This window comes from Apus apus, chromosome 4, assembly GCF_020740795.1.
Source record: "Apus apus isolate bApuApu2 chromosome 4, bApuApu2.pri.cur, whole genome shotgun sequence".
NCBI lineage: Eukaryota > Metazoa > Chordata > Aves > Apodiformes > Apodidae > Apus > Apus apus.
Window position 1 is genome coordinate 6,593,558 of NC_067285.1, and position 72,089 is coordinate 6,665,646.

A 72,089-nucleotide genomic window follows, 5' to 3' on the forward strand; every position below is an offset into this window, starting at 1 on the left:
TTTAAGCTGCACGTGCAAAATACAATCTGTTTTTTCCTGAGGCCAGCATTTTTTCTGGGTTCTGAAAGCATAGCTCTGATACAAATCTACATCTATGTGTGCCTGCTGCATTAGTGATCATAGGCAATGGCCTGTCTGCTGTGCAAGATTATGGGGATACTGCAGGCAGGGGGCAAGGGATCAGCCAGGATGTGTACAAACTTCAAATTGCTGGCTACACCCCTGACTGAAGTCTACATAAATTATGTCCACCACATTCCCATCATTTATTTCTTTTGTCATTCCTTCAAAGAACTCAGTCGTATTCTGTCTGACAGGATTTATTCTTGGTAAAACCATTGCTGATCTTCTTTTAATAACTTTCTTTCTCCTATAAATACCCACCGCTTTCATCCCTAATGATTGATTCTCATATCTTAACTTTCAGCAATATATCTGAAGATAGCTATTGAAAAGCAAGTTTCATCTGCCAAGGCAAGTATAAAGATGAACTCAGGTGGCTCTGTGCTTAAATGTCTATGTATCTATTTATCATCTGTTAAGGTACAAACAGCTCATCATTACAACAACAACCACTGAAGATGAAAATGATATCCTTCACTCAGCCAATTCTAAAGGAGGAACCCAGTGTCTTGAAATACCAGTTTAACTTCTTTCAACATGAAAAGGAAAAAAGACCACTTTATCAGAGACTTTTTTTCTGTCAGAAAACCATTTCTCACCCTCTCCATCAATACTTGTCTACTACAGCTAACAAAAAATATGACTAGTTGGTTCTAATACAGACTCCCAACTTTTATAGTTTCAAGCTGCAAAATATACTGGTTTACAATATTTGATTGGTGAGATGCTATTATAAAATTGCAGGTATTAATTGAGGCTGTCATATATTCTAGTATTCACATTTGGTTAGACACAAGTGATTTATTTCCTCCTGTTTTAAAACACAGAGAAAAAGAACGTGGCATCTGCTCTTGCTAACACAAGTTTGCATGCCTGTGTCCACTCTAGAATTAGCTAATGCAATTCCATGTCAGCATTTTGTAGGTCTTACTGGTGGTGCACTGATGAAGAAACTTCAGTTAGTCTGGAACTCAGCTGCTGAAATTTTGACTGACACCATGCATGAAAATCACATTACCCTGGTTGTAAAAAACCTTCTCTGGCTACCTGTAAAGTACAGGATTATGTGTAAAGTCCTAGTTATTAACTTACAAGTCCTTAAATTGACTTGGGTTTGAATACCTCAGAGACATTCTGGAACCATACATCCCCAGTCGTTTCCTTTGGTCTCAGTCAATTGGATTAGTTCTTTTTGGCTGAAGACATTGAGCTACAGGGCATTTTTAGTGTTTGCTCGCTCCTCATGGAATTCATTAACCATGGAGGTCAGACTAGCTGACTCTCTAACATGCTCTCAATCTGAACTTTAGGTATACATTTTCAGATTGCTTATTAGGATGTATAAAAATTTATGTTTCTCTCTATTAGGTTTTGATAGTCTTTTCACATATGTACATATCCATGAGCATCAGTATTTCAGAGCTAGAGTTAGTCTTGTCTTGGGGTTATTTCCCCCTATGCACTGCAAGAAAAAAACCTCACTTTGTATTATCACAGCTTTTCCCAATAACTTTGCAAGGATCCACAGAGAAGAGACTTGGCAGATGGAAATCTAATGCTCAGACAAGACATTCCTATTTTTAAAGCACATTTGACAACATGATCTAGATTGTTATTTCCAGTAAGTACAGCAGGCAAAATGGAGAGTAACTCTCTTTTTTAAGTTTTCTGAAGTCTTTTATTTAAATATTATGAGTATTTGCTCTTAAGGTATTTATAACTGTCTTCTTTTTTCTCACTAGTACACACCTGAAGAAGCTCCCTTGGTTTTAGCTGGTCTGCACCACAGTAAACGAGCACTTAATTCAGATATTAGATCAAACTAAGTTCTGATCATAACTTCACCTTATAAACAGCTGTTCTTATGAACTCCTGTGTGGTGTGATGATACTCACATTTCACAGTTGTACTGCAGGTGGACATACCCTAATATATAAAAGCATAACAAACTTAAAAGGTTGGCTAATGAGATGCACAGTCTGATGGTATTTGACTTGACCCTCCCTCTGTGTCCTAGGAAAAGCCTTAACTAGCTATAGAAAGGACAATGCAATCAAAAGAGGGGGCATGGATGCATCTAACCCATGAATGTGCTCCTATTATTGGTATAACAGAGACAGAACAATTCTCTATCAGCAGTGTATGAATAACTGTCTTGAGCATGCATGCCAACAGTTATGGGTAGATGTCATCACTTTAAAAAATAAAAGCTGTTTCTATAGACATGCAAGACAGAGTGGTGAATTTGCCTGGTTTAAATTAGGCTGAGTGGTTCATGATGGTGTAAGGAGGGGAAAGATATTTTAATAAAACCAGCCAAATCAAACCTTCTCTGCCCAATCGACTTTTCACAGAACAGGTTGACAGGGTATTAAAAGCTGTTCCATTGCATTCTGCATGTGAAAAGGGTGCCTAGCATCTAGATTTAATAGAGCCCTAAATAGCTACAGATAATTTATTCTAGTTATAGCTTTAAGTTCTGTTTTTCAGAGAATATGAGTCTTACAAAAATGGTTTCCATGCAAATCAAAACCAGCTGAAAGCTTGCCAAGGCCAAGATGTAATTTAAGATGGCATTTAAACTGCTCTGTCTTTTCTGTCTCTAGAGATATCATCATAAAATAAAAGAATTCATCAGGTAATGTTTTCTTCATTATTCAACTGCACAATTCTGAAGTGAAAAAGATAATTAGACACACAGTGCTGTCGACACATAGTTTATGAGGAGATTCTGATTAATCAGCTATGGTAAAAGGTTTTTATATAGTCATAATTAATTTATATTTCAAGAAAAAAGGCAAACAGACAGTACACAGATTTTAATATTTCTTTCCTCTGACAGATTTATCAAAGTAATTCTGAAGTTCTGTTGAACCTACTGCACCTCATCGTTACTTTACAAAGCAGGAAACAGACATCTAACAGCACAACTAATATTGACTTTCCTGGGAGTCAGACAGCTTAACACTCTCACACCACTTTCAAAAATGCATTTTTCCTCTGCTGAACAAGCAAGTGAAACCACTGTCAACTGCTCACCAAGACGCACCTTGGTCTGGAATACATTGACTCAGCAGTGCAAAATTTGGATGTAATACACAGGTTGCCTCCTAAGTTCTGCCATACTTCTATTGAATGGACCTGATTTATAGTAGGACTAAAGTAAAAAATGTGATTATTCCAGATTGCCTTTACTTTTGCATATTGAGTGTTAGCTAAAAGAGTTAGACGTATTGTATTCATACATTGTCATGTTAGTTTTAGAGTTGTGCTCAGTCAAATCTAAAGCCCCCTAACTGACCTCACAGGCTACACATTGATTTACATTTTGCTTAACACTGGAGTGAACCAACCAGTGCAGCAGGCAAGGAGAAGCGTGATGCAAACTCAAGTAAATTCCAGTGCACAGAAGAAACAGAAGCAAGCCTCTGAGCAACCTGATCTAGTGGGAGATGTCTGTGCCCATGCAGGGAGGTTGGAACTAGATGATCTTTAAGGTCCCTTCCAACCCTAGCCATTCTAGGATTCTAAATACAACTCCAAACCATATGGTAAAGAAAAAGTGAGCCTATACTCAGGTACAGATTACAAAGACAAAACCACAGAGATTAATTTGTGTATCTTCAGTAAATTATTGTCAGGGATTAATTTAATACAAATAAGAGAGGTGACAACCTCACTGATCTTTGAAACAATCTTTAAGCTGCACCACTGAGTTTTCAGGTATATTAGCCATAGCATCTATGTACTATGATACAAAGCTTCATATTTTTCTGAAAGCAACAGGTTTTGAATTCATGTTTGGCTGTGAGGCTAAAGGTACAAGCAACACATGCAATCACCAGATACTGATCAGGGGTTGCTCCTCATTTCTTTTAGTCACTTGTTCTGAGAGAGACTCTGAGGTAAAGTCTCCTAGGACCTTCATCAACAGCCACTGGAGACAGTAGGAGTCTTTCCAACATAATTTGGCTCAGTCTTTTGAAAATACTCCGTGGCACTTCAGCTGCCAAAAAAACCTGTTTCTTCTCTTGTTTCAGCAAGAGCCTTATGAAAAAAAGTAGCTTAAAAATCCTAAACTGCAAGATCCCAAGTAATGTCCATTCAATTTTTGGTTAAGCTTATTTGATGCAGTATATTACTCAGAATGATTTGGAGCTATAAAAAAATGTTACAATAGTGAAGATTCCTGAATAAATAATTCTCAATTAAGTATTAGCACCTAATTATATTAACTTATAGTAATTACTGATTCAATTATGAAATTGAAGATTAACCTGAAAATGCAGACTGGCTAATTTATTTTTATGATAGTTATACACTAATAGAACATGTAGTTGGGCTTTTCTAGGCACAAGCAAGGTAAGAGTTATTTTAACTCCTATTTAGGAAGATAGATTATCTTGTAACACTTGAAAAATTTATCCAACTAATAACTAAGTTACTGCTGACTTTCCATTCTTTATGTGACTAAGCAGATAGTTTTGCCACAGATTTCTACTTTAAAATCTCATGACTAGAAAAAAAAAAAAAGAGCATGCCTTGAAATCTGAAACAGGTAATTTTTCCCAAGTCAATTTTTTATTGATGCTTTACTTATTGTGTTACTTACAATAAATATTATGATCCCTAACTACAAAGATAACAAGCTGTATTTGTGAGTGGTGCATGTCACATATCTCAGAAGTAACAAAGCAGTAAAGATTATTTCACATGTCCAGATTATGTATTATTTGTTAATGTGTCACTTCCAGTACTCTTTCTTTTCCAAGCCAAAGTATATAAAAAAATATGATTAGCTATGACACTTTATGTGTTAGCTTTTACCCAGATAAACGTCAGATTTAGATAATCCTATGGGATCTATGCTTCAAATGCTTAGAAACATGACTCTGGAAGTTTAAGAGAATATATACATGCATATTATTGAGATTAGTATAGCAGATAGTACAGTCCTGCAATAATAAAGTTTGGGCAGGATTGAGTTTAGAAACCACCTCCAAATATTCCCTATGTGAATTAGTGGAAAGCAAGTGTATGGTAAAGGGAAGTGGATTATTCAGTGAAGATGACTGTTAAATAGATCATTTCTCCCTAATCCATCTTGGTCCTAGCATGTTTTTTAAAATTTCAATCTCAAGTATATTTGTAACTTTCAGGAAGAGAAAATATAGTCTGCCTGGCTTCTAAAAGTGACTGCTGTGGATAATTCTTTTTATCCCACAGTATGAGCTTTTGCACAGGTTTTTTTTTTTTTTTCCTCTACCATTCATTTTTATTTTTCCCATTTTAAAGACCAAATATATAGAGAGTGCTCAAATAGGCATCATTATGAATACCACTGTTGTGAAAGCAAAACATTTTTCTGTAGCAAGAGGAGTTCCTACAACTGATCTAATTTTTGGCCCATCATGGACCTGTCAAGATTCTGAAAGCTTTATGAAGTATCACATTAATTACACAGGCCATTCCTGGAGACCGAACCTTGCAGGAAAATGTTGCCATGAATCCGCAGGCACCCAAATCCTTTTCCAAAATTAATGTTGCTTTTAAAATTTGTCTTTTAAGACATAGCCAAAGTCAAGTGCACTATGACACTCCCTTAAAGGGAGAATTCATGTATTGAAGAGCACTTCAGAGATACTAATAGTCTTAAGGACATACTTACTGAGGGGGCTGCTATATACCTAGATCTTACTGTTTTGTCACATACCATGTTGCTATACAAGAAAGCAAAAAATTCCAGACCATGGCATTTTATTCTTTTAACTTGTCTTCCTCATCTGAATCTCAAAACTGAAAAAAAACAGAAAAAAAAAAAAAGAAAGATAACGAAAGCAAGAGAAGTAATATTCTTTGTACAACCTCACTTGATTTTGAAGTAAGTTGATTGCTTGACATTTAAACAGAAACCTGTCACTACTCAACATAATGTAAACAACTTATACAGAAGCTCACTGTCTCAGCACCACTTTCATCCCACTCTCTCTACTTCATTACTCATTTATCTGTGTTTCAAGGAATTCCAAGACACACTGTATTACTCTCCATTCTCATAAACACTAAATATTTTCAAGAATCCTTTACTATTAACAAGCTGGCAATCTGAGTGAGTGAAAAGACTGCAGGAGAGGCAATCAAACTTTCCAAGACAAAACAGAATTTGACACTGGATGTGTAGAAAAAGAAGCACGAGCAGCAAGGTTAACCTCGTGCTCAAGTCCTCCCTTTCCCATTGCTGTTAAAATCTATTTCTTGCTGGTGGTTAACTCAGAAATGCAAAAATTATACATCGGTCTGCCAACTACACACAGCTGCATAGATCTTGCTGCTGATCCAACCATCTGCAAAATGCAGCAGCCAGTTAATGAAGAAATCCATTACACTTATGGAAATGCTACTTAATTTGCCAAGTGCTGCCTGCACTGAAAAGAGACATCCATTCTTTAGGATTCTTGATTAACAGCACTGGATTCCATTTGGGACCCTAAATGGACAAGCCAGACAGTATTTCTGAGTTTCATCAAAGGCCTGATACAAACCAGAGTGTTTTTTATTCACACACCAAAACAGGGTGAAAGCATCAATCTCAGTGATACTTATCCATAAAAATGTGGGCAGCAAGGAAGGTGCAAACCTGAAAAAAACAACCCACCCAGAAATCCACATCACATAGACTTTTGCTGTGCACACATAGTTCAATATATAGAAAATATGTGATTGGGGTTTTCTGACACTTTGAAATATATGTAACTAGATATGCTAAGAATTTAGAATGGGAACACTAAATTTAGATTTTAGAGTACTCAGCACTGATTTAACTGGATCCTTCTCAAAACATTCATTTCCTCAGGAAAAAAAAAAAAAGAAACAAAAAGAGAAACAGACCTGCATTGTGCAGGTTTGAGGAAAAAAGGGATGAAAAAAATATTAAGTAGTTACAGTACAAAATACTAGCTATTAAGATATAAGGGATTATATAGATTGTCTCCAACTCTTAAACTATATCCTTCTCTTGGAAACCAGCTCTGTGTAAAGTGAAAACAGGCAGGACAACTTTTAATGAGAAAAGAACAGGATTCTTCTTGCGTATTGGAAGTATCACACCTAATTTTTTTAACAACATTCCAAACCCAAAGCTTTTGGAAAATTATTGTTGAAAAATAAATAGATATTATAAAACTATTGTTAAAATGTGCTAAATCATTATGATCTGCCTGACATTCTCTATGTAGAATTAAGAAGAAACATGTTCTAAAATTCTTGTTGAATTACAAGCATTAATTAGAATCAAAGAATCATAGAATCCTCAAGGCTGGAAAAGACTTCAAGATGATCAAGTTCAACCATCTGCCCTACAACCCCTAACCACTAAACCATCTCCTGAAACACCATGTCCACCTGTTTTTTTAACACCTCCAGGGACAATGCCTCCACCACCTCCCTGGGCAGCCCGTTCCAGTTCATCTTTTATTTAAACAAATCATTTATCTTGAAGTGTTTATTTCTAATCAAAGGCCACTTAAGATACTTTAAAAAAATCAAATAGCACTCACTTAACAATGTGTGCTCAGCAGACTCTCTCACCCCCCAAAATATACACACCAATTACCTTACCTTTTGCACAGGCTATGCTATCCCAAAGAATCCCACTGTGCTTTGCAAATATAATTAACAACATGGCTTGTCAACTTCCACTGCTGATACGCAACCATCACTTCTGAAACCATCAGCACTTGGCAATACTGAGTAAATGTTTAACACAGAAGTGAACAATTGGTTCTCTGTCTAGTGGGCAAATATAATCACTTAACTTGGAATTTGATTGGGATTAAGCACTGGGGTACACAACCCAGCTCTTACTGTTGCATCCACATGGTATCTTGATGGTTAGCACCCTTTAGCTGAATAAGGGATAATAATGCTTGATTGGGTGGCTGCATCAGAATGAAGGGTGCTATGCCACGCATAAGCTTGGGGTTTGTTTTATTTTGGGTTTTTTTATAAGACAGTTCAAGCTTTCTTCTCCAAAATACACATTTGGTATAGTTAAAAGCAAAGGAAAACTACTTTGGGGTAGTGGTCGGTAGGCTGGTTGCAGCAACTACAGCATCCAGAAGCTGCTCACACTGTGTCCTTTCTGATCTTAGCTTTCAAGGGATGATCAGGCAGCAAGCTACAGGCAGTCCTGTGGGTGTCACCAGGTACATTGCTGACATACTGCCTACACTAACATGAGTTGACTGTTGTAGCCTTGGACCTTGGAAGAATCTCAAGCTGGTCACTTTTTAGGCTATCCATACACTCTGCTCCGATGGTAGCACAATGACAACTGTCACAGGAGATCCTAATGCTCTCACACACAGCACAAAGCATTACAGCTAGAATACATAATGATTTTACAGCTCACATATTTCCTTTTATGAAACAATAAATTGTGTTTACTTTCCCTAGCTATAAATGAGGATGTGAGAATTCCTGGGTTGTTCCAAAAATGTAAAGCAGGATCAGCAGTGAGAGATGTTGAAGCAGCAGCATTCCCTGAGAAGCAGCCAACTTAGAAGTGGAATATGGATTAGTGTCATCAGGAGCAGAGCAAGAGCTGCACAGACAGTCTGATGGGGCACTTCCCTCACACATCATTCTGTGGCTGTACAGCTGAGCCACTCAGAAAATTACAGCTGAAAAATTTTGTCCAGAACTATGAAGCAGATTTGCACCCTCTCCACACTCTGAATTTTACAGGTTACTGAATAAAAAATGAATGAACATCTTATGTAGCAGGTGTAATTTTCATCTCTGGAGGAGAAGAAAAAAAGTAGCTCCACTCCTGTGCACAGCAATGGCATGAACTAGAATTGGATGCACCATACAGTATCTTTGCAGAAGTCTGTAATCTCTTGTTGGATGAGGAAAATAAATGCTCTTTTTAAACAATTAAGTCAATCTCCTCTTCAAATACTGTTTTATCTGTGACAACTGTAGCTGGGAAGTCTGTAAACATGTTCTGAGGTAACAAGGAAACACTCAATGAATTTTCTTCTTTTATGTATCATTGTGAGATTACCTAAATACTCTTACCAATTGCAAACTAACACAAAATATGCTAGAAATCAGTCTTCCACATTACTTCAGTGGCAGCATTAATTTCAGTCTCTGTCTCTAATTGGCTGTTGTCAACAAACCTGAAGGGAGCTGGTGAATCTACCTCTCTTAGTTGAAACTGGCTGGTAAGTTAAAAATTATGAAGGCATTGAGTACCAAATGAGTGAAAGTCTGAGAGCAAACACCATTTTTCTTTGAAAATACAAAAGACCAACCAATATTTATACTGTAAAGCTTCTTCTAGTGGCAAAAGATATTTAAGCTGCAAAAGTTCAATAATGTATTTTGTCAATTTTAAAACATTCTGAGTTACCACAGGGCAAATTTACATCACTGCACTAGGCTTAGATAAAAAAAATAACATTCTGGAAGTCTGGGTTCACCTTCTAAGATGTCTCAAGCCAAGCATCTGAAATTGCATGTACCAAAAGTGACAGCAAACTTTTGAAAACATAAGCTTCTATTTCCAAAGCATATAGTGTTATTATTCTTACTGATTTTCAGACATGAAAAAGCCTTATTTATTCACTACACATACTCAGAACCACATGCCTCATTTCTTTGCTCATCTGGATTGAGTTGGTTTCTCACAGTGTCTTTATTTCTGCCACTTGACTTTGCTCCTATATATCTTGTTGTGCTCTTATAAACATTCAAAAAATGTTGAAGAATTCAAATTAACGAGTTTTCCAATATGACTATCGAGAGCATTTACCATTATAACATTAGCTTCAAAAGACCTTCATGCTACTTAAGGAGTTGGTAATTCATTGTTTTGCAGACTTATAAACATTGAAGATTTTCTTGTGTTCTCCTTCTGCTTAAGGTGAAATAGCTTTGACCATAAAGAACCTAACTGCAAGATTTTAAGGCAAATATACAGAATGCAATACCTTCTTATTCACAGACTACTCATTCCATGGTATAACAAAATCCCATGGCTTTTACTACCTAGCACATCCAGGGCGTATCTGAAAAACAAGACAATTCCTAATTTTAAAGAACAGCTCTTGACCAGAAAGTTCCTTTGCACCATTGGGTTATTCCTGTGTGTCACCAGGAGAGACAAGTCAAACTTTTTATCCTCATCCTATAGATGGGAACACCCATCAAATCTGTGGGTGGTATCAATATCACAAGCAGGAGCTCATAACTTCCAAATCAGTTCTTAGGCTACTGGCCAGTAGCCTCAAATTGTGATCATGGACCCTTGCAAATAGTCAAATTGACCGTACAGTCATAATAACTATGCATTTAAATTAGCCAATTTGTTATTATAATTACAAGTTTAATCTGAATTCGGTGCGTGTAATAAAATTTAGAACTACGCCAAATATGTTTCTCATATTAGATTGCAATTTTTAATTTCCTGACACTCTGCAGATGTCAGAGGATGGTTACTGTGATCCCTATGTCTTTTAATATGCCCTAAAGATAAGTGAATCAAGATGAAAAAATCCATGAACCATAGGCAACCTCATTATCCATACTCTCCGTGCTGTTAATTTCCTAAGGACTGTTCTGTATGAGGGAAATGATCTATATTCTATATATACTATACCAGGATAGACATACTTTCATCAGCTGCATTTTCTCCCCTCTAAACTGTACTCCCCCTGTTGGTATAATCAAAAGATGACCACTTGTCCTCAAAGAGAAGAGTATAATAAACATCAAAACCTATAAATTTCACCCTGCATTTGTAGAAAATAAACAAAAATCAACATAATTTTTATATAGTCTTAGAAATGAATTAACTACCTCATTTTGTCCTAAAACTCAAGAAACTCTGAGAAAATCTCTTTTTATACAATTTTTGGGATGTGTCATTTGCCATTTATATTTGATGGCCTTAAGGAAAAAAAAAGTTACAAAAAGGTATTAATGCAAGTAGATAATAAAGCTGCATTCTATAAATCTATAGCAGCTTACAGTAATCATTAAAGCATGCAAAACTCTTTCATCTATTCAAAAATATGCAGTGCACAGAATGCCTGCTAAGGTGCATGACAAGTCAGAGTTAAATATATATTAATAAATGAATTAGCTTCATAAATAATAGCCATAATGACATTTTAGGAGACAATAAGTCTGAGGATTGTCAGAAAATGGTTGATGTATGAGCTTCACGTCTCAGTGATTCTTCAAAATGAATAGGCTTTGCGAGATAGTTCAGACCCACGACCAGCCTATTTCCTTGAATAATTTACTTGTTGTCAATTTGTACAGCCACATTACACATGCAAATTGTGCTGCCTGTGCAAACACCACTTGGAGATGATAAAAACAAATTTACGAAGGCTATAGAGGAAGGATTTATTTCACTTTCTCGCCCAGGTCAAGCAATACATGTATCTGACGATTGTGTGTACCCAATTTTGTTGTAATTATATCAGCAAATTATTCTTTATAATCTTATTATTTTTAGCAGTCTCCTTGTGCTTGGGATAATTAGCTTTCTTCACTCAGTGTAAAAACAATTCAACTTGCCAGCTAGGCAGGGCACAGCTCCATTATCTGTTTTGGGTTTAAATTTATTCCCTATATTCTTGGACACTTTGTGTAAATTAAAAATTTCATAGTCCCTAATACTGTACACGCTGTTCATTCAGTGATGAATTAAGGTCCCTAAACCTCTACGTTTGCTATTAGATATCTCACCCACTTTATATGTTAATCTGTGCTAATGAATTCCACAACCCCTAGCCACAGCGAGATGACTAAAATTATTACCACTTACAGAGATATGCCTTTTTCATTTAAAGTTCAATTCAAATTGCTCCCATAAACAGTCTGCCACACAAAGATACCTCCTTTAAAGAAGAGTTACTTACCTGTAAGTAGAGTTCTCTGAAGGTAGCATTATCTTTGGATACACATTCCTCAGCCACGTGACCTCTGGTTTGTGGCAGGGGGGAGCGGATCCATCCCTTGATAGTTAAGACTTTTTCCTCAAGGCACTTCATTACTTCTGTGGCTCCTGAGCCTCAAGGCTTATTTATACCACAGCCTGTCAACACAACTGCCCCTCGCCTTCTAAGGAAGGCCCTGGACCAGGCTGAAGAGCAGAGAGGCTCCTTAGAGAGGAGGCCGTTGTGTTGACAGAACATCTACACAGCAGCTTTGTACTGAACAAGTCCCAGGTAAGTGTCTTCTTCCCTCTCGAGATGGCTACCTAGGGGCCCGTCATTCACAGCGAGAACAGCAAATCCAGGGAAACAAAAACACGCAGAAGGCAACAAAAAAAGCTGGCACACTCTTACGTGTGCAGCAGAAGACCCCCAGATGTCAGCTTGGCCATGGTGCAGCTACTTGCACTTCACAAAGGGCCTGGATACGCAACCAAAATTCTACCACTCTCAAAAGAAAATATTTTAAATATTGCAGTTTTCTCGATAAAGAACAGCAATACCCTCTGCTGAACAATTGCATTTCAAACCAGCAGAGGGCATTGCTATACATAGAGACTAAACAGGTTCATTACAGTAGCTTGAAAAATCTACTATTAATTAAATAAATGAAACAATAGCACATCTCAAATGTGGTATAAACACTAGCCCTTCAGAGCTAAAGCAACACAAAATTAAACTAAAAAGAAAGAGATTCTTATGTGACTTCCAATTACACAGACCTTTATTGCACTACAAATACTGAGTCAATTAATTTTATCGTATATCCTTTAAAAGTACTTAAAACAGTGTTGTTTGTTGCACAAACTAAACCAAGGAGAGGCTAAGTGCCATGGCCTGGCTCCATATCTGGGTGCCACATTAAGGAACTCCTAGCTGTAAAGCTTACTGTTGTGCCTCGAAATAACACCAATGACAGCAACTCTCTCAGAGGTTAAGAAAATTGCTTTCTGACTCTTCCTGTGTGAAAACAGCCAGATGATATTTCATTTAGCAATATGGTAGAGGGTGTTTCTCTTCTATTGCCAGAGGACAGATCCCAATCTGGGATACAGATTTTGTGATTGTTACTGCGAAGTTGGAATTGATGTATTTGGATCCCTGAAATATGCCCTACACAGGTGAAGACCCTCAGATAGGGGTCATGTCTATACTGCAGTGAATTTTATGGCTACAGGTCCCATAAAACATATCCTATCCTCAACACAACAAATGTAGTTGTAGCAACACAGGGGTTGGGTCAGCAAGTGTAACAGTTACCAGGTCCCCAGTAGCTGAATAAATGCAAACCTCAGAGGAACAAGGAGACAGTAAAATGACAGTATGACAGTCTTCTCAGTAAAAGCTCTGGGCTTGATCCTGCTTTGCTCAGTTATGTTGTGCTGTCAAACAAGCACATTTAGAAGCATCTGAGCAGACCTGCTCTGATGCAGCAGAACAAAGTGCCCTGCAGGCTGACCATGGAGCTTTTCTCAGCTAGCAGCAGTAGGATGAAGGGAGCAGATCTGTACAATGGAGATTATACTCCAGCCCATTTTTCTTCCGAACAGTGTTCTTCGTTACATCCTCTTCCTTTTTTTTTTTTTTTTTTTTTTTTTTTTTTTGCTTAGTGTCCTTGAGAACACGGGAATGAGATCATAAGGGGACTTGAGTCTTAGATCAAGTGACAGAAGACAATCTCTGGTACATACACCAGCTGTATGCACAGGTGGGCAGCTTGTGTGGCAGTGTAAGAGCTCCCTGCTCCTTGCTGTACACCCTTAGCCTAATCCAAACTTAAATGAAGCCAAGGGAAATCTTTCCACTCACTTTTAACAGGCTTCCATCAGGGCTCAGGCAAGGGCCTGCCTGGACTGAAGACTTACTTTGAATGAGGAAAAGTGAGCTCAAATTACAAAACGTCACTACTACTTACAATATATGCTGTAGAATATTTACTAATATACCTTAATGGACAGTCTTAGATAATGTTATTTGGAGATTTCCATTAATTGTCTCTAAGATGGTTCTTGTAATGTTTGTTTAGCAAGAATTAATTTGGTTCTTATATGGCACAGTACATGGAAAAAAACCCTCTCTGTAATCCTTTTAACTGACTTTAAATGCTCATTTGAATATAATTATTCTAAAGGATTAATAAAAAGTACTTTTTAAGTTAGCAACAAATTAAAAGTTTAGGGAAAACAGAGGTTATTTTATTGTCTTTACATCACTCTTTAAAATCATATTAATTTTCCTTCCCAACATTATTTTATTGTATTAAAATATAATCATGCTAGAAAAAATTCTCATTATGTTAGCATAAATGAATACAAGGTAGATAGTATATTAACACAATGGCTGTAATCTGCTAATACAATAAGGACTTCCTATTATGTTTAAACAAGAATTCAGTTTTTGATTGTTTTGACATATTTGTGTTGAAAACTGCCTCAAATGGATAACATGTAGCATATTGCCATGCTTAAGGAAAAGTAGCTGATGTCTTCATTTACTGCTAAAAACAAAAAAACCCCAGCTAATAATGCATCATTTATGTTGCAGCAGATTCCATTTCTGTACTAGGGAACTGTGTACATTTTGTGGAAATAAGCATGTACACGATTATTTATGACTAGTTAAACCTGGCTTCACGAGTATGACTGAGGAAGTAGTTCAGGCTTCCATTGTGTCCTGAAGCCCAAGAGTCTAACTTCCAGCTGGTCTGAAGAAGAGAACTCCACCGTGAGAGCCTGCCATGGGGACACAGCCCTTAGCTTTTCTTGTATCGAATCACAGAATCGTAGAATTATAGAATAGTTAAGGTTGGAAGGGACCTTAAAGATCACCAGGTTCCAACCTCCCTGCTACAAGCAGGGACACCTCACACAACACCAGGTTGCTCAGAGCCCCATCCAACCTGGCCTTGAGCACTTCCAGGAGGAGGCTTCCACAAGCTCCCTGGGCAAGCTGTTCCAGTGTCCCACCACCCTCACACTGAAGAATTTCCTCCTAATGTCTAACTTAAATCTCTCCTCTTCCAGTTTGAAACTGTTACGCCTTGTCCTATCACTACCCTCTGTGGTGAAAAGCCCCTTCCCAACTTTCCTGTAGCCCCTTCAGGCACTGGAAGGTGTTCTAAGGTCTCCCTGGAGTCTTCTCTTCTCCAGGCTGAACAGCCCCAACTCTCTCAGCCTATCTTCACCACAGAGCTGCTCCAGCCTTTTGATCTTCTTTGTGTCCCTTCTCTGGATGCTCTTCAACAGCTCCATGTCTTTCCTGTGCTGAGGGCTCCAGAGCTGTGCACAGTACTCCAGGTGGGGTCTCACCAGAGAAGAGGAGCATATTTGTATCTGACAAATTTGACCACTTCTGATACAGCTACTCATCAAGAGTGTTTCAAAAAGAACCCAAGCAGTACTGAGTTCTGTAGATCATAATCAATACTTTTTACCTTGAAAGTCTCAGCACACTCAGTGCCACTACATGAAAACAAGCAAAGGTGTGGAAAAATGTTCTGTACAGGCTGGATAGCATGCACACTGCCAAATGTGATGGTGGTGATATGAAGCGTCAATCCTAAACAGTACCAGGAGTAAAAACAGTACCAGAAGCACAGACTAAAGTTACCCAAAGGAATACAGAATATCCTCTTCTCAAGACTACCACCTCAGGACAGCATGAACTACAAGTACCATAGCGCTGCACATTAACATTCGGTTACTCTGCAGTTAAAATAGAAAGACCAAGCCCCAGAGGTGCTGTTTTCAATTCCTGACCAGACGGTGTGCTTTGCTCTACAGAGATTCCCCATAGCAGGAACCTCATATTCCTGTTCCCACAAGAAAATGCATCTGACAAAATAAACTGTAACAACTGGGACTCAAAGTAGTATCTGTAAATATACAATGGCAGAAAAGGAAAGATACAGAGAAAACTGCCTAGAACCTGAAAATTCATGGAGATCCTGAAAGATTAAAACTAAACTTGATGTTACATCTAATTGCAGCAGACCTTCCTTCTAAAGTTCAAGTAGCTTTTAATAATAGCATCAAAAATATTAACCTATAATTACTGCGTCGTACTAGTTTGATGTCCCATGGGAATCTCAGAGGCATGACTCGTTTCATTAGTAAGAGTCATCATTTGGCAGGTCTCCAAGACAGGAATTGAAGTAAGAAAGGAAGTTAGAACAGTTGACCAGGAGGAAATAAATCAAATTATTTGAATATTTGCTCGATGGGGAACAGAAAATTGGCATGAGAAGCATTTGACACCAAAGCAAGTTCTGTACACAATAGCAGCCCTGACAAATCTGGTGTAGGGACAACAGTGCTGGTGACAAGGATGTACTGCCTTCTCCTTTCTTCCCCATGTAAAAACACTCTACATATTGTTTCAACAAAAAACAGTAAGCTGAAAATTGTTGTAGCCAACAATCTCTTTTGTAGCTACATCAGTCACTGACCTTTTGAATGTAAATGCTTCTGGATGACTGAAAGCCAGGAAGGAACTCTTTCCACCGTTTTTTTCTCATGGAAGAACCTGTAAGAAGTCAGTTTATTGTGGGAGAACTGGATATTATCCTGAAATTTGGCTTTTAAAAATGACAAATACAATATATTTGTAATTATTATATTAAATGCAGGTGAACATTTGAGCACTTCATTTGCGTGCACTAGCAGTGCCAATTTGTGCCACAAACTGCCTTGTGGATACCAAATAAGGACCACAACGTTGGGATACAAATTGTGTCATGAAATTAAACTTGCCAGCTGAAAATGTATCCCTACCAAACATAACACATTTACAGGTAATAAAGATGTCACACAACTTTCAATTTTTGGAGTGTTCTCAAATTAGCTCACGTTAAGAAAATATCGTGCAGCCTACTGGTCTAACATCTGGCTAGAACAAATGGCAATGACTATCCAATTCCAATACACTTATCAATTGCCACTTATCTGTATACCAAATACAATCAATTATTAAATGTAAGTAAAATAGATCTCTTAAAAATTGATTTCTCAGATGAGAGGAAAATCTAGTTAGCAAGCCGAGTGTGAAATTTACATGTAGTTCATGAAAAAGTGATTACTTACGGAATTAATTGATTTTAGAAATGAATCTGAGGATGTAAAATGATGGCATAAAAAGGAAATGAACTTCTGGTTTGTGTCCATGAGAAAGGTGTTTGTTTTCTCCTTCCATGCACAGCTGATCCTAGAACCTGTGATCCACTAAGAAGTCCTTATTCAAAGCCATATTCCCTATTATGTGCCTTCTTACTAGTTAAACTCTTGCCCACTTCTCATTCCCCTTGTAGGTGAACTCTTTGTCCACAACTGTGTTGTGTCAGAAATTCCCTTCTCAGAAGTATTGATACTTAGTTTTCAAAGTGTCAAATAGTCAGTAAAAAATGCAACTTCTTACAGAGTATTTCACTCACAAAACCTCTGATCTTTCAGGTACATTTCAATGCTAGTGACTTCAGCCTTATCTTTTACTCTTTTTCTTGCAGTTTCTCTGTGCCTCCCTTCCTGCTGCTCCTTATGGTCAAGATGTTCTTGCTGAATCATGTTCAGACTGCTTCTAAATCCTTGTTTATTTTGTCTTGAGCGCTCTGCATAGACTCCCTGTTCCCCTTTGAAGCACCCAGCACAGTGCTACTAGGCTCAGAATGCCTGTCCAGTTCCTAGCAGATTTTCTACATTCTTTGAGCCGTTTAAAGGAAAAAGCGACCTCTGATGCCGGAGAACGATCCACAGTGAACAACCTTGCAAGATCTAGTGTTTTGGAGGTTTTTCTCTTTACCACCACACAAATCCAAGATGCTAGTGGGAACTTACAAAGGATTTTTCCATCGTTGAAGAGTAAGGTTGCTGACCCTAGTCACCCTGTCCTAGTGGAAGTATTTAGGCACTGCACAAGTCGCAAGGTTTCCTTTTGAAACTGACGCCATACTGCCTTATTACAGTGAGGCTTGCTGAGAAACTTGTCACTTCGTCTTTCTTCCAGCGCGCTGCTGTGAATTCTGACAAAACCACCTGGCGCGTGTTGGGCTGCCAGACCCTCCCGGGTGCGAGGAAGCTGCCGGGCGGCCCCAGCAGGAGGAGGCACCTACACCTACACCTACAGCCCGGGGCAGCACCGCCTGGGCCGGGGCCGGGGCCGGGGCCGGGGCCGGGGCCGGGGCCGGGGCCGGGGCCGGGGCCGGGGCCGGCTCCTCACCCGGGCTGGGCACAGGCCGCCCCGCCTGGTTGCCATGGAGACCAGAGAGGCCGGGCCCCAGGCAGCAAGGCGCCCGCTGATTGGCTGCGAGGCAGAGGCCAATCGGCGGGCGAGGTGTTGCGGGGTGGCGGCGCCAAGATGGCGGGCAGGTAAACAGGGCCGGCCGGGGATCCCGGCGCCGGGAGGTGCGTGGCTGGGAGCGGTGATCCGCCTCCTCCGGGGCCGCCCGGCCTCGTCCCAGCTCCCCGTGCCCGGCCGAGCTCCCCGTGCCCGGCCTGCGCTGCCCCGGGAGGCCGCGGCGTCACCGGAGCGCTGCGGCAGCGCCTGCAGCTGAGCGGCGAGACGCTGTTGGAAATCTGGCAAAAAAAACCACAACAACACCCCAAACTTCGAAGAATAAGGAAGGAAAAAAAAAAAAAGGAGCGAATAGCTTCAACCTGGGTGTTTTAAATCCTCCGCCTGTCTCTGAAATAGTAAGTATTAGAAGCTTTATAACGTCCTTGTCCAAAGCATCTAATGGTGGCTGCTTTTCTCAGGGTAAATGAGGATATTACCGACAGTTTTCTCTCCTGAAAGGGCTGCCAGGCCCTGCCGCGGGCTCCCGGCGCGGCGGCGGAGTCACCGCCCCTGCAGGGATTTAAAAGCCGCGTAGATGCGGTGATGGGGGACGTGTTTCGTGGGGGCCTCGGCAGTGCTGGCTTAATGATCTTAAAGCTCTTTTCCAACCCAAGCGACTCCGTTAATCTGAGTTAAAATACTTCTGATTCTGTGTGCTAGTATTTCTGCTTCTCCTTCCTGCTAGTGACGTTTTTATCTGGGAATGGGCAAGCTGACATACCTCTGGTGTCCTTGCAGTGGCTTGAAGTGTCGTGGGCTCGTTTAAACGGGAGGATGTGGAGTGGACTGTTACCTCCAGGGCTGAATGAAAGTGATGTGGACTTGAGTTCTGATGAGGGAGACGAATCGCATGGTTCCCTTTCCAAGGAAGGTGCAAAAGAAGATGCTGAAGGAGTTCAGCTGTCTGAATTCCAGGAGGACAGACCTGAAAGTGATGCCATCAGTGAACCCGTGGTGGTATCGGTGACAGATGGAGAAAATGAGCCTCCAACGTGCCCTCCTGGAATTTCTTTAAATACGTGGAATGTGGGTATTGTTACAGGTCTTGAAATGTTCAGGGCAGAAATACAACATATTCAAAAGTCAAATGGCTAATTTTAAAATTAACTCAATGTTGAACATGCAATATCCAAATCTGAAATGAAATAAAATATAATGAAAGTGCAGTTATTGTAATACACCTTAGATTGTTTCAAGGAGGTTCAACAGGAATTTCCATAGGAAATGAGTTTCACTCATATTTTTACCTTCTAGTTGCAGTGGTGATGGGAAGCATGGTAGGGAAATGTTTGGGTAAAGACCTGTGTTCTTGGTAGTGTGTGGGCTCTGGGCTTCTCCATCACTGCTTTCTGCAGGTTTTCTTGTAATGATTTGCAGCCGAGTGCATCAGCCCCTGGTCTGGTGAGGCACAGCTGCAAAGGAGAGGTGCACCTTCTGCTTTCTGAGGGGGTTAGTTGCAGGCATTCAGGCTCAGAGTTGCTTATAACCTCTTCATTTTCCTGTTGCATATAAAGATTGGGAAAAAAAAATAATACCAGAATACCAATCTGTGGTTTAGGCTCTTGAGTCTAAATAAGAGCTGCCAAAAACTAGCAGCTCTCCTCCATCCACCCTGCTGTGTGAGGGCTGTGCTGGCAGTCATACTTGGATCACAGACTACCAGGGAGGCAATAACAATATGTGGAATAGCTCAGGATATTCTACAAGTGTATTCAATGTCATGTCCCAGGAGAAAACTGTTGGGTTTGAATGGTTCTGGTATTTAGGGAGGGCAGAGAGAGGTGATGGAAGATAAAAGCCAATTCTGGTTTAGCCATCAGAGTTGGAAGGTCTCGGTGCATAAATTTTAATGTGATAGATAGGAAAAAAAAGTACTGTGGATAAATAAGAAACTGGGACTCTCAGCACATGATGTAATTATTATTTTTTTTTTTAAATGGGGGAAAAAATTAAAAATACTGATGTGCCTTTTCTTCATCTTGTAGAAATTTGTGGAGCTTCAGAAGAAAAACCGTGAAATGAAAACCCAAGTGAATCAGGAAAACAAAAGCAGAAAAAGGAAGCGCCGCAGAAAAGGTGTTTTATATAATCACAGAATTTATTTTCTCAACGTGGAATTAGTATCAAATACATGGGAAGTGGGATTTGCTGGGTTTTGGTGGGGTTTTTTGTTTGATTTTGGGTTTGTTGTTTTTTTTTTTAGCAAGACTTGAATGCCTGAGTAGATGTATTCTAGCTATTAGCTAAGATTGTTGTTTTTTTTTCCAGCTGTGTCCATCACTTGCAGGACTAGGTTGTGAATTGGTACTTAAAGGTCAAGTCATATATTTGTCCCCTTTTTAAAAAGGAGGTACAACTAACTTGATTAATACTGATTTGTAATGGCTAAGTGTATGTCAGTAATTCCTGAACCATCTTTTTGTGTGTGCTGGTTAAAACTTCTTGACAGATGTTGTAAAAGTTTCTTTGTATGAAAAGTCTTACAGCTGAGTGGTTTAAATTCACATTATCATGTGGTAAAACCCCAGAGTGTCAATCATTCAAAAGAAAAGTGACCAATTATAGTTCTGTTAACTTCATTGGATGCTGTAGGGTATGACTGTTTAATGTTGGATTTTTCTTTCTTTCCCCCCCTCCCAGGAAAACAGAAAAAGAACGATGAAGTGACTAAGAGGTATAACTGGGTCCATGTGATTATCTGAGGTCTGTTTTTAATATTAGGCACACCCTGTGAAAAGCTTGACCACATGCATGGCCAAAGCCTAGCTTTGAACAACATGTAAAATACCTGCTGAAGTTGTTCAGTGTCTCTGTTGGGCAGGCTGAATTTGATACCAGTGATTGATTGATGGAGTTCCTTGCGTGGTTTTAAGAATTGACACAAATGCATTATTTAATATGAATTTAATTGGATTGGTGTTATTCCTAGTGATGTTTTTCATGTGTCTGCATACAAGGTCCTGTTCAGCCTGCTTCTCCTTCTCTTTTTCCTCCTTTTCACCAGAGTAAGGTTTACAGTTGGCTTTGATAAACTTAAAGGTCTTTTCCAACCTAAATGGTTATATTAATGACTTCTGTTTGTTTGTTTCTAGTAGTCAACAGTTGGCAAATGAAGAGAAATGGAAAGAACTTACGCAGTACTTTGGGATCAATGACAGATTTGAATCACCTGTGGATAGCAGAGCTCCACAAAAGGTGACTGTTGATCCAAAAGCAATGTCAGCTTGTGCTTGTCAGTAAAAGAACTCAGCCTTAACTGAGATAGGAATAAAACTGAGACTTTACAAGTGAAGTAAATTAACAAGTTACTGAAGAAGGATAATTTTGTGCACATTTTCAATGAATTTCCTCTAGGTAACACATGAATAGTGTTTGGAGGGAAAGGTTGCTTGTGCTTTCTTTTGAGCTGTGACCATGCCTCTTTCTGCTCTGGTTTTCTTTTCTGTTGCCCTGAGAGACAGAACACTTCATATGCATTGTCTCTTTCTTTTGCCTTTTTTTTTTTTTTAAGTTGTGTTTTAACTTTAAAATGTGTCATGTAAATCCTTTAGTTGACTCCAGTGGCTATGGGAATCAGAGGGCCAAACCTACCATACAATTTTTCTGGATTTATAACACATTCACAGAATCAAAGTGTGTTTGGGTTTGGAAGGGACCTCTGGAGATTGAGTCCAACCCCCGTGCTGCAGGAGGAACACCCAGGGCAGATCACACAGAAACACATCCAGATGGGTCTTGAAAGTCTCCAGAGGAGACTCCACAACCTCTCTGGGCAGCCTGTTCCAGTGGTCCGTAACCCTCACAGCAAAAAGTTCTTCCTCATGTTGAGGTGAAACTTCCTGTGCTCGAGTTTGTATCCATTGCGTCTTGTTCTGTCACAGGCCATGACTGAGAAGAGATTGGCCCCTCCTTGACACACACCCTTCAGATTTTTGTGAACATTAATAAGATCCCCTTTCAGTCTTCTCCAGACTAAACAGCCCCAGGCCTCTGTCTTTCCTCAGAACACAGATGTTCTAGTCCTTTAGTCATCCTTGTAGCCTCTGTTGGACTCTCTCAAGTAAATCCCTGTCCCTTTTGACATGGGGAGCCCAGAACTGGACACAATACTCCAGATGTGGTCTCACTAGGGCAGAGTAGAGGGGGAGAGAACCCCCCTCAACCTGTTGGACACATTCCTCTTAATGCACCCCAGGATGGCACTGGCCTTCTTGGCCACAAGGGCACATTGCTACCCCATGGATAACTTGTCCACCAACAAGGTCCTTCTCCTCAGAGCTGCTTTCTAGCAGGTCAGTTCTTAATCTGTACTGGTGCATGTTGTCACTCCTCCCCATGTGCAGGATTCTACACTCATATTCTGGTCCTTGTTGAACCTCATTAGGTTCCTCTTTGCCCAGCTCTCCAGTCTGCCCGAATCTCAATGAATGGCTGCATCTCCCCCTGGTCATATTTGAAATAACTGGTACAAAACGATGGATAAGTTCAGAAACCCATTAGGTTGTGAGTTCCTCGTAGCACTGTTTGTTCTGTAGTTTTTCAGGAAAGGCTTGTGTAAGTTGTATGACATCAGATGTTCAGTTAGCCTCCTTTATGATACCTTGTGCATCTGTCCTTTGCTTAAAGTAAGTTTCTGCATGCAAGCCATGGGACACTGTTTGCTTCTGTCTCAATTCTTTTAGTGAGTGTTCAGTTGTCAGTAAACTGCTCAGGGTAGATCTGGAAGGAGGCCCAAAGTGTTAAATTGCAGATGCTGTCCGTGCATGTTCAGAGTTTATCACTAGTAGAATGCATGTGTCATTAATTTCAGAGAAGGCATCTAAGAGAATTGGCTATCAGTGTGACTTCCAATTGTGCACTTTTTTTCCAGCTTCCACTGAAATAATTCAAATGCAGTATTTGCAGATCAGTTTCCCAATAATTCCATTTCCTATTATCTTTTTAAAAAGTGTATGATATGAAACTGTCAAATGTGTTTTCTTTAGCATCACTAATATGTACAAGCCAGTGAGGCTGTAAATTGTCTTTTGTTAGGAGAGTTTTTTTGTCAAATTTTCAAGTCAGTGCCTACTGCTGTGCTACCCTTCTGTCTTCCTTCAGCAGTGTCCAGCTGTAACTTCCAGTAAATATTTACTTTTTATTGTTGCATTATTTGTAAATGTTGTTAAACAGGTTGTGTTTTCTTATTTTCAGAGGGTGAATTCTGAAGCTTTTCCATTGTTGTAGGACTTCTAGACGTGTTATATTAGCACAGTGGAGTGGCACCATGCCAGAGCTCAGTTTTTGGATAAAGATAAGATCTTAAAACTGTAACTATACAGTGGTAATTGCCATTCTTCATGTTACCTGACACATATATTTCACAATTTGTTTAGAAAGCTCCAGGGAGGGAAGAGATAAGCCAGATCTTCAGATGAAGTTTTATTGTGACAGGCATAAACTAGTCCGTGTAATTTTTTTAACCTACAGTATTATCCTGCACATAAGGTGGAACTAATGCAGTGATTGTGCTCAGGCAGCCTTTCAGTGAATTCTTAATTATACTGTCCATCACAATACATAGAAAGTGATTTGTGTTACATAGAAATTACAGGTTTATGCAGTGTCTTAAAATAAAGAATTTTATAAAAGAAATGTTTCTAGAAGGGAGATACCTGCCTTTAAACATGTTGGTTTTTTATTTGTCCTAAAGATATTTGCTTTTCTTTCTCCAGTCTGGCCTTGAACTTAGCATAGAGAAGTCTGTGGCTGAAGGTGACATTGATAAGGCTGAGGAGCTGAGTGACAGATTAGCCATTCGTGAGGTAAGTGGCCTATTAACAAAAACTCTTCTGAAACATTCAGTTTTGTACATCTGCACAAAGAGTGCCAAAACTAAAATAACCTTGAAGGTAGTTTGGGGCATATTTCTTGTTTCCTTAGCAGATTTTTGTCAGTAAGTGAAGGATTTTGCTGCTGATCTATTAATGCTTGAAAAACTAACTGTGTATAAAAATTGAAAATAAAACTGTGAATCATCCCCAGTAACCTTGCTTTAAAGCCTTCATGCCAACTCCACGAGTCAGAGTAGTCAGTAACTAGCCCCCTACATTAAGCTTTTAATTTTTCTCCATTTCACAAGCCAGGAAAACATGAGTAGGTTGTTCCCCTCCTGTCAGTTCCCAGTTCCTCAGATTTTATTTTGCATTCACCCCCCAGTAAGTTTGGGAAGCCTGAAGGAGGGTGGAGATTGAGCAAGTTTAGAGCAAGACTTGCACAGATAAGGACAGAAATACCCAACCTTGTGCACTAGTGTTTGTTTTGTTTTTTTTCCCCTGTCTATTCATGTGATCAGGAGTTGATGGCTGGAAGAATTCTGAAAAAGAATTGGGAGTACATGGATGTCAAATATGTTGTTATACCCTTAGATGCTTATAGATTTAATGATGCCTTAGGTGCTTATAGAATGAATGCTTGAATTTTTTTCCTCCTTGTCATAATTTTTAAAATGCGTATTAAGCATCCAGGTGCAAGAAACTCCATTTTTTTCCAAGATGCTGTTGTGGTAGTTGGTGTATCTGAGTAGTTTTTGGAAGGCTGTGCAGCACTTTGCTACAAAAAGTAGACCCTTTACATGGATATGCAGTGCTGGGTGAATAGTTAAACTGGCAAGGAATCTACCAGATACCTCGTAATTGCAATTTCGTATAAGAAATAATTAAATTGGTGCATGTATGGTAGGTGGTAGCAGCTGAAGTATGTAATTGAGATCCATGAAGGCTGTGCTGCCCCTTGTTATTTTTGCACAGGGGAGAAAATGCAAAGGAAGAAAATTAGGATAAAAAGATGGAATAATTTTGAAGCCAGGTAAGAAACAATAACTAAAAAAGTACTGCTTGAGGTGAGTGGGGAAGCTATCATTTTAAAGTAATCTAATTTCTAATATTTTATATTAGAAATTAATTATATGTATTTTTGCTTTTGTTCTATCTTTTATGCTTTTCTGTCTTCAGAGTTAATGGGAAAATTCTGTCCACTTTATATACTACTAAAATTCAAAGGTATTAGAAAAGCATTGAGAGACAAATTCTGAGTAATTGTCATTCTCATACAAATATTTAAAATATGTCTTTAAGTACAGGGTTTCAAGCTAAGCTTTAATGTGAAATTGCAGATTTGAATCTGTTTAATGCAGTATCATACAACATTGTGATGACTTTAAAAACATGGCTTTTGAAATGGGAAATACAGCTCCTGGTTTCCCCTAGCCTTGCTTAGAGAACCTTAACTGTTCCTCTGCAGGTGTTCTGACACAATCTTTAAACTCCCACAATTAGTCACCCAGGGCACTTTCTAATGACTAGGCTCTTAACCTGCCTTCTCCCAGGTGATTACAGAACTTCAGTCTGCAAAGATAACAGCTATTGACACTGATGGGAGTGTCCCCTAATGTTCCCTATAAGTCTGACAAGCTTCTCACTGTGATACTGCTATTTTACCTTGCTATTCTCCTTCACAAATGTCATTATCCCATCTTCTCTTAAGTGGTTAGAGTATCATAATCAATAAAACATACTGAGGTTCTAGTGCAAATTGTTTGACTATAAAAACAAATTAATGTAAGAAGTTTTAATGTTTTGTAATATTTATGACAAGCTGTTATCTGGTTTTGGTAGCCATGGCATTGTACAACATCTAGCATATCCCATGTGCTAGCACTGTATTACTATTTGTGGAACATTAGCTCCAAATTGTTGACTTTCAAATATTAGCATGTTGTAATTCTGAAAACAAAATGCTTGAAACATTATTAGTATTCACAGCCTTGACTTGGTTTTGGTTAAGTGGGTTTATCTGAATAAATAGCGTCTTGAGAGAAGGAAAACTCAAATGGCTCTGGCTTGATCTCATGAGATCTGTTGAGGCAGAATCCATGTGAATTCACTGGGGTTCTCTACTGCTTTAATGATGTGCTAAGTAACCCACTGCAAGAATCATCTTTCATTGTGATTTTAAGGAGCTGTTTATTTTTTTAAATGGATTTTTAAAAAATATCTTCCAAGGAAATAATTCTAACAGTGACTAATTGTGATTCACTGAAGAGCTGTAGAGAAGGGTTTGATTATGGAAGGAGGTTGATTCAAAAATCATTGTATAGAAGTACAGTTAATAAAAATACTGCTTTAATATTGTATAGTATTGTCTCAATCACTGCTTTCCTTCTCTTTGCAATTTAAATAAATGTGCCTTTAACTCACTTCTAAGAAGTATTTTTCAAAATGAGTTGTAATTTTGAAAGTATATGCCTATTTGTATCCCTCTAACTTTCAAACACAACCCCGTGAGCAAGTCAGGCATGGAACTATCCTATGACTGTATTGAAGAGCACCACTTCTGAAGTCTAGAGAAAGAAGGGGTTGAGTTATTGTTCTTTTATCTCAATGTCATCTTTTTATGTACAGGGTTGGGGGCAGGGAGCTTATGAGAAGCAGCTGCCTCCTGTTTGGGGTGTAGCCCCCCTAGCAGCCATGTGAAGAATGTTCAGTGGGTAGGTGTTCTTTTTGAAATCAGGTGTATGGGGGTTTAACTGGCACCATTTTCTTGTGCAAGAAGCAGTGACTGGAACCTGCTGATAAAGCTTTTGCTTTGAGGCACAGATCCCAGAGTTCTTAAAGCCGTTTCCTGCCTTAATAAGTGAAACTAATTTTTGATGTATAACATTTATAAGCCTGTGAAACTGATAGAGCAGCTTCAGTATTTAGAAAAATGAAGCCAAAAATAAACAGATGATGAGAATAGGCAGTAAAAACATGTCCTAAAAAGCAAAGGAATGCCAAAATGATGCTGTCAATTTGCTATCACTATGACACAGCGAGAAAACATTTTTAAAAATCAGTTTGCTTAAATTACCACTGACTTTTAAGAAACGTGCATAATCTAGTAGCTGTGAGTGGATCACTGAAATTTGCATCCTAAAAGCCTAAATGGTGCTGCTTGAAGGGTTTGGTTCTTGGTTTCCATGTGGTGCTCGTTGCAGGTTCTTTAAGGAACATATCATTGTACTGCTGTAAATGAAGCTTTGAGCAGTATGTTGTTTATGGCTGACCAATAAGGACAAATGCTGTTTATTAAAACAAAACTTCTTCCTCTAGAAGCATTTGAGGTTTCAGACTGAGAGAAGTTAAAACTTGGGTACCTTGTGCATGAGGCTCTGCATTTACTAGTAATTGCATGTGTGGATTCATGTATAACTTTTGAGACTAGCTAAATTGTTCTATTTTTTTTTTTAATTGGGAATTGCATTTCTACTTAAAAATGAGTTGTACTTACATGATGATGATGATACTGAGTCTAATCTGTTGGCAGACCTCACTACAAAGTGTTATCCCTGTCTCCTGTTGTTGTCCTGGTTTGTGGCCTAGAAAAGTGATTTCAGTTTGGAAATTATCAGGGTAGCAGATCTCCAACTGTAGCATGCTTGGCCATCCCCACAGCATGTTCTCTTGTGAGGTGTTCTGCTTGGTTGAGAGTTTTAGAAATCCTGGAATTCTTGATTGCATTATTTTATATCTGCGTGAAATTCTTCCTGAAAGAATCCGGGCATGTCTGCATTATGTTGTACAGAATAATTTAGGCCATCAGTCACTCTGCTTCTTCAGGGAGACTACTTCTAGAACCCAGTCAAGCTTGAGCATCCCAGTATTATGTAATTACAGTAGATGAAATACGTTTTTGTTTAGTGTCAACATAATGCAGGTGGGTCATACTGCTTAATCTTCGTTCACTGTGGATTTTTAAACACACTGTTAGAATGAATTATTTCTGCAATACCTACAACATAGTGCTGTTAGTATTAAATATCTACCAATTAATTGCTGGTGTAAGATGCACAGTTAAAGTTTATTATGGTAATCCATTTGCTGTCTTTGCTTTAACATCCCAAGGACTTTCAGCATTGGCAGAGTCCTTCATGTTTTAAAGTTTTGCTTTTCAAGTGCAGATTGGGCATACCCAAAGCTAGTGTTCAAACACTGCATTTAATGATGACTTGTTTGAGAGATGCTAATAGAATTGTTAATATTAAAATGTAGGAGTTACCAAAAAAATTCTGAACCTTTTCCCATGAACCTTGTATTTATCCTTTTAAGTAAGGATGGAATGTGGTGGTATCTGGTAATTTCACTTTGCTGTAAATCAATTTGGAGTGATACTTTTAAGAGTGCTTTTCCTAATTAAACCAAATATTTTAGAAAGATTCCCCACCACCACCCATAGTATAGAAACCTGAAAATATTTTCCAAGCTTTTTTCCCCTAGGTATAGATTTTTTTTTTTTTATATTGGGCTTTTGCACTTAAATCATTGTACCATGTCTCAAGAAGCAGAATGCAGGTTTCTTATGGCTCTAATATTCAGAGAACTGCTCAGGCAGAACCTCAAAGTTTGCATTTGCTTGTGGATTTTGTGTTAACTGCCTGGTTGGTAGGTGCCACATTGTCTCAGACTGCACTAGCCTGAGGACTGTAGTCTAAACATGATAAAATAATCTTGACCATACTAGACTTACCTGTCAAAAGCAACTTTTAAGATATTTTGTAATTCAGTGTGCTAAATTCCTGAAGTAGTTGTCAGTCTCTAAATAGTGCAGGGTTTTTGACAGCACAAAGTGTTCAGCTTTGTGGCTTCTGGCATTTCGGTAAAACACTTTGTGAAACGTTTTTGAAAAGCTGTATTTTATAGGGAAACGATGGCATCGTAATCAGGCTTATGTGATAGATCTAGATCGTAACTGACAAAATGAATTGGCTGTTCACTGGAGTTCCATTCTCATGTTACAGCAAGATCAAGCCTGCTGTTGCCTTTGAAATTTATTTCAGCAGTTTTGACCATATTTTAATGATCAGATTAGTATCTGTTGTCTGCAAGTAACTTGCAGTCATAATTTAGAATGGGAAGTACATGAGCAAGGTTGTGTGTTGTAACCAGTAAGAACCATTCTGGAAGCTGTTTTCCGTTTGAAAATCTGGGTGTAGAATATGATTGATCATGAGGTCAGGCACACGTTACTGTTACAGATGGATAGGTTAGAGTACTTGATGCTCTTCTGCTGGTAAAATAGAATTTAATTTGTAAATTCTGTGCAACATTCACTATTTATCATAGTGCTTTTGGGTTCCTGAAGAGATTGATGCAGTTTTAAATGGAATGTAACCAAGCAACAATTAACATGGAAGTCTTGCCCACTGAAAGACCTGGGGAAAAAATAAAGAGGAGTTTATTTTTTATCTCTGAAGGATTTTCTTTAACACTTAGCAGAGGTGCTTCCAAATATCTTTCTTCATTGAGGTTGTTTTATTTTAACCTTTGGAACATGACAGAGTTATCACCTAGAATTACATTCTTATGCTCCCTTAATTATGTATATCTTTTCCTTAACAAACCTTAAAAAAAGATTTCAGATGTTACAAGTCTAATTAAAGAGACAGACAAAGCACAGTTTATACTGTAGATTTTTTCTGCAGTTCAATTAATCAGCATGTTTTCTCTTTTAATTAAAACCATTTTAGTAAATTAAAGCCCACAGCAAAACACATATATAATTTGTTTGTAATTAGCTCTTAATTGGTGGTAGTTGAAGCTTAGCACCCTTGGTTTCTTTCTTCATGATTGCCATTTTATTAGCAGCCAGTCATTAATTAATCTTTTTTTCTAATTAGCTTATAAAACTGTTGATGGCACATTATTGTAAATGTGATTTTAAGTTCAAAGCTTGTTAATAAGCTTTCTTACTTAGAAGAACAGAGATAAAGAAATTGCTGAAAACAGTACTACAGTTCTTTTTTTAAAACTGCCTTTCTTATAAGGGGGCTGTGTAAAGCATCTAACAGCTTATAGTTAATTTTTTAATGCTGTGTTTTCTCATGAATGGAAGAAGTTACTTGCATTTAAATGTTTAAATCTAGCAAAGAGCTTATTTTTAGAACAGTTTTCTGTCCTTGCTCCATGACTCTGCTATCCAAATACAATTTGATGTTGTAGTACCCAGCATAAAAATACAACAAAGGTATTACAAAGTATTTTACAGTGGAAGCTGGGCACTTCATTGAAAGGGGGCAATCTTCAGTGCAAAATCCACTCGGTATTCTTGTTTGCTTTATATATTTTATATACGTCAGCAACGGATAACATTCCATAACATAAAAGGAGAAAATCATTGCTAAAGGCAACCCTGAAATAACTAGATTCATATTTGATGAGAAGCTGTAACACTGTATTAAAAGGCTGTTTGGCTTCGCTGGTATGATCATAGGATATTTCAGGACCTGTTTGAATATAGATGTTTTGTTAGAGCATCTGTACCTTTAGCTCTTTGCGTATCATACCTAGATATTTCTGGAGCAGTTCTTGAATCTGTTGTCTCATTATTTTTATCATTCAGCATTTAATTGCACAGTGCTCTCTTAATGAAAAGTCTTTCCTCTGTGATGTTTAACGTGGAATGTCTTGATTTTTCAAGGAACTTTCCTGCAAGTTACAGTAGATTCTGTTGCAACTTAATCCAAATGTTTACTCTGCTGCCTGAACTTTACACACGATTTCAACTTCAGCCATTTCTTTGCTTGTTTTAAAAATGTTTTATGATGCTGTGCAAGAAACACTAGAAAGGGATAGCTGACAAGGAAAAAATTAAAAATTGGATAAAAAGTAAATGAATAATGTCATATTACTAAAAAGATGAGAGGCTAATTTGTGCCGACTTTTTGCTAATTTTGTTCAAGCCTCAAAATGAGGAGCTGTCACCCGTTCTGTGTAGCACTGATGACAGTGCCAATGATCCATGAAATAAGCTGCCGCTGGCTTTGTTCTGATAAGAATGAACAAATCTGCACAATGTACGGCTCCCAGAATCTCATTTTCATACTTGCATGCAGGCTAAAAGAAATAAGCTGTTTGCAGGCTTGATTAATCAGACATTTGAGGGGTTTTTGTCTCTTTGATCTCTTTCGTCTCCTAGGTAACTTGCTTGACATTAATGTTGAGCTTGAGTAAAGACAATCAGGAATTGTAGACCAAACTGATATAAAAATTAAAGACCTTAACACTTTAAGTACTCCAGTAATGGTTCCGCTTTACTTCAGAAAACATCTGTTTTCATTTAATTAAAGAACAAAAGAGAAGAGCATAAATATTTTTCATTGAGACCTGTTATTCCATAAAAAGTTAAAGTATGATAATTGGTATTTTTAAATAAATGCCTTGAACCTGTTCAAAAAGAAGCAAAGCTTCAGAAATTAGTTGCAAGGTAACAATTTCAGAGGAGTAGAACATTTATTAAAAATAGCAGATATAGAATTTTCATTTATGCTCCATTAAACATCTAGAGTAAAATATTTGACGTTATTGTTGGTCAACTTCAAAATGGAAAGGTCCTTGCCCTGTAGAAACAAAGTTGTTTTTTTAAGTTTGTCTTAGAAAAATACATATATTGTGTTACAAGGATGAGCCATTATATCAGCTTTACTGCCCAATATGATTTACACACTTTAAACCTGTAAAATTGAAAGGAATGTCAAGGAAAAAAAATGTCGCAGTGCGTTTGCTTGAGGTTATGCAGACGCTTTTACAAATCTTCCAAGTGGCTGTAAAGATGAATGCCTCAAGGGTCTAGCCAGGGCCCTGCTTTTCCAACCAGCTAAAGCCCTTATCTTAAATCCAAGCAAAGTACCATTAATCTTTTTGAAAGACCTTTTATGGCTTTTAATATATCCCAAATTAGAACATTTTACACCCTTGGTTCCTGAAATATGGTGATAAAAAGCCTTTAGAGCTTAATTTTCCTTACTGCGTGCTCTGACCAATTTGCAGTTCTTTGTGATAATGTTTAGACACCTTAATTAAAATGCAGCAAAATATTGGATGTTCTATATGGAAAATGCTGATACTTTGACTACACAAGAAATTGTTGTATGTTTTTATTCATGCTTTCTTAATTTTTTAAGACGGTATTTTATTGAGTTATCTGATGACCTGAAATGTTTTTTTTAGTGCAAAACCCATTGACCAAGCTTTTATGGATTTCTTCTGGGAGGGGAGGCAGTGAAGTTGTATGTCTGGGTGTGGGTGGGAGCAGAAGACATTTAATCTGACTGAAATGATTGTGTATGTTTATATGCAACACACTTGTTTTCATGTCTCTCAAATTTGACTCTGTGTAGCCTAGAAAGAATAACATTAATGCTGCAAAATGTTCCTCCTTTTATTTCCACTCACACCACGGAAGATATTATTATCCCATTTTTCCCATGCTTCTCAAAGATGGAAGAACTCATTCTGTCTTCCAAGAAATACACGAGAGAAGATTTTTCTGCAGCACCTCACTTGTGTTTCTTTGTATGTGCATAAGTGTTCAATAGGCCACTGGAAGATATTGTAAGGAGGTGCTCTTATCTTATTAATCACATAGTAAGAGCTAATTTTGAGTATGTTAGGATATACAAAATAAGGTTGAAACAAAGGCATGGGTCCACTGATTGACTGACTCCAGCTGTCAGATTGCTTTTTTTTTTTTGAGCTAATAATTAGTCCAGTTTCAATTACCAAGAAAACACTTTTGTAATATTTTAGGTGAGTTTTTTTAAGCATTTTTCTACTTCAAGTGTATTGAAGTTAATACCTGCCCTTAAATATTGCGTGACAATGCAAATAAGAGAATATTTTCTGTTCTCTGACTAGAGATCTGGCAGTTCAGATGGTGGCATAGAATTACTGATTATATAAAATGTTGTTCCTCAGGGGAAAAATGATGCAGCTAATAACATAAAAGATTTGAAATGTCTGGTCACAGGAATTTTTTTGTTGCATCAATTCCATAGGTACATATTTATGACCTTAAACCATACAAAAAGTAGATGAAAAACTGTTTTAGCATGATTTGTTTTACACACTTTTCCTTTAAAAATATTATACTTACCTCTTAACTGGTTGGGCTACCAGTGTGTAGAGAGGAAATGGAGGGTGTGCTTAGTGCCTTCATGTATGTGGACTCTTAAAGCCTTGTGCAGAAAGGCTGCTTTCCTGATTCTTGAACCCTGAAAGGACCATGAAGTAGAATAGCTTTTAGTGAGGCTGTTTTGTTTTACTTTGTTAACAAAATGATCAGGGTATCTACCTACCTGCAGGGTGGGTGTTTGGTGGCAGAGTTGTAGATGTGTCAGTGTACTTACACCTGAAGATGTGTTCAGGAGTTTTCCCTCATCTTATGTAGATAAAATGTCTCTGAATAAATAAGAATCATGTGTATGGATGCTGCAGATTATTGAAGTGTATTACCATTAATAATGGGACCAAAGTGTTTAGGAGTGTTCTCTCACTTGGGTCTCCCATGCCTCTCTTGTTTGATGCTCCCATGATGTTTTTTGGGAAACTGAGATTATCCACTCAGAAATGTCTTTGCTACTTCAGAAGGTTTTGGAGCAGATAGGAAGGAAACTTGTTTGTCCTCACCACAGTTAGCAGCAGTTTTGGCTAAGTAACAGCAATCACAGAATTTAACCACAGTGAACAAGTTATGAATACTGATTGAGGGAGATAATTTGGTCATAGTTCACAGTAGCTTTTTGTTTTGTTGCTTTATTCTTCCCCCCTTGACATGCACTAAAGTGAACTTAATTCCCTGAGTGTAAGTTTATGAAAGTAAAGTGGTGGTCACCTACAGCCTATTACAACCTTACTTGAAAAGCATGCATGTTACCATACTACTAATCTAAAAGCTGGTAATGTGAAGAGTAACTGCCAGATTGGCTCTAAGGACACTGCCTTGGTCACTTTCTGGACAGAGTGGTTAAAACGTGGCTACCAGTACTACTGGTGTTACTACCTTTTTTGGTGGCTTCTGTATCAGTAAGACCTGATACTGTTGGCACAGCTGAGGTCACAGGCTGATCTTAGGAATGGAGGCTGCACTTGCGTGTGTGTGTAAATACTTATTTAAAAAACAAGCAAACAAAAGGATCTAGTGGGCTGTCTCCCTTTGCTAGTGTTCTTAAAACGAAGTGATGTGAAATGAACTGCTTGCCCCAAGATCCCGCTCCTTTGTATGTCTCTTGAGGCACGTTCTTGCTCCTCTGATCCAATAGTACAGCATCAGCCTAATATTTGAAAGATATTTTCCTATCTGTTGAATTCTGAGGAACGTTATCAGAGCAGGTGGTTCGTGAGGCTTACATTTCGTTTGAGCCATTTCCATCTATTCAGTTTGCCTTTGTTCCTTTCTGTGTCTTAGCTTGGTGTGAAAATTGCCAAAGCTGCCGCTTGCCGCAACTTTGTAAAAGCCAAGCAAGAAGCAGAGGCTGCCCAAGAAGCTCGAAAGAAAAAGAAGCTTGCTTGGGGGTAAGTCATTTGAGTATGTAATTAAACATTTGTGGTTTCATTGGCACTGAGCATATACAATACAATCTCAGTTTAATGTTTTCTTAGTTGAAATAGGTTTGTGCTAATCTTATTTGTTTAGTTTAACCTTGTTGGGTTTGGGAGGTTTTTTGTGGTTTGTTTGGGGTTTTTTTAGCAGTGTATCAGACTTAAGTACAGAGGCTTTACCAGCATTAATGTAGTGGTTATATGGCTACATATGTCTCCATGTTTTTATTACAGCATTAACATTTTTTTGTTATTAAAAATAGTATGGTTGAAAACATGTATGCTCGTGATTCCTCAGGTGATTTTTGTGCTCTTTTTTTAGATTTGAAGCCAAGAAAAGATGGGAAACAAAAAGCAACATGGGATACATGTAATCCATCCTGTTTTCCTCAGGAGTCAAATAACCTGTTTTTATTGAAGAAGCTCTGTGGGAGACTTCTTAAACCTATACACACAAAAAACCACAACACATCGAACTCCTTGTGTTTCTAGTGCTGTTAGACTGCAATATCTTGTTTTGGCACTGTCTCACAATCCAGCAAAATACTATTTAAACATCAATGCTATGTTAAATATAGGATTTTTCTCAAAAATATGAAAATCTAATATAATGCATTGTGGAATGCTTTTGGTTGGAATAAAACCCTTGCTCCAAGTGTGTTCCGTGGTGCAGTTACAATGTGTGGGTATAAGGTGAGGGATAAGTTTTCCTGCTGAGGTTATGCAGACTTAATGCAATAATTACTGCTTTTCTGTTTGCTTAAAAGGGGGAGGTGTGCTCTAAATAAAGAAAAGCAAAACCATTCTACCTGTATGAAACTATTATTATTTATGCATTTATGGGCTTAGTAAATATAAACAGGGAAAAAAAAGACTAAAAAAGTCCATCCTCCCTCTCCTGGGAGGATCTGGTACTGTTGGCATGTCCTGGTGCCATATTCTTCAGAATATTTCAACTTCTCATTCTCTTTTCCTTCCCAAGGATTCAAGTTTTAAGAGTCCAGTTTCTGTAAGTAGATAAATTATAGAAATGTTTCTTGAAAAATATCTGAAATGTGTTGTGCAGTTAGCTGCACCCAGGAAACAAATGCAGATTTTAGTCCAAGTCAAATGTTTTACAGATCAATTAGGATTTGAATGTTTCTTATAATCTTATAACATAAGAGTTTATGATAACATTTCTTTAAAATTGTTCTCAGTGAAAAGTAAGGACACATTCAGAACTAATAACTTTTCTCCCTGAAGCTCTTGAATATATGTTTAGTCACCACAATGCCTGAATTGAATTGGTAATGTAAATGTCAGTTACTGTTAACCAAGATTAATATGTTTCAGGCCAAAGGTAATGGTATTAGTGTAATGGTGATTTACTGTGTAAGTACTTGAGGCTAAAACAACTTGCCAACAAACAGCAATTTGAAGTTTTACCGCACCGATTCGAAGAGTTTAGGTTTGCAGTCCAACATGGAATAGTGCATTTTTGTTCATTAGCCCTCAGGATGTTTGATTTGTTCTTTCTCTTTTTTCTTTTTTTTAGCAGAACATTGTGTTTCTTCCAAAAGAAGATGAGAGTTTGCAATATGGTAATTTGCAGTTAGCTGTAATTAGTTGTGATGACAGAGTCGATTGTAAATCAGGGTCTAAGCAGGTTTCTGCAGTATAACATCATAAATCTCACTATGGTTTACAAACTACATCAGCTTTAGAAACTTTAGTGTGGAAGGAAGTGCTACCTCTTTGTAGAGGTAAATTTCCTGTTTACTTGCATAAACAAATTGGTTACACCATGAACCTTCATCAAGATTTTTTCTCAGTTCCACAGGCACTCTGTCCATAACTGCTGCTGGCTTTTTTAGCAGCTGGTGTAGGAGTGTTAGATACAGGTGACCCTTCTGCTTGTTACATACTGAAAAGCACAATGGTGCTGATAATTTTGTGCTGGAAATATGACCAGTATTCCATTAGACATTTAAAATAATGCATATTGAACAGATGCTATATGTTTTCTTGTAATAGTTGCTCTAAATAGTAACAGCATTTTATTACTCAAATAAAGATCTTGGTCTAATTGTAAGGATCAGTGCTGTTGGATATGAAAATATGCTTTAAAAGAAATCCAAATACTCAAAAGCCAGGTATTACCAGAACTTGCCACATCGTGTTTGTCACAGCAGTGCATACCCAGCCACCTGTAATATTTTTAACTTAAAATAATCAGTTTTACTAGGCCATTAATAGTGTAACTATCTAGGAAGCAGAATATTTGCATTGGGTTACTTGTGTGATGAATTTAAAAATTATCACAGTTCAAGTATTTTGATCTCCCTAAAGTATTTGCCTAGAATATTAGTTAATTCCAAGAATTATGCCATGTTAAAAAAAAAACACCACTCTGATTAAATGGAAAAATACAAAAGTCTAATACAGCTTTATGGAGATCATCTGAATACATAATAAATTAATGCATAACTGTACCCTTAATAATTGTCCCTCTAAATTGCTGATCTGATTCTAAGGTGTCTTGCATTCCTGTTTGTGAAGTAATTTTTCTCTGTGCTGTGCATTTTAGCCAAACAGGTAAAACAGCATTCTGGGATTTCACTTTTCCTGTGTTTTAACAGTGTTAAAACAATCCAAATGCTTGTTTCAGTTAACTGAAACCTGTTTAATCAGCTTAAATATATAATCTCTTACACTGAACTAAATTTGAGATGTAATAATTCTTTTAGCAAATGACAAGGTTGCACTATCTCCTCGTTTGACTGAAATGTATCTAGAGGAATGCACTTAAATTACTAATCTCAGTATGAATCTGTTGTGAAGCCAAATATTTATTAGAAGCTCATCTGATGATATGTTGAGTTTGGCTACAGTTAAAAGGCAGTCTTGCCTAAGCTCCTTCCTATCCCTCAGAAGCCTTAAAAAAAAATCCCTAACTGCATGCACTAGTGTTCCCCAATTTTTTCTCCACCACGACTTCATATTTCTGCCAGCTATAGTCATGGTACCTTCTTGGATATCTTGGAGTAGTCTAAAGTCATTTGAGGAAAGAGCTCGTAGCTTCCCAAGTTGTCTTCTTTGGAGTGAACAGAGAAACTAATTTTGAAAAGGAAGAAGTTCCTCTTGCAGTTTTCCATTGTTCTTGGAACAAGGGTTGTATCTTGAGCTACCTGGCCCAGTCAAAGTTGGTTCTGTTGGGTGCTGGTAAGGCCTCCTAACTAAGTTCATTGCTGGTTTGGGGTTTGCCATAGACTTGGTTGATGTGAAGTTGATGCCTCTGTGCCCTGTTTCACTAAGCAGCATAGACACCCCTTGGACACTTTTCACTCACCTGAATATCATACTTCTTCATTTCTACTCTCATCTGGACATAGTCCAGATTGGTGTTCTTGCAATTCCATTGCTTTCTAAAGCTTACACAGTCAAGAAATAAATTGTTTATCAACTCCTGTGATAAAGTACATCCAGTTTGAAGTTTGACAACAGCATCCTAATACAATTGCTAGTATTTCTTATTAACTGCATTCCTGAGCTTCTAAACCAAAGAGTGGCTGCAGGGACAGTTTGACAGATAAAAACATATATATAGTTGTTAGAATTTTAATAGTTTTTTGCCTGCAACCATAATCTGTATCATTATTTTTTTGTAGTTTAATTCTGTTGGACAAGTTTCAAAGATAAATGTGGTGTGTAATAAGCCTTTGCAACCTCTAATTTGTGAAGGAGTGTCTGTCCAGTTAATACTTGCTCATTGAAGCAAGGGGTTTTGAAATAGCTGAAGTACGAACTGTAATTACTGATGTCTGTTTCCTCTTCACCTGTGGCTTCTGGCATTTGGTCAAAAAATGTAATGTATTGCTTAATCTCAAAGCATTCCCAATTTTCAAAAAATATTTACTTCATGAGAATTGTACAGCACTAAATGACCTGAGCAAAACCAGAGTGGATTTTTATTTGGCATTGATCATGTGTAGTTAATCCACAAACAAGTATTTTTTTGTGTTATTTTTGCATGTTGGTACTTCAGATATGCATGTATTTATAATGCATTTCTAGTGTAAGCTCAAACCATTAAAAAAAGTTCTAAATATATTAATAATAGGGTGGGGATTTTAGTTCACAAGTGGGGTGGCTAAAAGAAGATACAAAGGTCGAGCAATCTGTGTGAGGGCAAACTGCAATCTGGCAGCAAAGTGGCAAATGGAATCTCCTGGTTTGTGTGCAGTTTGTCATACCTGGCAAATAACATGGAGAGTGAAGTCTCGAATATGTGTGAGGCAGGTGCCTAAATCTCTTTGAAAGCAGTTGGGATTTGGGTACCTCATTGCCATCTCTCCTACGGAGAGGGTAGAAAACAGGGATATTGAATGCAGATGTTCCAAGCATCACAAAGGTGGGAACCCTGTTTTCATTTGAGAAAAGCTGTCACCTTTCTTGTTCAAAAATGCCTGCATTGTGTTGATCTGCTTCCAGCTGTGTTTGTTATACCATCAAATCTTGTCTTCCCATTTTCCTTTGGACTGTGTGTAACAGAGTTGAGAGTTTTTCTTTTTCTCTGCTTAGACTCAGACCTGGAATGTAACGTCTTCTCAAGAAGCAGATGAGTTAAACCAATACTAAGAAATGCAAACAGCCCACCTCTATGTAAAATAAGCTCTACAGCTTTTGCATGTGATTGTTCTTACCATGCTCATTGTTTGGTTATGTTCCTAAATACAATGGGTACCATCTGAGGAAGGAGAAAGCTATTTGCAGTGAGAATACAGCAAAGATGTTGGTCGAGTTGCAAATCACAGCAGTATGTTAGTTACTGAATCATCACCCTGACTTCAACAGTACATCGTTTCTTTAGGAGTTTCCCAGGTATGCTGACTGCTGGGCTCATAGAGATGCCTTCAGGTCAGTGTAAAGTGACCTCACATTGAAATGAGCAGTTGTATTTCTCTGTGTCTCAGAACATGCTGTCCTTTTGCAACATCTTTGCAAATTCATGTGATGGAAGAGGGTGGACAAAGATAGAAGTAAGGATTCTTGCTCAAATGAGAAGCTACTGCTTTCTATCTGATAGCAAAAGAGGGAGCATTTTTTTAATTGTTGTTGCAGCCTGTCTGAAATGAACAGTGTATCCATATGCTCCAAATAGCAAATCTAGATATTGAACAAAGTGTAATGCTGCCTGTGGAGTGTCTCAGCTAGGTGGGATTTATGGTATTTTAAGGCTTTCTGTGTAGAGAATTAGTTGCTGACTTTGTGGGACCTTCTTTAATATTAAATGTTAACTGGCCTCTACTGCTAGAGACCATTAATTCCAAACTAGTAACTCCCTGAATTTACTGGAACTGCTCAACAAGACAAGAAAAAATCCATCTGCATCTTCTGTGCTGGAAAATCATCACATCCTTTTGTAAACTGAAAGATTCCCAACATACCAAGGGGGAAATTGAAGTGTTCGGGGGATTTTTTAAACACTGGTTCCTCAGCTGTAGAATTGAATAAAATACCTTTTCCACAATGATGTTGTAAGTTTGTCACCATCTCCCCCAGCTGCTCTCTGCAGTAGCAGAGGTTTCTGAGAGAGCCCTGAATAAAGCTAGATATGCTATGCTAGCACAAACTGTGAACACCCAAAGAACGCTGGCGTGTTGGTGCATTGTGTGATTCAGCTTCTAATTGCCATCCAAGAACATAGCACGGAGCTTTTGTTTTTCCCAGAGTTAATGAGGAGAACGTTGAGAGCAGCAAGAGCTGTGCTCTGTTATCTGCTGAAGGAGTACACAAACTGCCAAGGGGGAGAGTCAGCCAAACGGGCACTTCCAATTTGAATACTTTTCTTTTTAAAGAAACATGTTTGTAAAATGTCATCCACTCTCACCACAGCTATGGTGAGAGGGCCTTGCTAGTAGTAATACAGACATCACCAAGTGCTCCTTGTTGAGAATTCTTTGCTTTTCTTGCTGTGTTTCTTTGTTTATTCTAACAAACAACATTTTGGTTTGTCACTTTATTTTTAAAGAAGAGCTCAGAGAAGGGATTTGGGCCCACTTTGTCAGGCACCAGCACATTTTTCCCAGCTGTGTGGGGCTGCTGTTTCATGTCATACCTTTAGCAAGCTCATGAAGATCTACATCCCACCTCACGTGCTCGAATGGACTGCCTGCCATTTGTGTCAGGACTTTGTGTTGCCTAGCTCTGGTGTGTTTGAGTAGTTGCTCCCTCCTTTCCTATCTCCTTCCTAAAGGAAAATGTGCTTTGTTTTTATAGCAGTTCCTCTCACTGGTCCAGTGTAGAGTGTAACTCCACAACTTATTATATCAGACTAATTGGGGAAGTAACAGAATGGAACACGGAGGCGGGAGCAAAAGGAAGGATGATTTTGCCATAGAAGAGGAAAGAGGGAGGGAATAAACCTCTGACACTGATGTTATCTCAGGTGATTCTGTACTCAGTTTTAGCCTGATAGGGCTCCCTTTGTAATCAACCTTCATTGATTTTGATAGCTCATGATAATGCTGGACATTATAGTTGTTAAATATAATTACTGATTCGAAGCATATAATTATTTGATGTAATTAATTTTCTTTTTTATGATTCGTTTAAAAAGCCCATGCTCTAAGAATATGTTGCCAGACTTTTTCATCAGCCACAGACTAATCTCTAGGGATGATAGTCTGCTGCCCTCAATCAAGAAGAGCCTTTACTCCCAAACTGGTTGCACTGGAACAAATAAGGGTGGCAAAACTTGTACAAAAACAAACGACTGGAGGTGTGGACCTGCGTTTGCTTAGGGGAGTGGGTATTAGCTCCCGTTTCAATTCTGCCTGGAGAAGGATGTATAAATCTTTAATCTCTGAGGGCAACTGTTAGGTGGAGAAAATTAAGCTGTTTGGTGCTGCTAAATGTAATCCAGCACTTAAATGCTGGTTCAGCCTGTAAAGAAAGAGCTCTCCTACATGTCAACTGCCTTGCAGGTGCCTGAGCTCTGTTCTTTTGAATTAATATTAATTGGTCCTAGCACCTGCATGTTGCCAGAGCCCTATCAGATGTTTACAGATCCTCATCATATGATTCCCAGTGGATTTAACAGGCTCCATCAAAAGATCTGGGCTTGAGCTCTGAGGTTTCTGTAATATTGGCTTTCTCACAGTGTTGTGCAAGGTGAAGTGGAAAGGGTTGTGTGTGGGGGGCTTTAACTAATAGCCACAAGGGAGTGTTGAGATATCCAGGCTTCAGAACTGATTTATTTGATCCAAGGAAAAGGGTATATTGAAGCTGGGGAAAAAAAAAGGAAACCTCAGAAAAGGAACTGAAAGAAGAAAAGGCTCAGGGACCAGAGACAGAGAAAGGCAAATGGTTGGTGGAAGCTCTTCCAATGATGCAAATAGCAAGATGCTGTCTGTTCAAGAACAGATGTTTATTTTGCACAAGTTGAGAGCACATCACTTACTGATATTTAAGTACAGGGAGGTGCTCAACAGCACACTCAAGGCTGCCTGGGCATTTATATTTCAGCATGTGAGCTCTGTAAAGTTCAACACAACTACTGCTGTAACAACAAAAACGACCTTCCCAGAAATGTTTTTGTATTGCTCAGTGAGAACTTATCACAGCTGGTATGTCCCTTTTGTTACCCTCCTGTAAGATAACCAGATGCCTGCTCTCGGAGCTGTACCACTCACTAACACTGGACACCGACTGGTAAGAGCTGGAACAACCACCAAATAGACCCTTTTTGCTCTATTTTTTATGACACATTTTTGGTGCCAGCTGGGAGTGTGCACACCTTCATCAACAGAGTTCCTTAGTTTAGGAGAAGGGAGTTCATACTGATCGGCTCATCACTTAGTTCAGTCTGGTGAGAATGCTTCTGTAATCCTCAACATCTGAAAATGTCTCCCTGCGGTCACGCAGTGTGGGAAATGAAGCTACAGTGGGTGCTCTGCTTGTCGTGGCTGAGCTCCCTCTGGTGTAGGCAGAACATGAACTGCTTGCACAGATGTGAAGAAGATATTACTTGTGTACCATTTTTACCCTTGTTGCCCCTTAGTCAAATGCTGCTTGTTCCCATCACGCTGACCGTGCACGCAGCTCCGAGCTAGGGCTGCTGACTCACAAGGGGGGAAGTATGAGGGTAAATACACTTATTTTTTTTTTTCACAAGAAGAGCAAAGGCAGGTTAGGAAAGTTGGCCAAGGCGGTGGAGAATATGACTCACAGGATACAAAGAGACCTGATCTCACACTAATCATAACCAAGCACAGGCAACCTGACATTTGACTTTCATGCAGTGAGAACCTGGCAGCAACCCTTGTGATTCACAGGTAATCTGTTGTAAGCACCGATTTTCCACTGCTCATAACTCTTAGGTCTTGCATGTTTTGCCTTTGTCCCAGATTGAATATTTTCAATTGACTTAATTATTGTCATGAATAAATGTTAACTAGAAATTTATGAGCCATCATGACATCTAGGATGCAATTTTTTTATCGAAATATGTTTTTGGGAACAATTGGTAGAAATCCACAGTTCTTCCCATGTTATTTCTTTGTTATGAAATTCAGCCATGTTGATGACATAACCAAAGTTGTATAATCCTTGTTCCATGAATTTGCTAGTGCAATATGCCACAGACAAAAGACTTTCTGTACCAAGACTGAACAGAAACTTTGTTTGAAATCTTTTGCATAGCCCTGTATTTCAGATTTAGCATAATGGCACTGCAAATGGGGATGTACCTCAGCTGATAATAAGAGCACTGCTCAGCATAGAACTGTCCTTCTAGGAAAAATATGTGGAAGTGTTTAGATCACATAGACTTCATTAGAAATAGGATGTCCATCAAATAATAGAAAAAATGTGTGAATTTATCCTGAGGATAAATTGGTACAACTCTACTGAAGCAAGTGGTCTTTGTATGTAAGCGGAGTTGCACATGTTTTCTTCGGGGATCAGTTCAGTTCATTTTGCCTTTGTAGTTTACACTGAAATTGTTCAAGATAGGGAAAATTTGCAGAGTGTCTGCATGTACTAAGTGCCTGGCATAAATCAGTCTTTATTTCTCACTTTTGCTAGCAGTACAATCATTTAAAATTAAAGAAAAAATAAAGCAAGTAATTAATCCTGTATGAATGTTCAAACATTCTGTTACTAAGAGTTATTTTCTCCCCCTAGACCTTGGATTTCCTCTGTGTATGATCCAAGAAGGCTAGTAAAAGTCCTTTCCAGGAAAATACAATTTTCAAGTACTCTGATTGTGCTATGATACTTGCTCAACCTGAATCTTTTTAGATAACAGGCATCATGCTGTCTTTGGTTTATTTATCTCTGATCGAAGAGCAGGGAACATAGAAGTGGCAGTCAAGGAACATATTAGGGGTGTATACACAGTTTGTGATAGTAAGATCAAGCAGAACTTGTGAGAAGGAGAGTTTTCTTCATCTAGAAATTCAGCTGTGTTCATAATAAGATCTTTCCTCACAAAGGAAAAAGAACAATCTGTAAAAAACTCTCTTTCCTACCCCCACCCCCTTGAAAGGACAGTCTGATCTTGTTTTTAAGGTATGGAGTGGGACTCTGGCTGTTTTTCCATGGTCTTTTGCAGGCCAGACTAAGATCACCCTGTCCTCAATCCAAGCTGGCTAGCAACCAGCCAGCTCCAATCCCAATCTGTGCACCTCTAGTAGTGTGCTGCTGTGTCCACCCTTAAAGCTTCGGAGAGTCCCTAAGCTTTGTTTCCAAAAATCTGGATAGACATTCCTCAAAACATCATAGTTCAATATCCAGTACTGGCACCATTTCACTGTGAGACCCTGGAAAAAGTGCTCTGAGCCAGATTTTTAAACATGCAGAGCTATCCCAGAGCCCACTGTTAAAATGCTACTGATCTTTTAAAAGACACTACTCAATTGCAATTTCTGTTTTTGCCAGAGGGTATATATAAAGCCACTCAAATTTTGACACTGCCTCACAGGGAGGCTGTGAATGAACTTGTGCATTAACCCCTAAGTGCAGGCACTCTCTTTTTGATCCAGTGGAAATTTAATTATTAATATAAACCAATATGATGCTTTTAGGGAGGATCAGTCAACCCTGGGATACCCAGAGCCTCAGTGGCTGGGATATTTCCTCAGCTGTAAGAAGGGTGTCCTCCAGACTCTACTCCAAATTTAATAGAAATAATTTAATTAAAATCTAAAGTCCTTTCTCATTGCTGAAGGGGAGAGAAATGGAAAGAGACTTCATGTGGCCCTGTGGGTGGTGGGTGATCCCATGAAAGACTTTGTGGAGGAGCATCCATGGGCTGCAGGATATCTTTGAGAATATTGTGGCTCTAACTATTGCCTAAGTCTTTCTGACTGAAAATACTCCTGGAGAGAATGTTAGAAAAAACTCGTGGGTCAAGGAAAAGTTTAATAAAAGCAAAAGCAAAGGCCACACACGGAAGCAAAGGAAGATGGAAGATTTATTCTCTACTTCTCATCAGCAGGTGATATCCAGCCACTTCCTGGGGAGCAGGGCTTCACTATGTGTAGCGGTTGCTCTGGAAGACACACCTTGTCATAATGAACAACCCCCACCTCCGCCTTCCTCCCTTCTCTAAGCTTTTATTGCTGAGCAGATGTCATATGGTACAGAATACCCCTTTGGCCAGTTTGGGGCAGCTATCCTGGCTATATCCCCTCCCAAGATCTTGCCCACCCTCAGCCTAGTGGTGAGGGGGGATGCTGGAGAAACAGCCTTGATGCTGGGAGCGCTGCTCAGCAGTAGCCAAAACACGGGTGTCTTATCAACACCTTTCTAGCTACCAATACAAGCACAGAGCTGTGAGGGCTGCCATGGGGAAAATTAACTCCATCTCAGCCAGACCCAATGCACTTCTTGCATATCATCATGCAAGAAGTACCTCTGAAGAGGGCTGCAGTCAGCTCAGAAGAGACAGACACTGGAGGGCTCACAGGGCATACTTCCAAGTGGTATTATAAACTGGGTTTGAATTTTGTCCTGATTCTAAGCCAGGAAGACAAACAAGACACATTTGCAAGAGATATTTGACCTAGAATCTCATTTAGAAATATTTATCTGATCTCTTTATGCTTCTTTAACAATAGATACATGTGGGGCTTAAGGGATTGAAGCAGCCTGTGAAATGACCTTTTCTTTTGTAGGAGAAAGGAAATGCTACAGTTTGGCTTTTCTTCCCCAGGTTGCCTGTTGTCCTTTCTGAAGAACTAGGTCTTGAATAGCAGGGAGGCCCTGTGTATTACAGGAGGGTGGGTGGGATGCAGAAGAAGCCACATTTTTACTTCAGCATAGCCTGGAAAGCAGGTAGGAAATGAGGAACAAAGACTGTGGCTGGCCACACCTTGAGAGGATGGCAGCACCCAGAGAAGCCATGGCAAGCTCCAGCTCTCCCTCCTCCCTGCCCCCGTAGGAGCTCTTGCCTGGTTTTCCTGGCTGGCTGCAGCTCCAATATTGTCATTCTGCTGCAGTCGTGCAAGCCATCTGAATTCATTTGTCATATTCTATGAACTAGAATCCATCAAAGCGTATTCACTGGCCTTTTAATTAGTGTTAGATTAGCATTTTAAGATATGGGTAAATTCCCAAGTCTAACTTTGTTTAAAGGTGCATATTCAATACAGTAGCCAGGAAATCGTGTATTCTCATGTACTTATTACCTTAGTAATGTAATGCTGTGAGGGAAAAAGGTAGATAATACTTCTGACAAATATTAAATGCTATTTGTATAGCTACTGTCTGTGAATTTAAACAGAAAATCATTCCTCACGCCTTGCCATGAAACACACACAGATTTCTTTTGTGGCTTTCATGTTTCATTAAAGCTTTGTATGTGGAGAAGAGGAAAATCTAAACTGCTACTTAATTACAGGGATACTGTCAGCTTAAATATATTTTGAATAAAATAACTTTGCTTTTTACCTGAGTTGTCAGTAACACCTAGGATTATTAAAAGTGAAATATTTTTAAACATCTAATCTACTTCTCACCATTTATCAAGCTGGGTCTTTTCTTCTCCTTGTCTGGTCAAACTAACAGAGTCTCTTGCTTTTCCCTGTAGTCAGCTTCATTGTCTGGATCCTATTAGCTAACCCAATATTAGAGGGCTTTAGGTTGTAAATACCAGAAGGTGAAGCTTACATCTAATCCAAAAAAAGGAAAATGTATGGCTCTTTCTTTATTCCATTAAAATATTTCTCTCAAGTTGGACATAATGTAATATATGATCCTTTAATCATGTTTTCATCACCACACAGCATGTGCAGGGCAGGTTAAATCCTGGCAAGTGCTGAGCAGTGCTGTGTGTGCACCTTCCTCTTACTGGAGGCCCAAGATGCTAAAAGGCTGCTCAACAGCAGAGAAGGGGGTCAGAGAGCTATGATGCAGTGCCCTGAAACCAGAGACCAGTCCCACCTGGTGAACTCCTTTCTGTTGTCCTCACAGGGAGTGGGAAAGATGTAAGTCAGGACCAGGCCAGTGTTGGAAAGTACATGGGTACATCTTACAAGTGAAAAGGAGAATTGTTTTGGAGCCACTCCAGCACCTTCCCTTTCCCACAATGGCTGCATGGTCCTGTCTAGAAGGGTGGACAAAAGCTCCTGAGGCAGGTGCCAGATGCTGCCGTGGAGTAGAGTGGTTTTGTTGTTGATTTTTCAGGAGCTGCAGAAAGAGGAGAGAAGAGGGTGTGTGTTACCGGTTAATATTATTATACTTGTAAATAATAATATGTTAGCAATTCCAGGACTCTGCAATATCAGGAAGGACATTATTTACAAAATGGCCCTATCTATGTGTACCAGTGGAAGCTGGCTTTGGTGTTTCGTATTAATGCACATTAGCATCCTCATGAACCTATCTGATAATGCTGATACACGGAGACTTAAGCTCCTTAAGCAATGTTCACACCTCCTTGAAAAATAATACAGTGAAGTTCTTCCTTTAAATAAACTTTCTAAGCAAGTCTATTAACAGTTATCTGCTATCTGCCACAAGGGGAAACATGTAGACAGTTCTGTAGTGTCTTATAAATCTTGGGCAGCTGAGCATTAGGTAGTAAATTAAATAAGAAGTGAGAGCTCCTTTCACTGGATCCTCCTACTTCATTTTATCACATGGGAATGTTTAAGTTGAGTCCTGAGGAAACAATCTGCATCCCCAAGGGATGTGTTCCTGTGTTCTGAAAAATAAGCTTCTATGTAAAAGGCACTTTAGAATGCTTTTGTGGTAAAGATTTACCACGACCTGAAAGTACAACAGCCTGCCATGGTGTCGTGTAGTGTTGTATCATTGTAACATGGGGCTGTGCATAGCGAAACTGCTCATAAAATCTGACTTCAAGTATCTGGAGATGTCCACAGGCTTCAACAGCAAACAATAGCCTGTGGTTTGGCTCCTGCTAGAGAGTTGAGCAACTGGAATTCCCAGTCAATTCCCAGGTCAGCTATTTCTTCTGACTGCGAGCAATTCCCTTCATCATTCCCTGCTCCACAGTCCCCTTGCATAAAAGGTGGTGAGGGGAGTCAAGGAACACATTCCCACCCTGACAAAGGCTGGGGTGGCTGGGGATCTCCATGGTGGAAACCATATGAGTCACTTGGTGCACAGAGGTTCTGGAAAGGGCTGTGGAAGCAGATGGGAAATTCTATCTGCTATGAAATACTATTAGATATTTAAAAACACAACTCTAAAGAAGGGATGTCATTATAAATTAAATTCCATTGACTTTTTGTTTTGTGTTGGATACATTTGTATGAAATAATTTTTATATATATATATTAATTTGCTGCTGCGTAAATTCTCCACAATGTCACTGGAATTTCATTTGAATAAACACCCTCAAAAACTGGAGGATTTGGATTCCAACCATAAAAGTTAAGCTAGCTGGATTTATAATATGCTATAATCAAGTAAAAATACATAAACAAGGAACCAGACATTTACAGGCAACACAGAAGACAGGTAATTCCTTTTAGGATTAAGCATGTGGCCAGCAGCTGGCAGAACTCTGTGAAACCAAATGATAATGTAGACAACCTTTGCTGCATGTTCCTGGGTGACAGTACCTGGTAGGAAGGAAAAGACTGGCCATTCATCATCTTTATTTTGTGAGACTTTTATTTCTGGTTTGAAAAGGGGAGGGAAGACACATAAAGGAAGAATCTTCCTGGAAAGTATAAGCCTGTATAAATGGCAGCAATGGGGAAAATAGGCTTTTATTTTCATTCAAAGACATTAATTTAAGCAGAACTTTCCAGCATATGTAAATATTCATAGCTCTTGAAGATCATGCATCAGAACAGAAGACTTGTGATGATTATTAGTTCTTTATATTGCGGTAGGTCTTGGAGATCAGGGTGCTATTATGCTCGTTGCTCATAATTAGAGATTGTGTACTCCCTGGAGTAGTGACTATCTCAATAAACAAGACAAAGGATGAGAAAAAGGAAGTGGTAATGTTCTCATTGTACAAAGAGTGAATAGGGAAACTGGCAAATTAAACTAGTTGCCCAAGTTCATACAAGAAGACTTCAGCAGAATTTGGTAGATGAAGCTTCTTGTCTTTTTTGCCTTCTAGGAAAATTACTACAATGCAGGTAATTATTAGACTGATCCCGATCGGAAAATGAAAGAAAATATTGTTTTAAATGTAAACATAATTTCATATTTAAAGAATAAGTTATATTTTGTTACCTCCTAAATCTATTACAGGCACATGGATGTCAGTTTTTAATATTTTAAAATTTTTGCATTCTTCTCAATTTCCCCAGCTTATTTCCATCCATCTTTCTATTTAAAAACACGTCAGTAGGAGAAAAACTAAGAGAGGAAAGAGCTGAGAGATCTGGTGAGGAAAAACAACAAGCCAAAATTCTGATGAGAACAACACAATCTCCCCACAGTTTCCACCTTCATTAAAAGACACTGAAAATTGGTCACTATGGCAAAGAGGGCTCCTTTTCATGAGACACAATTCCTTGTGAGGAATTCCTTGTGAGGAATACCGATTCCTTCCATGAGACACAATCTCCTATCTTATTTTCCCCTCTTTTACCACCCATATTCAAGCCCCCAAACCCAGACTGAGATAAAGCCAGCAGAGGAATCTGCCCGTACACCCGTGAGGCTGCCTGGGGAAGTCAGCCCAGGACATTTTGCTCATTTCCATGACTGACTGTTCCTGCTCACCTGGGCTGAGCTCCAGTGCTCCCCGGCCCAAACTGACAAGGTGGGAGAAGAGCTGGAGTCAGGACGAAGATCTAGCTCACAGAGCACTTGGAGGTAGGACAGGTTAGGGATGTGGGCAGGGCTAGGGAACCAAGGGCCTTCAGAGATGGAACTTGTAGCACTGGTGACATGTCAGGGAGGCTGTTGCAAATGGCTTGTGACAATCTGTGATCCCGAGCTCTCGTCCATTATGGGTTTTTAAGCCCATAATCCTCTCTTCCCTACCTGTAGCATGAGACCTAAAACAGGCTTCTTGGAATAATTTCCTGCCATATCTGCAGCAGTAAAAATCTGCCCTTTGGCTGCAGAGCTCTCAGGAGCTTATTTCATTCTTCCAGTACTTCACATTGTGCCAGGAGTCCAGAATAGCAATGAGGACCCTATTCTTGATGTTTTCAACATGAACACATGAAAGAGAGATGCTGGATGCACAACAGAAAGGTCCTTTCTTCCATCCCTTGACCCATCCTGTCTCTCCTTTAGTACATTGGATGTAGATACGAAGTCTGTTTCTTTCTCTCCTTGTTTCTTAGTGCTAGGAACACTGTGGAATGACTCCTTTGCCCACACTGAGGTCAGGGGGTTCTCCCTAAATGCAGGGATGGGGGTCCTTGGACATCATCTTGCAACATAAAGAAGTTCTAAATATGTTCTGTTCTGAGACCTCCTGTCATTTGAATGATAATGATGTAACATTTTTATAACACTTAGCAACTTCAGAACTTCAAGGAAAAGCAACCAAATTAACAAAACAAAACCCACTGCTAAAACTTTATACATTTTAGAACACTAAGTTGCCATAACAACTTGATGCAAAAGTCTTTGGTGGCAACTTTGTACTCGGCCCTATTGAGGCTAAAATAACCTTACTCTTGTGTTAATACTTCGCCAGCATAGTAAATACTATTGGTTACAGAAAATTAAAACTTTTAAACAGTGAAACTACTTTTACTGAAGTAAAAGAAACCTCTTAAATCTAAGTGTTTTTCTTCTTTTAAAAAAGCATAATTTGTCAGACATTAAAATAACAAAAGGTCTTTGAAAAAGGATTATGGTTTCTGATGTTTCACTACTAGAATGGATTTACTTTATATCCTACTGATGTTGTAATCTTGAATTCTGAGGTAATGTTTTAGCCCTTTCTTTTCACATAAATAAAGATTTCAATGATAGCACTTCATTTCTTCTGTAGAACTTTCCTTTATTTTTCAAACTACTCATTTTCTCTCGCTTAAACCATTTCATCAGAATAACATACAAATTGGATGCAGTGCTTATTAGGAGGAGGGGAGCAGTTAGACAGGCAAGGCGTTTCAAATCACCACACTGCTGACTGCTAGGTAGATTTTAAATGGATAACTTCCATATTGCTTATATGTTTTCATCCATAAGGTACTTTTTTTTTTTTTAGTCTTTTTTTTTACCATTTCCCTGTAAAATATAAGTGTGTATTTTTTACTACCTTGGGGATTTTTTTGTATTTTAAAGTCACTTGAACCTTCATTGCTATCCAAAGCATGAACAATTCCTTTCTATCAGTACTAAGCACTGTATTTTAAAAATCAAAAAGCATATTTTAACATGTTAATAAATTGCTTGCTAATCAGACTGACTTCATCCCTCTTTGAAAAACAGTGCCATATATCTCTTTGGGTTGCACAGATTTTAATTAACACTAAGTCTCTTTCAAAAGTCATAAATTCCTGCCCTCTCTGGAATGAAATCCACTCTTCACACTCAATTGGGCTATTTTTTGTTTGGTTTGGGTTTGTTGTTGTGTTTTGTTTGGTTTTGTTTTTTGGGTTTTTTTGGGTTTTTTTTGGGGGGGTTGTGGTGGGTTTTTGTGGATTTTTTAATATCCTATAGAAAAGTGAGTGGTGGAGTTGGCAGAGTATCTGTAGAGGTTTATTGTTTGCTACCAAGGGAACAAAGAGTGCTCTGCGTCCTTCCAGCTAAGGGAGACTCCACAAGAGATTTCCCTCCAGCAACTTTGCTGTTATTAGCTTGCTTGCCAAACAGGGACCATTCTCCTGGCTCTCACCCTACAACCTGCCTTTGAAAGTATAGAAAAAGAGGTGTTTATAAACCGGGGTTTGTTTTTTTTTTTTCTTTATTCTGTATAGCGAAGCGAAGCCCAAAGCCTTTTCTGCTTCAGCAGAACCAGCAGGGAGGAAATACATGTAGTAATTACCTCAAACAAGCAGGCAATGAAGGCCGCTGCCTCTCAAGCCATGCGGTTTAAGGGTATGATGCACGGCAGAGGTGTCAGCACTCACAGCCCAGAACAACTGGTTGGAATTCCAGCATCCCATTCCTCCTCCAGCCTCCTCCCATTGGCAGCGTTCTGGCTGGGCTGGGCTGCCAGGGAGCAGACCCGGTCCCTGGAGCCAGGGGACACTGGTCTGCGGGTGAACGGTCCCACCAACAGAAAGAGCGTCTTCAAGTGAGAGAAATGGCCTGCAAGAGGGACTCAGGGATGTCCAAACTACCAAGGAGGCTTCCCACTTGAACACCACTGATGGAAAAGACAGGGTCTGGTTCAATCCTGTCAGAATTATTCTTCGGAGGTGAATTTTTCAGTCACCCCCTCTTTTGGTGTTTTGTTTTTTGTTGTTGTTGTTCTGAATAAGTATAAATCGACTTTCACACTGTACTTCAGAACAAAACGATTTTGTTTGTTTGTTAGTTTGTTTCCTCCCCCGGTGCTCCTACAGCCGGCTTCTCCACCATGGCAAATCAGGGACGCTTTGCTGACAAGAGCAAAGCCACCACACAGGACCTGGGTGTGAGGAACAGGCCGGGGGGTGCAACGCGGAGCGTGCGGTGCCTGTGGGCACACGGCACGTGCCTTTTGATCCGGTGAAGAGACCAGCCCGGCCGCGCCCCGGGCCTTGCGTGCCTCCTGCTGCCCTCTCCCCGAGCTCTTCAGGACAGGTGTGTCTGCTGCTCCGCGGGGACCTGCGGTGACGCCTCGCAGAAGCCACTGCAGGTGAGGGGGGTGGCACTGGCTTTGCTGGAGGGGACGGGGTTGTATCCAGAAGCGGTGCACTTCTCCTGCCCAGCCTGGCCGGGGCTGGCCCGCCAGCGGGATTTGTTTTCGAGGCTCCCACCCCGCACAGCCAGATCTTTGTTGCCCTCTTGAGATGTGTGGCAGATTTATTTCTAGTAATTTTTTAAGTACCAAGTGTATCTAGTGTACTTATTACTCCTAATTAATGTGAGAATAAAGAATCAAAGAGGGTATTCCTCCAATGAGTTGTTTTTGAAGAGTGACAAATTAATCCCCTTGGATATGGCTGAAGCCAGGGAAGATCTTTTTGTTCCTCTAACAAACTGCAGCAATTAGGCGTTCAAAACTCTGCTCGTGATAAACAGATTTTAGCAGCTATTTATTCTCTTTCTGTATGCCAAAATCCTGGGACTTAGGTCCTTCAGCCAAACGTTCTCCCAGGTAACTGGAGATGTAGGAATGTGTTTCCAGCCATCGGGACCTGCATGCACACAGGGGTGTGCGTGGGGAGCGGCCACCAGGCATCCGTGTTCAGGGTTGCACGTGTCCATTTACCCACTACATTTGTTAGACTTTTTCTTATGCTCTTGTGAACTTTGGGTGAAGTCCCCAACAGCCTGATTTGCCCACATTCACTTGCCCAGAAAACACACTTTGAGCACCATAGGGAGAAGTTTTATGGCTGATTTTTTTTTTTTTTTTTGGTATGGTTCTGCCTATAAACACATTGTGATATTTCAAGGGGATACTTGTAATCTGCTGTAACAGGGATCAGGCAGCATTTACTAGAAATCATCCAGACTTCACGGGCGCAACTTAAAATCTTCACCCGCCCACAGAGTCAGAGGGCTTTGACAGCTTTGTGGGCGATAAACCAGGGATGAGATTTTCTGACAGGCCCCTTTTTCGACCGGCTGTGGAGATAAGTGACTGGGAGATTTCCAGCCCGAATTGTTTCTCCGGGTCCTGATGCTGAGTGAGGAATGAGGGCGACGGGGAAGGCGTGGAAGCCACCTTTGTGCTGGAGTGATCAAAGCAGGGGGCTGGAGGCTGCTTCAATGCTATCAGCCTGGAACAGGCCCCCGCGGGACTCCTGCACCTGCCGGCTGCCGCTCCTTTATGCCTGTGCCACATCCTGCCCTTACCCCGGGGTGACAGGGAACCGGCTGCGCCAGAGGGTGTTCTCGCACAAGAGGGTAATCCTCAGCTGTTTGTTCAGTCAGCTCAGAAGGGGCAGCAGCTGCTGGTTTGCTGCGGAGGTGGGGTGGTGGCCACGGGAAGGGGTGTGCAGCTGTAGGCAGCCAGGCTCCAGCTGAGCGAGCTTGGAAGGTGGGTTTTCCCCCTGTGCGCTGTCTCTGCTGTGGGTCTCACACAAAGCTCTTGTTGCCAGATGAGGTACAAGGAGCAAGTGGAGCCTTCAATATTTAAAAGTCTTTTCCACGGTGCTGTAGATGACCCCAGTGTTGCCTTAAAACTTGCAACTAGCTAAATAGAGTAACCTTACAAAGTGTGCTTTCCAAGGCTGTCTTGTGCACTCAAAGCAAGGAAGGTGACACTTCTATTTCATTGCAGCCATTCAAGACAAAATAAAGTGTAGTAAAATCCTTCTGCAGTGTTCAGCTTCAGAAAAAGTGATTTTTTTTTTTTTTTTTTTTCACAGGCTTTTTTTTCTTGGATATCAGACCTTGTTCAAATGGAAGCAGGCTGTAAATAGCTGTGAAAATCATTGAGAAAGGGAACTTTTATGAAGCAGAGTATGTGTCACTGGATGCCACATGAATATAAAGATATATAGGTTTCATTATTTTTCTCTCTTATAATACACTTAAAATGTCTTTTTTGGTACCCTCAACTAACAAGAAGTTTAAAAACTAAATTCCATAATGACATTTTAGAGGTAGAACTATCACGATAGCTTAAGTTGATGGTATAACATACTCAGTGATGTTGAAAGCCAAATCTGAGCTATTCAGCCCAGGAAAGGAAGGTAAATTTTGAGGCTAGGCTGCTGGGGTCACGGTTCTTTGAGTGTGAGGCTCAGAAGCTATATACTGCACAAATGGGATCTTGAGTGGCAAGAAGGGAAGGAAGCTGGTTTTCAAACCCAAGGAATTGGTGAGGCACAGATGGAAGGTCTAGTGGTGTGTGTTACTGGGGGAGGAGTGAGGGAGACAGTGGCAACAGCCAGATGGTGAGAGACACACCAGAGGGGCACACATAAGCCCTTGTTCTTGTTCCATATCTAAAGGAAATAATTTGCAAGACTTCTGGAAGCAGATTTTTAAGTGAGACACCAAAATTTTCAAACATGCCATGCAGTCATGGAAGCACAGAATGCTGTGGTCCCTGTATCCGTCGCCAAATGGAGCCAACTGTCATCTCCTCTTTGATTTCTCACTCTCGCTGTCCCAGGCTCACATCGATTTTCACCCAGCTATTATACAGAGAGGGTTGCATAAATCAAGATGTTTCGTTGCTTCTCTCTACTCCTTCCCACCTGTGGCTGCTGTCGTTCACACTGGCCTTGCCTTTCCCTCAGCACAAAATCTTGCTGCTGAAGAACATGGCTAGACTGCAGCGCAGACACTTATCACTTTATTTTCTCCTATGAGCAAGGAGTGGGAAAGTCTCATCTGGCGTGTTGAACTCAGATCTAAGTGCTAAAATGTTTATTGCTTTCAATCCCCCCAGCAGGATACTCTGAGCAAAAGTGATGGTTGGCAGCTGGCAGCTGCTGGTACCATCCAACTCACAGGGCTTACAGCAAAACTCGTGCGGAATCTCAAATGTTGGGCTTTTAATTATTTGAGGGGACTTGTTCCACAAGTACTTCAGATGGTTTTCTATTAACATTTGACAGCATCTCAGCAATTGAAATACGTTTAGTGAGATTACAGCGTTTAGATTGTGGTCTAAGAACTTCTGATCAAATTCTGCTTTCCCTAATTAATGTACTCCAGCACCTACTTGATGGCATTCATAGCAACAAATAATTTCTGCTCTTCTCTAATGATATGCACCATACTTTGGCACTGGAGTGTGGATAAATACATATATATTTTAGTTATTTTAGAAGAAAAACCCATGTGCTGTGGGTAATGAATTGAAGGTTAAGTGACAATTTTTCTTCACAACCACTCATGTCTTACAGTCTGTGAACTGAAAACTGGATTAACCTTTAATTACCCCCCGTGATCTCTCAACCCTGAAACAACATTACCACTCCTCCTAGTGTTATTTGCATACAGCATTTAATGAGAGAAACATCTGTTTGCATATTTGATGTCATTAATATTATGCAGATGAGCTGAGTTTTCATGTTGCAATGGGCAATTGTGCGGAAACCTCCTTTTCTCTCACTTTTGGTCTATTTCCCTCTTCCTAGCAATTTGCTCTGACTTGTATTAATTAGAGAAAAAGCTGCCTGATGCCACTAGCCTTGCATATGTAATGCATAGCTGCTGTGTGATCTGAATGGCAGCACAGTACTATCCAGATGAATTTACAAAATGCAGAATATCTGCCTTGATGCTATTAGGCAAACCTGTTGATATTTTGTGAGGCAGAAGTACTCCTTTAATAAAATATGCTACTATGGCTGCAAATCAATCGAATACAAGTATGTTTACTAACAGATTTTTTTTCTTGTTACTTTATTTACAAAAAAATATTTCAGTCTAATAAGATAAAACATATTCATTAGGTACTTGATTTGGCAGCCATTTGATGGGGTGGAATTTAGGTTGGAGCTTGATATCTGTATCTATTCTTTCCAGCAACCTGAAATGTTAATATGGCCCTGCAATGAAATCTTTACTCTGTACTGAGCCATGGCCATTGAAAACTGATGGGCCACTGTTTTTAGTGCATGCATAAAACTGAGGTCTGGGAGAAGTTGCTTGTTTTTCTTGAGAAGTAAGATTTTTCCCTTTTGTTTAGCTTGAACCCTGTTTTCTTGATGTTTTTTCTTGGAAGAGTCTAAGTCATTGCTGACATTAAAAACAAAACAAAACAAAGTGGCGGGGTGGGTTTGAACTAGGGAGAAGAATTGTAGGGGGAAACAGAATATTGATTTCTAGTTTGCTAGTTGAAATTCCTGGAGTTCCAGATGTTACCATTTAACATCCATGGATGTTTAGTGAGCTCAAGATGTGTGTAAGGTCCTAGATATGTTCCCAGTAAACAAGGCTCAGTGTCTTTTAGCTTTTAGAGGAAAAGCTGAAGATTTGGTTGGATGTAGTTCCTGTGTTATTTTTGCCATTTTCTAAGGGAATTTCCATGAACTCAAAGGCAGATATCATTTCCTGCAGAGAGACCTGTAGCATGCTTTACATAGATCCTAAATTCTAACTCCTCACGAATTTTGCCCCTTTGTTCTTGAGTTAACTGCTGAGCTGATGTCAGTGACCACTGCAGCTTTGCAAAACTTCAAATGATTCTTCTTCTAGATTTCCATCTGGAAAAAAGATGAGGCTGGAGCAATGTGCAATGTCTTTCATTGCTTAAAATGACACCTGAGCTATATTTATCTCTCCAACCATTCCTTTGTTGAGGAGAATTAAGTAGCTTTGTCTCTGACAGAGTTCCTACTGTTCGCTTGGACTAAACTGCAGAAGCAAAACGGTTGGTGATACAGTAAGATTTTCCAACAAGAACAGTATTTACAGTCTCTGCTTCAGTGTGTTCCTTCCCAATTGGACCTCAGCTAGAACTGAACCTCCTGTGTGCTGTTGCTGCCCATCCAAGTCCCTGCTTCTGAGCTACTGCCTGTCAGCATCACCCATCCTTCCTCCCAGCCTTCAGGGGCTTGGGAAGCTTAGTGAAAGGAAAATCAGGCTGACTTTTTCACATTTGGAGGTAACTTCTATATGGAGACAACTGATGGTTCAAATTCTCAAAAGGGAGCTAACTTTCAGGGAAAAACTCAAAAAATGAAAAAATGGTTTATCTGCATACCAGAAAGTCAGTGTGTTATGGATAGACAGGATTATTCTGTAAGATGGTTGTTTCTATCAGGAGGGCTTCTTTCCAAAGAATTTGTGGTGATCCAGGCCTTAGTAGTCCAGAATAAGCAGTGCCCACCTATTCCTAAAAGAAAAGAGATACCATAGATAGTACATAGCTTGTGACTAAATGAAGATTAAATTTGACTGATCAGTGCCATTTTTTTTTCCTAATTCTGCTGCAAAATAATACTAAGCATCAATTCTAATTTGTAACATAAATTTTGTAGGAGAAATCCGTGGGTGTTGTGTTCTGTGGTGTGAATCATTTTCATGATCAGTTACACATTTTGTGAGAACATATGTCCATCTAAAGCAGATTTTCATAGTCTAAGGATTGTTTTTTGTAAGTCAAGCTTGTTTATCTAAAGGTCTGACTTGCAGGTAGGATTACTGTGGTTTTGAGCAGAAGTCATTACAAGCAGATCTTTTATGCCAAAAAATTCCTTAATGTATGCAAACTGTTGTGCATGCAAATTACAGTCCTGTGCATGGAATTTAGGCATGCGAGTGAGCATAATACTTCCCACATGTAATTGCCTGACTCCTCTGCAAATTGTCTGGCTTCTGAGTACCTGCAGTGGATTGGCAAACTTAGGAAGTCAAACTGTCACTCTGGAACTTGGAATTCTTAGGGTAAACAGATTATGTGAGTGACAATCGAGATTTATGCTGGCATAACACTTTATTTCTTTAGTCCTTTCAGGAACTACTATGTATAAGGAAGGGTATTTCCAGTGGTCAGACAGAGACCTGGAAAGGTAAACACAATTTGGGGCAAGGTCATAAGAAATCTTGACAGAGTTTGGGAGGAAGAGTATTGCTGTTCCAAAGCTGTGTTTTGTATTTCAGCTACACAAACAAATTCTAGGTTGCCAAAATTTTTTGGATGACAAAGATTGTAGCCTACCATGGCAAGCTTTGTTCATGTGATGTTATTTAGATTTTTCAGATATAAAGCAGATGGTCTGAATTCACGACAGTGTACATTTCATGGGTGAGGACTGTCTTTGAGAACTTGGAGAGGACTTAGGGAAGCAAAAGGGCCTTTTTTTCATCTGCCACAAACTATGCATCCCAAGACTCTGACACTTCTAAGGTAGGGTTTTCTGAGTGCCATCCAGTGGCTTCTCAAGTGAAGTAAAAGTTGTTGGTTGAGCTGGTTAAGAAAGAATAGCCTTGATTTTTCAAGGGCTTTTGTCAACACAAGGTTAAATAAATTTTTATTGGCATAGCTGTATTTTTACACATTGCAACCAAGAAAAACAAAATCTGTAAGAGGTGGGGTGCTCAGCACTGGCCAAAATATTCCTGTTAAAATCTGTGGCTTTTGTGCCAGAATTGAACTGAACACTGGATACTTTCAGTGGATTTGGTACATGGCTGTGCTCTCATGCTAGTTTACAAATGCATTTTCCCTGTTTGTCTTCAGAGCAGTGACATCACACTAATATCTGTGCATGAATGTGAATGAGTTTATTTTGGAACTGGTGAAACACTTCACCAGTGAACCACTTTTTTCACTTTGCCATTCAGCTTTTTGTTGGAAAAGCCTGACTCCATGAAGTAGCTCTGCGTGCTCTGTTTGCATGTGAGTTGAGAAAACCACTAAACAAGAAAAACAAGAATAATATCAGTGTTGTAACTGAGTTTAAATGCAGTGCAATTTGTGTTAATAGTGGCTTTTAGAGGCACTATTATGTAGTACATTAAATTATATCTTTATTCTTGTTTCTAAGATAAACAGTGAGTATGTCATATATCAGTAATAGAAAACCCATGGCATTTAAGAAAGAATTGTGCTTTAATGTAAGGACGTTTTTATACCTCAGTAATAAATTAACATTTCAAAAGTACTTTAGCCTGCTGAGATGGATCATTCTATGAGTATGGGTAACACCATGGACTCCAATAATTAGTGTAAATTGCCTTTGAATAATACAGAGCTGGGAACAACTTTCAGTGCTTAATGCCCCTTGCAGTACATGATGAAGAGTCCTTAATGGAGCTTGGAAAAACAAGTAATACCGATAAATCAAAGAAGAAAAGCCGTTTTTGATGCATTTGTCTGAGAGTGTGAGTTTTAAACCAAATTGTTAACACTCCTCCCTGCTGAGGGTCATGGATTAGCTAGGGTGGGAGTTTCTTATAGGATCTTTCACACTAACCAGCAGAGGTAGGGGGTTTCAAATACAAGTGTTTTCTTAACCCTAATCCCTGCCTCCCTGACCAGTAGAGCTCTGAATTTCTCTCTAATTAGGTGGAGAATTAGTAGGTGGATAAATGTGTTAGTGGACGAGGATGAAGTGATTAACTTGCCCCAGACTATGATAGTGAGTTCAAGGCGCTACTGAATTCATTTTGTTTCTAATAACTTTCTCCCCATATTCTAGAGGCACCACAGCAGAGCACTTGAATTTATATCTCTGTAATCTTGCAGCAGTATATTCTGTTGTCTCTTTCCCATGGCTTTATCTGCTGTATTTAAGCAGCAGTGCAGTATATTTCCCAATGTGCCAGTTCACATTTGTGTATACACTTTAATTATCTGAACAGTCCTGTAACCCAGTCACGAAATACTGATGCTACAGTAAGATGGTATATGTGAAGGAAATGTGAATTTTATTACAGGATAATGAGACTGGAATATTTTATAAAAATATGTTTAGCTTTATTTTAAAAACAAATAAGTATCTGCTGCTTTGCTGTTGCTGCGTGCGTGCTGCCCTTTGTTCAGTATGTGTAGAGGAAACACAGTTTCACAGTGCTGTAGCCTGATGTGACTTTGCTAACCTGGTGACATTTTCTGTCTCTGCTGATGTGTCCCTGTTGACCAGGAAAGGAAGGATTTTTCATGGGGGAAGGCAGGATCTGTGCTCTGCCAGCTCTTCCTTGGCAGGCTCTGGCATGGGACAGGCTCTACCTTCACCTTGGGAACTCAACAGGAACCTCTGCCCTTTCACAGCAAAGCTGAATCATCTCCAGTCACTGCCAGATTGCTACTTTTTTCTTACTCGTGGCCACAGCAGTATCTCACCTACCCCAGCATGTTCCTGTCCCTATGGTCTCTCTGACTCACAAGGGCCTGCTTAGACCTGCGACTTCACTTGACCCCAAAGCATGAAGTGTGCTCCTTGCAAAACAGAGCCAGCAATAAAGGTACAAGTTTGCCAAGCTGTCTCAGTGCTGTGACTCGGACAAGCTGGGATAGTGAGAGGACCTTTCCTGGAATAAAAGTCAATGAGTTTTTCATATGTATTCAGAACAAGCGAGGGCTCTAGAACATGCCACAAATAGGAGTAGACCAGGTGCATTTGCTGAGAAAACAGTGATATCTACAACTCATGACACTGGATATTGATCTTAACTGGTTACTAAAATGATTTCGTCTTTTTCAGAAGATCTGGTGTTCTTCAGCTCACGCCCTGAAGGGGAGTAAAAATGCCTTGTGGAAATGCCAACCACTGTTGTTGGTTTACTAATCAGAAAAAGAGGCTGTAGGACACCAGAAGTAATCCCTCAGGTCTGTCCAGGGGGGAGTAAAGCCTCAGGTGAAGTAGCATGTTTAGAGACACCATACCTCAAAAAATGTGGGGAAGGAGAAAAGGAGCATGTATGATAATGAGTCCACAACAAAATTACTGAAGAAGTAATTTTGAAGAAAAGGGAAAGGTTCTGGTTGGCCTGTGTTAGAGGCAGACATGGCAGCTTACGTGAGTACACATGTGAAATCAGAGGTATCTGTGGGTAAGGAGACAGGTAGCAACTTACCCTCAAGGACCACAGTGCATATGACAAGGATGTTTCACCCAAAAAGGGGAAGGTGTAGTTTAGAGAGCAGCTGAAACTTGCTAATAATACGAGGATAACGAAGTATTGGACTAAAATGCCTAGCTTGGATGGAAAGACAAAAAAATACAAGAATTTCAAACTTGCACTGGTTTAGCATCTGGCATGATGTTTTAGATGCTGGCTACTCTCTCTAAGAGTGTGGGGTGAGCTCTCCCACTGCAAACCACACTCTGCCAGAAGGCAGGTCAGGCTGCGGCAACAGGCTCTGCGGGTCACCCTGCGTAGCTCGGCTTGCATGATTGAGTCATTAGTCCAGGCATTGTGTGTGTATCCAATAACTCAGGCAAGCAGGAAATTTAAAGGGAAGTATATTTTCTATGCAGCACAATCAAAGTTGATTTTATCCTTATCTCAGTTGTTTGCTCCAGTGAGCATCAAATGCTGGAGGAGAGCACAGTTGCTGAGAAATCCAAGGTCTAAAGGGGCCACGGGGGTGGTGCCAAGGTTAGCAGAAACAAGCCCTGTCCCCGTGACGGTGAGTGCTTGTTCCTCTCCAAGTCAGAGAATCTGGGCACTGCACAGGCACCTTCAGGTTTACTTTTAGAGTGAGAACCCAGATATCTCAGTCCCAGGTGCCTGCAGACTCCCTGGACTGCCTAAAGTCCAGGATATGTCAAAAGCAGCATTAGCCTCAGAGATCCTTAGCAACAAATCTTCTCTTGAATGGGTTGCTCTTCTTTTGTGCTTCTCTTTCCTTATCTCCTTTTTGCCTGTAGAAGCCTCTGCCACAGTGCCTGACTAATAAAACTCAAACTGATACATCTGAGAAGTAAAATCTTCTGTTTTCTTGTGTTCATGACAGTGCTTTGCAAATGAGTAGTATATAATGATGGGGGGTGTAAGACGCCAATACACAGCACCCCGGGCCAGAGTAAAATGCCTCTTTTTCAGCCATGACTGGAAGGCTCAATCAATGTGCTTTAGCAGGCAAAACCTGCAAATGCTGCTTAGGTGCAGGTTAGCCCTCAATAGGGCGCTTCCCATGCCCAAGCCTCCTCAGATGGAAGGATTGTCTGTGTAATGACCAGCTGCATCCCATACAGTATATAAAAAGTCACTCTGTATTAGTCAGGATTATGTTTTCTCTTTTTCTTATTAGGTTTTGCTCTGCAAACTACTAAAGAATGTAGGCTGACATATGCAACAAGCCACATATCTTCCCTGGAAGCAAGCTTTTCACTGGTTAAAATCTCTCTGAAGTGCCTACCTACAGAATTTATCTTCAGCTTTTAACAGAGGTATAGCTTCATTAAAGCATTGGGAGCCAGAATTTTGCTGGAAAGATCAGTTTTTCTTCATTAGAAAATGGAAAAGGAAGTCAGAGAATGATCTTGTTTTCTTTTCTAACTGGCTACCCTAGCCCTTGAGACAGTTTTATGTCTTTAAATGGACGAGGATGTAAATTGTACTTCCAAACTATTAAAGCCAATAGCACACATTATAATATGCTGTGAAAAGAAGATAGCTTCGGCCAGTAACTCTTAAGCCTAAATGAGTTTCTCCTAAGAAGAGAACAGCTGCTTAAAGTACATATATTTAAAATTAAATTTCTTTATTACAAGTTACTTAGCGTATTTTGGACTTATATGTTCTCTAGCCTAAATTTTTTTTTCTTTTTTTTCTTTTAATTGCACAAAGCTGTGGGAAATAACGGGCAGCTCAGTTAGCATTACAAATTGAAAATCAGAAATTATATGGCTGTTTTTTCAGGTTCTCAAGCTACCTAGGTGTATTAACCCTCATTAGTAATTTTGTGGCAGTGAGAGATTTGAAAACAGAATTCCATTACAGTATTTATGGTCAAAATCTGATACGATCAAATAATAGGTTTCCCAATAGAAATGTCTATGTGCCATGTAGTAAATTTGATAATTGTAAGAATATATTTAATGCAGTAGAACTGAATACCGAACCAGGAGATTAACATTTCTGTTATATAATTACAAGTTCAAGGAGTTCAGCTTCTTATCATACTACAGTAAGTATAGAAAGTAGAAGTGATCCTCTTTAATTTGTAATTATTTAACTGAAATAGAATGTCTCCCAGTCTTATTCTTACTCTTCTACACTGAAGACATTGGTATGCAGAAACCATGCACCAAGGAATAGTACACTATCAGAGTAGGACATGTTTGAGTATTCTTTAAAACCAACTAAGAGAAGTTAATCTCATTGAACTTCTTTTTATTCAACAAAAGAGTTAGATGTTTCCAAGTCTAATGTGACTATAATGTTCATTAAATGGACTTCTTTACACCTTTAAATGGATTAACTGTACATCTTCACAGTCTAATTATTATACACGTCGCTCAAAAATCAGAGATCTAATTCAAAGCACTGTAAAAGCTCTGTTTATGAGCATTAGGAAGGGAGATACAGTGAGAACTGAGTGTGATCTTTATCTGGGTCATGTAAAAGAGTAAGTGTCATCCCTATTAAAGTACAGAAATGCATGTACCTTTACTTGTTGAGTTTTCCTTCAACTTTGTTCTGGTGATAGCCTTCTTTGAAAAGTTAAGCCACAGACTACTTTGGCATCTCCACTCCCTCATTTATTCATAATCCGAGATGATCCCTGACTAAGATACCCTCCCTGCAGCTGAGCTGTTAATAATTGCCAAAAAATAGTTGTCAGTTAGATAAAGGATGATATACAATTTGCTAGTACAGACACTAAGAGTGGCTCTAGTGGTCAGATTTTAAAGGCAGCTAGGTGCTTAGCTCCCTGGTGCAATCAATGCCTAAACAACTGTGTTTTGTTTTTTTTTAAATGTCCTGCTCTGTGGTTTTGCCCCATGTGAATGGTTTTCAGTCCAAAGAAGTCAGTGAACTTACAGCAGGTTATGTGGGCTTGGAGATCAGGGTGGCAAGTTAGCTGTAAGACAAGCTTCATTCTGCTTTTGGGCAGCAAGAGCTTGTCGAAGGGTTTGAGTACATGACATGACAATATGCTTCTCAGAGCAGATACAGCATCTGTAGAGGGAACCAAAAAAGTCAGATGTTTGCCCTCAATTTCTCATTATTTCATCTGTAGAAGAAAAAGGACCTCAAGATAATAGTGAAGGTGGTTTTGGGATGACCGTAGGGCTTTTACTATGAGGGGCTATGATAACAGAATGTAGATATATTATGCAAATGTGTTATGTATGAGGTATATTTCCTCTAAATCCTGACAAATATCCTCATTGCTTGCAGGGATGTGTGCTGGCAGCAGCTGCAAGTTGCTTGTGTTTATAATGTAGCACCACAAATACTTTCCTTTTCTCTTAGTGACAAAACCTTAGATATTCCTACCACATTTCTCTTATAAAAGGTTACAGATTTCTTTAGTAGATGACAATTCAGATAATTATAATTTTCAACTTGCAAACCACCATGATAATGCCAGTTTCCTGGCGAGGCTCACAGACCCTTTCAGCCAGCAGTGGCCTTTTCTTTGAAGAAAGGGTATTGCTGTGCAAAAAGTACAGGCATGGTGTTGTATGACTAGATGGGAAGTGGTGAACCTCTGTGTGTGTCTGACTTTTCTCCTGTATTTGCACAACACGGATCTGGTCTCACTGGATCATCCAGAATCTGCTGTGAAACAAATTACAGAAATCTGTAATGCAGGCTCAGCAGCAGGGCCCTGCAGTCCCAGTATAAACCCCTCAAAGCTAAGAACTACAGTATTTAGGTACTTGGGACTAATGAGCAAAGACTGTGAAATGGAGGAGTTTGGACATAGGAGGTAGTTTATCCCTTACACACGTACCTAGGGTAGCTACAGCCACCTGACTGAAATGGATCATTATATTTCAATCTGAAACTACTGATTGGAAATAAGGCTTTTGGATTCTTGCCTTGCCAGACCACCTGCTCCTATTCCATTCTCTCCTGTGCAAAAGCATTGTAGTTCATAAAATAAATAGCTACCTTCGGGTCTCTCTGCACCATAGGCTCCCCTGCCCCCAGATATATATTTTCATGTTTTCTGTAGTGATTTTAAATAAATGTTTGCTCTGTGTTCCACATGTGCCTCTGTGTCCTGAGCGCCAGTGGCAGGTATGGTAGGTGGGATGAAAACCAGGTGTTCCCCCACAATTATTTACTTACTGGCAGACACGATGGCTGCAACATCCGCTGTAGCAATTTGACAGTGATTTACCTGCTGCTGCCAGCTGCTCTCTGCTTGGGGGGGCTGAGCTTCTCAGACTCCTGGGGGCCAGCACTAGAGTGTCTTGATTTGATCCCAGACTGTTTAGAGGCCCTGCTCTGCAATTTTGGTAAGAACCAGCCAGCTCTAGGCTGCTTTCAGCAAACACTGTTTCTAAATCTGCTGCACTGACTTAGCTGGTGGGGTTTCCGAGAGGTTTCCTTGCCTGTGGTCTGAAGACACAACTTCAAAAGCTTTCACGCTTCTGTAGACTTACACTTGTAAGGGTTCATCTCAGCATGAGACACTTGTCTCACCAAGGTGCAGCAGCATGGTTGTGTGTTTTACTGGAGTAAAAAGCTTCTCTCCACAAGTAAATTTTGTGAGTTTGTGTAGCAGCATAGCATCTCCTTGAAAGGTTTTCGTGTTTCGTGTTAATGGCATCAGGATAAAATATCTTGAAAGCTTTGTGAGCTGGATATTACTGAATGGTGGAAGGTATTTAATTTCACTACTGTATATCTGAGCAAATGGCTGGATACAATTCCAGCCTGCTGGCTGTTCCCTTGGCACCTTAACTGAGGGAAATCCATTTCTTGCTCACTATGCTCCTTGAGGTGCATGGTGCGTGGTGGGGGACTGGTGTAATTGCAGTGGCTTGGATTTGAAATGCATGGGGGTTTGGCATAAGGCACAGAAAGCAGGGAAGCAAGCAGCACAAGGAATTAATCTTTTAGTGCTCCTGTTCTGTTTCACTCTGTCACATTTTTGTTCAGATTTTTTTTTTAGGGATTTCTTTTTTAAAAAATCCATGACACACAGAGCAAAGTTTCCTATCGGGGTATCATCTGATACACTTTCCACAGCTAAGTAAGCAAATTCTCAGGTGAATAAATTTTCTCTCTGTGAATAAGGATGGGGGTCCTGAGCAGACCAGGAAGGCTGAACCTCAGCTGTCAGTGGACGTCTCTTCCAGAGACTTAGATGTAGAGACAAAGAGCACAGGGCTTAGTGAAACTCAGGACAGATGGAGTATCTCAGCATATCTGTCAATTAAAAATATATCTAAAGGAAAGTTTAGGGTGTGGGTTTGGGTTTTTTTTGCTATTGCAACTGAAATTTTCATGAGAAATGTGCAGGGTTTTGGGTTTGTTTTTTTAATGTTTTGCTAAGAGTATGTAGAAGTTGTTCCCCTTTCACACAAGAATGTTCAGTTCTGATTTTGTGCATGTGGCAAAATCTGGAAAGATTTGAAACAACTCATTTTGGACAGAAGCAAAATCCCTTTTTCAGTGAAACCTCAGTGATTCAATCCCTGGAATTTGGTAGTCTAAGATAACTTAGGCTGTCATCCTCACCCCTTTCCCCTTCCAAAGACTTCCAACCTGCCTGGATTTGCCCAGGGTCCAAGTCTCTATGGGGGAAAGACATAATTAGGTCAGCTGGTAGAAAATACTGTGTAACATGCTCATCACTATAAAGCAATATCCATTCTGGAATAGTTTGTTTTCCCCCCTGTACAAATCATGCCTTAAAAACATGAGTCCCAGGTCACTTCTGCTCTACATGATTCTGGCTCTGTCCCTGGCCCTGTTAACCTAGCATGTGTCTTTATGATAAAAATTAAAATACAGTTGCACAAACTGTTAAATAACTTGAATCCTACACGTGTAACTGATCTCAACAGAGATGTCAGTTCAATTAATATTACATTAGGCTACCCACAAGACTATGCTAGTACAGAGCTGATGCTCTAAGTCAAGTCTGGGCTTGTTGTCTGCTACCTGACAACGCTGAAAAAAGATGAATACTAAATGCAAGGTAACTCCATTAACTCTTTCTTTCCCTGAAGGCACATTCAAATAGTTGGAATGTCGGGAGGCCTGTGAGCAATCTCAGTGAATATTTCATTCTGACTCCTTATGTGATGCTTCAAAAACAGCTAGGAGTTTGGGGAGCTGTTAAAAACAGCTGAAATCATTGGCCATTTGGGGAAATTATGACCTTAACTGATGCTGAATTTTTCTATATTCCACCTGAAGTTTCCTACATCACTGAAAGAGAGGGACAAAAGAGGAAAGCACTTTTCTGTTAGGAACTTTAATACCGCCTGAAAAAAACCACACAAATTCCCCCCCCACCCAGCTTCTTACAACCATGGAGAACAAGCAAAGTGTCAAGGACAATCATAGGGAGAAGAGCACTTCTTCCTCCATGGCAGTTAAAAGCAAGTCTCAAAGTATTTGGTGTTCCTGATCCACCTGCTCCTGGGGGCTTCACTCAAGGAAATAATTTCATCCCCAGTACTGTTTGTATGGGAACAGCCTAATGGAAGCAAGTAAATAAAGAATGCTTTCTACTGTTGTCTGACAAGGAAAAGAACAACCAGTTCCTTTGTAAATAACAGACTGTGGATCTCGAATACATTTGTCTTTCTTAATGACAAGCCCTTCAATCTCTGGGTTTCTCTTAGGGCTCCTAATCTCAGAGTCATTTGACTATGTGATGTCAGTTCTCACATTTGCCTGCATGGTAAAAGAAAAAGCTGGAAAGGGATGTGAATGCTTCTGATTTAGAAGACAGGCAGCAAACAAGGAAATCTTGATTATTGCTTCCTTTAATTTGAAAATACTGCCCCCTGCCATAATTTTTTTGGGAGGGGCTTTGTTTAAGTGTTTGAATGATGTGATGTGGACTGGTTTGGATGGGTGCTTCTTGAATTGGCATTAAATATGATAATGTTAAGGAATGGACAGAAATTTGGAACTGTCATCACAGTTTATATCCAAGATGATCTGGTACCTATCACCCTTGAGTTCTGTTTTGCAGCTTTGACTGAGGATCTGTGTCCAAAACTCTGTGGAACTTGGCCTCTGTGGTCTCTCTCCAACATAGTGACTGGTTGGATATAAGTTGCTGGGTTTTGGTTTGGTTTTTCAGTATTATGATGAGCTGCCTTTTAGCTGTTTTGTCAACAGTGCATTTTTCAATAGGAATTTGCATGCTGATATGCTAAATGCATTGATAAAATGTTTTATAATTTTGACTGCACTGTAAAATGGCAGAAGGGGTGTCTTTCCTTCTGCCAAAAGAACTTACCATGCAAGACAGAAAGTTCCTTTCAGGTGAACAGAGTTGATAAGGTTCCAGGACAACTCATTGTCATTTCTTTTGGCTCCTGAATTTTTGGAATAAAGCTGTACAAGTTTCTACTGTCTGCTGGACCAATGCCATAATGATCTGAACAGCAGATCAACAAGGGATCTGGAAACCAGTTTGTTAATTTTTGTGTGATTATTTGAAAAGTCCCATACAACTGACAGGTACAGTTACAAGTGACACCAATTTTAAAGTGATTTAAAATGTCTGGATGAAGACTTTGATTTACTTGTTAATTACTTTCCTGGTTTGTATTGAGTCAGTACAAGTCTAGTGGCTCATGAATGTCTTAACATAGCAGCTTTCCCTGAGTCTGTGTTTTCTGACTTGTTGGAGTTTCATGAGGAGAAAACTCAGAATATATCAAATTCCCCTATAAGTGTGTAGTGTATTTTTCATAAGAACCTATTGGTACCTGCAGGCTTTCAAAGACCTTTGCAAACCTGTCCTCTAAGCTCCTTCTGCCAGGACATCAAGAAGCTGCATCAGGTCCATCTGTACTATGTCCAGCTGCTGACTAACCATAATGGAGAGCCAGGGCTAAAGGTTGTATTTGAACAAAATCAAGGTTTTGTCAGTGTACCAGTAACAGTTACATCTGTTGTTGGTAATTAGAGCTTCAAAAGCAAGATGAATATTCTACTTCTTTTCCTTATTCTGTGCAACATATGCCAGTTTTTGAAAAGGTAGCATTATTGGTGGGATATGGGAGCATTTAGAGGCTCTAGAGATTATGGGCCATTTAGCATATGCTGAGTATACAATCTATGCCCTGAAGATGCTAATCTAACTGAAAAAAAGAAAGTTGTATCTCCATTCTAGTAACTGAGCCACAAAGAGATGAAGAAATGTGACCAAGAACTGCAGCAGAACTGGTGTTACTCACGTCTGCCACTTTAATCAAAAAAGCATCTTTCTTCCTGTGGACTAACTTTTCTCTGACAGTCCCGTATAAACTGGCTAATTTCCATGGATATCTCTTGTCCATGTTCAGAGCAAACACACAGTGGTATGAAACATTGCACAGTAGCATTCCTTGATGAAAAAGAAAAACCTTCAGCCTTTGCTAAATGGCAGGTCTGAATGGTGCACAAAAATTAGGGAGCACATTCACTTGAAGCCAGGAAATTGGTCTTGCTGGGGGCTGATGGTTTGATTTATGGTACCCTGAACTGAGTCAGGACTCCTAATTGTTATTGAAACAGGCTCCTGAGATGGACTAGAGGTGGGGGAATAGTGCTTGAGAGCAAAAGGCACAGAACAATGGTGATGGGGACACCTGAGGGAACCCTTGGCCATCACAAAGCTGTGCAGATGGCCCCAGACCATCCCCTCTCTCCTCTAGAGCAGCTGGGCAGACAGCAAGCCCTGCAACCCAGGGGAATGAATGGCACAAGGAAGGAGATAGCACTGGAAGGACTAAGAAAACAGTTGATGTCTCTCAAGCTTTGGTCCATTAGGGTAATCCTACACTCTGCAACTGAAGCTATGGGTCAGCGGAAACAAATTACAGCTCATTCCCCAAACAGAAAGATTTAGACACAGGAAGCTGCCGAATGCTGTAGGCACTGACCTTGACTTCACAACCTAGCCAATTTGTGCTGCCTGTGGGGCTCTGCAGCTGTCAGTGAGAAAACAAATCTCGTGCAGAAACTCCTCTTTTTATATCATATTCTTTCCCCCCCACATCCCCAGACACAAGTCTTTGTTTCTAGAGAAAAGCCCCAAAGTGTTTTGCAAATCCAGAAAGGCAATACATGTGCTCCTTGTTGAAACTGTTTCAGTTAGGAACAATTACAAACAAATGAATTTATGAATGCTGAAGAAAATCCAGGGCAAAACCATTTGAAATGGGGAGGTTAAAAGATGCTGGATATTTCTGGTGATAGGAGGTAAAAACAAATAAGCTCAAAACAGATGAAGCCACCCATCATCAGCCTTTCTTCTTTGGCAGAGAAAGCAGCCTCACTTTATTGATGAGTGACACTAGCAGGCTGAGAGGTGCAGGGTTTCTAAAGGGAAAATCTAATTTGTAAACAATCAACATCTTAACAAGCTATAAACAGCTGTCTGGACTTCTAGCAGATTTGCCGATGCTTGAAGGACTAAAAATCACAATGTTTTCCTAAAACCTCATCCATTAATTTGTGGCCTGATATTCATTAGGACAGCAAACCTCAGGGGGGTTACTTAGAGCTACTTACAGCTTCTCCCTCCCCTTCAGGTTGCAAGCCCAGGTTCTGCTGAGTTAGAGGATGGATGTGCAGCTTTGAAAATTCAGTTTTAGACATGTCCCCATCATATGGAGGTGGATATGAGGACTTAAAAGGAAAACAAATTGAAATAAAGATGCCAAAAATACCTGGTTGTTTGCTTCCATCCTAAACAACAGGTCATTTATCACTGGTGCTTCTAGGAGCTCTCGTAATTAAGTAGATTCCACAGTGATGCTTCTGCTGCATCCATATGGGAAATCAAAGAAGACAAGACAAGACTTGCTCTAAGTTAGAGAGAATTTATGGAATGGCTGGACTGGTCCCAGTAAGTGAGTGCAATAGCTACACCTGGTATGGGAAATACAGACTGTTCCTCAAAGTGAAAGAAGATAATGAAGTAGTTGGGTAGACAGCGGTAAGCATCTGTGACACTGCTAAGTACATGCCCATTTCAGGCATGACTTAGAGGGTGATGGCATGTATTTTGAAACTCTGATAGCACAAGATTGGTTCCAAAGCACTGTGGGAGAGGTTTGCCATACTTTAAACCTCCCCTGAAAGGTCGATTTAGTAAATTATAGAGTAAGATGAAGCAATTCTGCATGTGCATGCTGAG

The 72,089-nt window shown here is 39.6% G+C and overlaps 1 protein-coding gene across 2 annotated transcripts; it reads left to right on the forward strand.

The window, feature by feature from the left end:
* The first annotated feature begins 18,597 nt into the window (after positions 1 to 18,597).
* Positions 18,598 to 35,666, forward strand: FAM204A (family with sequence similarity 204 member A). Of its 2 annotated transcripts, none has more exons than XM_051619398.1 (8): positions 18,598 to 18,820; positions 19,203 to 19,490; positions 20,450 to 20,540; positions 21,105 to 21,138; positions 21,557 to 21,659; positions 24,179 to 24,268; positions 34,725 to 34,831; positions 35,181 to 35,666. In XM_051619398.1, the coding sequence occupies exons 2-8, from the start codon at positions 19,239 to 19,241 to the stop codon at positions 35,230 to 35,232; spliced, it is 729 nt and encodes a 242-aa protein (XP_051475358.1). In that variant the 5' UTR covers positions 18,598 to 18,820; positions 19,203 to 19,238; the 3' UTR covers positions 35,233 to 35,666. The 2 variants fall into 2 exon arrangements, with proteins under 2 accessions (XP_051475358.1, XP_051475359.1); XM_051619399.1 differs by having other exon boundaries at positions 21,560 to 21,659.
* Positions 35,667 to 72,089: the final 36,423 nt, after the last annotated feature.

Excerpts from the sequence above, each read along its gene's own strand:
- FAM204A (XM_051619398.1), top strand. The coding sequence starts at position 19,239 with ATGTGGAGTGGACTGTTACCTCCAGGGCTGAATGAAAGTGATGTGGAC. Across the intron at positions 19,491-20,449 it reads TTTCTTTAAATACGTGGAAT|AAATTTGTGGAGCTTCAGAA; the intron begins GTGGGTATTGTT and ends TTCATCTTGTAG. Across the intron at positions 34,832-35,180 it reads AAAAAGAAGCTTGCTTGGGG|ATTTGAAGCCAAGAAAAGAT; the intron begins GTAAGTCATTTG and ends CTCTTTTTTTAG.